Source organism: Quercus suber, unplaced genomic scaffold, assembly GCF_002906115.3.
Source record: "Quercus suber isolate HL8 unplaced genomic scaffold, Cork oak 2.0 scaffold_8, whole genome shotgun sequence".
Taxonomy (NCBI): Eukaryota; Viridiplantae; Streptophyta; class Magnoliopsida; order Fagales; family Fagaceae; genus Quercus; species Quercus suber.
Genome location: NW_027069474.1, coordinates 2,876,010 through 2,936,957, shown reverse-complemented (window position 1 = coordinate 2,936,957; position 60,948 = coordinate 2,876,010). Strand labels below are relative to the sequence as shown.

At 35.1% G+C, this 60,948-nt stretch overlaps 5 protein-coding genes and 1 pseudogene across 5 annotated transcripts; 1 reads left to right on the top strand and 5 right to left on the bottom strand.

Moving 5' to 3' along the window:
• The first annotated feature begins 1,877 nt into the window (after positions 1-1,877).
• Positions 1,878-5,707, top strand: LOC136068772 (DNA ligase 1-like; annotated as a pseudogene).
• LOC112013021 (1,4-alpha-glucan-branching enzyme 3, chloroplastic/amyloplastic) lies at positions 5,511-17,513 on the bottom strand. Its single transcript, XM_065776384.1, has 21 exons — positions 17,130-17,513; positions 16,399-16,470; positions 16,019-16,083; positions 14,691-15,368; positions 13,631-13,803; positions 13,447-13,536; positions 12,714-12,789; positions 11,818-11,925; positions 10,831-10,921; positions 10,521-10,622; positions 9,880-9,982; positions 8,844-8,981; positions 8,642-8,713; positions 8,404-8,508; positions 7,921-7,998; positions 7,742-7,849; positions 7,216-7,296; positions 6,439-6,543; positions 6,033-6,118; positions 5,702-5,921; positions 5,511-5,594 (listed from the first exon to the last, which is right to left on the bottom strand). Exons 1-21 carry the CDS (start codon positions 17,405-17,407, stop codon positions 5,511-5,513), a joined length of 2,913 nt encoding a protein of 970 aa, XP_065632456.1. The 5' UTR covers positions 17,408-17,513.
• A 2,551-nt stretch (positions 17,514-20,064) lies between these two features.
• LOC112013026 (uncharacterized) lies at positions 20,065-24,156 on the bottom strand. The gene is made up of 7 exons (XM_024045416.2): positions 23,831-24,156; positions 23,663-23,729; positions 22,751-22,797; positions 22,103-22,190; positions 21,439-21,572; positions 20,881-20,979; positions 20,065-20,325 (listed from the first exon to the last, which is right to left on the bottom strand). The coding sequence occupies exons 1-7, from the start codon at positions 24,050-24,052 to the stop codon at positions 20,245-20,247; spliced, it is 738 nt and encodes a 245-aa protein (XP_023901184.1). The 5' UTR covers positions 24,053-24,156; the 3' UTR covers positions 20,065-20,244.
• A 1,845-nt stretch (positions 24,157-26,001) lies between these two features.
• LOC112013046 (cytochrome b561 and DOMON domain-containing protein At4g12980) lies at positions 26,002-28,734 on the bottom strand. Its single transcript, XM_024045437.2, has 3 exons — positions 27,992-28,734; positions 26,808-27,074; positions 26,002-26,564 (listed from the first exon to the last, which is right to left on the bottom strand). The coding sequence occupies exons 1-3, from the start codon at positions 28,664-28,666 to the stop codon at positions 26,253-26,255; spliced, it is 1,254 nt and encodes a 417-aa protein (XP_023901205.1). The 5' UTR covers positions 28,667-28,734; the 3' UTR covers positions 26,002-26,252.
• Positions 28,735-36,126: 7,392 nt separating this feature from the next.
• LOC112013052 (G-type lectin S-receptor-like serine/threonine-protein kinase LECRK3) lies at positions 36,127-38,681 on the bottom strand. The gene has a single exon (XM_024045443.2). The coding sequence runs from the start codon at positions 38,656-38,658 to the stop codon at positions 36,268-36,270; it is 2,391 nt and encodes a 796-aa protein (XP_023901211.2). The 5' UTR covers positions 38,659-38,681; the 3' UTR covers positions 36,127-36,267.
• A 10,826-nt stretch (positions 38,682-49,507) lies between these two features.
• LOC112013012 (G-type lectin S-receptor-like serine/threonine-protein kinase LECRK1) lies at positions 49,508-52,142 on the bottom strand. The gene has a single exon (XM_024045396.2). The coding sequence runs from the start codon at positions 52,030-52,032 to the stop codon at positions 49,666-49,668; it is 2,367 nt and encodes a 788-aa protein (XP_023901164.1). The 5' UTR covers positions 52,033-52,142; the 3' UTR covers positions 49,508-49,665.
• Positions 52,143-60,948: the final 8,806 nt, after the last annotated feature.

The window sequence follows — 60,948 nt, the reverse complement described above, 5'->3', positions numbered from 1 at the left end:
CCATTTTTATTTTTAAAGGTAAATTGCGTATTTGGTAGGGGTGGTAAAATTGGACATAACTTACAAACTCGACATGACACGACATGAAATTAGCAAGTTATGGGTTGAGATTTAATGAGTTTGTGTTATATTCGGGTTGACACGATTAGCCTGTTTAATAAATGAGTTATATTAGTGTTCAGCTCATGGAATTTGTTTGACCTGCCTGAGCTGTTTAATTAAATGACATTTTACCAATTATCCTTCAAACCCTAGGTATATAAACTTATTAGTTGTTGCGGTTTATTTTTTTTGACATATTGTGATTGATTATTTGTGATGTTGAGATATAATTTAGTTTTGAATGATTATTTGTGATGCAGTTACTCAATAGTTCTGGATTTTATATCAAAAATATTTATTTGTTTGTTTTTTCATAATTTTATTTTTTTATTTTGATAAAATCTAATAAACAGGTTGACATAACTGACCCGTTTAATAAATGGGTCGTGTTATGGTTGATGAATTTTAACCCGTTTAATAAACATGTTTGGTTAGTGTTGACTCGTATAGTTAGATACTCATGAGATGACACGACACAAATCCGACACGCGAACACAAATTGCTACCCCTAGAATTTGGTCCCTATCCTTTATATCATATTTTATTTTAGTGTTTAATTTTTTAATTATATCAGTTTGGTCTCTAACCTTTTAGTGCTGTGTTAATTTAATTTTTGTCGTTATTTTTTGAATGAAAATGGTTGACGTTTGCCACATTAGTAATTTTCACTAATAGCAAAGACTAAATTAACATAGTATTGAAATGTTAAAAACTAAATAACATATTTGAAATGTTAGGGAATAAATAGAGATTAAATTAAAATATGGTGGAAATAATAAAAACTAAATCAATATATTTGAAAGGTCAGGGAATAAATAGAGATTAAATTAAAATATGGTGAAAAGAAGAGGGGCAAATTAGTAATTTGACCTGTTTTTAAATATACTTTGTCTCCTGTGTCCCTTGTAGTTAGCTCGACAGAGAAAATGGACGGAGAATCAGAGAGAGAGTGAGAGAGTTACCAGAAGTAGATCGGCAGAGACGATGGACAGAAGTGGTGGAGGTGATGAATCGGTTGCAGAGTGGAGCCTTGGAGTTAGAGGAAGGCAAATGAGAGTTGCGAGGGGCAGAGAACTCTCCACTGAGACTGAGGCACACAAATTGGGTAAAAACTAATAACTCCTGTCCTGGGTTTTCTGTTGTAATTGTTTTGTTAAAATTTTTGTCTAAAAGTGTTGTTTTTTTTTTCTTTGTTATCTGGATTTGTGAATTGTGCAAATATATTTGTCTAAATGTTTTTCTTTTTTGATATCTAGCCCAACTGCCCAAAAGATAAAATTCTTGTGTAAATGTAACCTGGGTTGGGCTAGTATTTAAGATGACAAGAGATAGTAGACTAGTAGTAGTAAAAAAAAACAGAGCCACTTTCTCTTCCAAAATCCCTTCGGCTTCTCTCTGATTGTGTATTCCCCTAAAACCAAAACCTCACAATGTCGTCTGCTTTCGATGCACTCATGTCCGGTGCTCGTGCCACCGCTGCCAAGAAAAGGCCTCAACCCCAACTAAACCCTTCTTCTCCAAAAAAACGCAAAACTCTTGATTCTAACCCACCCCAAAACCCTAAAACCACGAAACTCCCCAATGAGAATGTAAACAAAATACTTAATTTGTTTGGGCCAGAGAGGGTTGAGCATTTGAAGAGCAAAATGCCGGAATTGAAGAACAAATCTTGGAATTTTGATCCAAGAATTGGTTGCTTGTTGGGGAGAGGGCGAGCCCGTTTCTTTGTTTGGGTTTTGACATGATTTCAAAGGAGTCCGACTTGATTGTAAAAAATGGATATCCTGTGTAATGTGCTTAGGACTTTTATGGATACCACCGCTGATGATGTATTGCAAATTGTGTATCTTTTGGCTAATAGGATTGCCCTGGCGCACGAGGGGTTGGAGCTTGGAATTGGGGAGGCTTTGATCATTAACTTGCTTGCTGAGGCTTATGGGAGGACTAAGGTGGGGCTTAGAAAACTATACAATCAATTGGGAGACTGGGGTCTTGTTGCAAAAGCTTGTCGTTCATCTTTATCTATGATGAGCAAGCCTAATGCCTTAACTGTTACCAAGGATTTTAATATCTTCCACCTCATTGCTAAGGTGCACTATCTTCTTTTTGAAACTTAATATTCATATATTTCTCTCTTTTGAATTAGATGATTGATTTATGATGAGATTTGTTTTTTTATCGTAGTTATAACTTCTCAAATAAGTTATTATATCCTACATTTTTTTTATTTTTTGTTTTCAACCTATTACCAGCAATTTATAGCTTATAAGACTATCCATCCATAATTGTATTACATGGTAACTAAAACTAAACATTCCAACTAATTATTATGGGAGAAGTAAGTGCCAAGTTTAGCTATAGCTCATTGGTTTTTTAAATTTATTTTCTTTGTTATAAGTATGCATGTGTCTATTTTGTCATAGGAATAATTAATATTTCGATTTAGAATAAAGAATATCAATGTTGTGACGCTTGGTTTGGGTTGACCCATCATACCGAGTTGGGTTATTTGGACAATTGGTTAGATATATATTAACATGAGAGTTATGGTTTGTTTTTAATATATATATATATATATATATTTCTAGACTAATTTGACTGTATGACCCATCATACCGAGTTGGGTTATTTGGACAATTGGTTAGATATATATTAACATGAGAGTTATGGTTTGTTTTTAATATATATATATATATATATATTTCTAGACTAATTTGACTGTAAAGGTCTTCCAACATACTTTACTAATATAAATTGTATCCGGGAAACAAGTATTGTGGTGTTAATTAGTATATATGCCATGCAATATAATCTAGAGGCACTGTTGTTTGTTTGCCAATGTGTAGGTATAGAGGGAGATGTGAGAACTCTGTAGTGCGATTAAAATTTGTTATTAAAAAGTACTGCTTTTGTAATTAAGTTGCTGTTATGTTGAACTTTTGAAAGGAATCAGGGAAGGATAGTCAAGAGAAGAAAAAAAAAACCATATCAAGGGGCTACTTGTTGCTGCTTCCGATTGTGAACCTCTATATCTAATTCGTCTACTTCAGGTTGCAATTCTGACATTTATCAGATATCACCTCGTTGACTCCTTTATTCTATATAAAGCTTTTATGATCTTCTATTTAAAGCTTTTATGATTTGTTTTGTAGGCAAATTTGCGTATTGGATTGGCAGAGCAGACCCTATTGGCCACATTGGGCCAAGCTGCTGTATATGCACATTCTACACCACCTCCAAACATCCAGTCTCCTTTAGAAGAGGTGAGTTTTTGTTCTTTAGATCTGGAAACATTCTGCATTATGTCATGTATTCTGATAGTGTCTAAGATAAATGTTCTAGAAAGACATCACTTTTAGGCATAACATTTAAGCTTGAAGTGTCCATATCGCTGACGGTTTGTGAGGTCAAATCTGATTCTATCACTTTAACTATTCTGTAGAAAGTTTAAACATACATGTATATGGTTCAATCAACATATATCTAAAAATTAGAGACCAAAAAGCAAAATAATAGTAAATTAATTTTGTTTATTATCTTTTAACATGTAAATAAAAAAAATTGTTTGTGTAATGCAGCACCTTAAGAATAGTGGTTGTATAGTAAATCATTGGTCCATGTCATTTCTTTCAAGTTCAAGCAATTAATTTCTTTTTTTAGCGTTAAAATAAAAAGCATGCTTTATGCTTCTTCAAAAAGTGCCAAAAAAATGAGCATTTTTTTGGCCATGTGAAGGGCCCAAACCTTGGGGCTTCGAGATTTGAGTTTTTAAGCATGTGACCTAAGGCGCTTTTAACAACATTGATACCATGGATGACCTCCCCCCTCCCTTTTCTTTTTTCCTTTTCCATTGTTGCTGTCAGATTTATTTTCTGACTGAGTTAGTGATAACCAAGTAGTCTTAGGGTTTGTTTGGATACCGCTTATTGTTAAAAACTGAAAATACTGTAGCAAATAATTTTTAAATGTGTGAATAGTGTTGTGGGACCCAGTTTTAATGAAAATTTTGCTGAATTAGACAACTTGTGGATATCGTTTATTGCTGAAAACTGAAAATACTGTAGCAAAATAATTTTTAAATGTGTGAATAGTGTTGTGGGACCTAGTTTTAATGAAAATTTTGCTGAATTAGACAACTTGTGGGTCCCGTGAACAGTGCACGGGACCTACTGACAAAGATGCTGAAAAACATTTTCAGCACAATCCAAACTAACACTTAGTGGGCCTAGTCATGTTCATAATTATTATTCTCCTTTAATGTTCACATTTAGTTAGATTTTATGATTGTGCTTGCATCAAACTGTGAAGATTGTTAAACAAGCATACTTTGTATTTCCTGTGCTTCTTAGTGGCGGTGTGTGGAATCTTCAGAAAACATGTAACTTTACACTTGGTGTCCCAGTTGGACCTATGCTGGCAAAGCCAACTGAAGCCGTTCTGGAGATTGTATGTAAATTCCAGGATACCGAGTTTACATGTGAATATAAGTATGATGGAGAACGTGCCCAGGTGATACTAGGTCCAACAACTATCCACCAATTTTGTACTGTTAAGTGTTAATAAAATATGCCCCGTGCTATAACTTACTCTATTTGGCACAGATACATTACATGGATAATGGTTCAGTTGAGATATATAGTCTAAATGCTGAACAGAACACTGGAAAGTATCCTGATATTGTGTTTGAAGTTAAAAGGTAGATTTATGTTATAGGTAGCATTTCTTTGTTTGGGGAGAAACTTCCATCAGTGAAATAGATCCTGTAGTGACCAATGGAACGTCAAAGCATTTTTTTCTAACACTTTATCATCATTGAGTACCTTTCTCCACAATGTTATGTCACTAGATCCTGTGGTTACCAATAGAATGTCCAATCATTTTTGTTCTATCACTTTATCATCATTGAGTTCCATTCTTCACAATGTTATGTCACGTTCTAGCCTTGGGTATAACATATGTATTTCTGTCAATTAATGTGGTAAGCATTAGTGGTGTTCAGTATTTGTTTGCATGTTAAATTGTTAGTAGACAATTTGTCATCCTCATTATTGCTAATGCCTACTATTGGTATGCAGGTTAAAGAAGTGTATTCATGTTTAATTGATGTATCTCTATATCATTCTTTATAGATGCGATGATTCAGCATTAATCCGGAATCCAGTCTCTACATCCTGTTAGAGTTCAGAAAGGAAACAGATACTTCTCTTTGTGATCCTTAGGTTCTTATAAACTTCGTAATCATATATATGCTTGATATGTATGTGGTGTGTTCTTCTATCCATACGATATTTATGGCCGAGACCACATATCACACGTTTTGGCACTAGGGGACTAGACACGTACATGCACCTGACACATGTTCCCAAGTCCAAGCAACAAATGTTTGGATCTCAATAATAATAATGTAGTTAATCTGATGAATAACTTAAAGAATCAATTGTACTCAACAAGGTTCTTTGAGCAGTAACAGTAACAGAGGCATTGATGCTTACCTATTGCTGGTTTCCACAGCAAGGTGAAGCGTACAGGTAACCGAAAAAAAATTGAATGAAGTGGTACATGCGAACACAATTGTTTATTTTTATTGTCTTTTATTAACCAAACCCTGGGTTTTTCCCCCCCCCATTGTGGTTTTACAAAAATGAGTCCTACAGAATAATGTGTATAACCAGTCCCCAATTGTAGCAAAGAGTGCAACCCATCCTAAATGCATGCACACCCAAAAAGAACTTCCAACATGACAATTGTAAGAAAATGTACCAACCTGGGCAGTCCTGCTCGGCAGACACACTTCTAAGCAATTTCGGAGGCCATCAACTCTGCAAAGACAGAAATGCCAGATTAAGTAGAAGAAAGTACTACCCTAAGTAGATGTACCAAAAAATTGTTGAGGGGAAAATAGGAAAAGATTCAAGAATGTAAATAACTACCTTCGGCTAATGGTTCTTCGAAGATATTGGTTGTCCTTAATAAGCCCTTGACCTCCAAACTTTGTTTCATCAGTATTTAATACAACCTTTGTCATTACAATCACTCTTCTATCAGTTTGTAGTATATGTGAATGCAAAGGTTGCCACAAAGATTAAAACATTCATAATGGCCGTACCCAGATCATAATGATAAACTAGTGCCGGCTTGGTATGTCTTATTTACATCCTAAAAGAGAATGTACAGCTCTAAAACTTTCACATTTTTCTAGGTCAACTGTACTTTTTCCCAGTTTATTTTCTAAGCAAAATAAACAAATGGAAATATGCTATACCAAATGAATTTACAGTTATTAATTAGAAGCTCCATATCTGGCTGATGAAAGAATTGCAAAAATATTACACTTACTTGATACTCTCCAGCTTCCTCTACACCTACATTGTATTGTTCATAAGAATCTGTTGGATGAAAATTGAATATGAAGAGAAGAGGACCTCGCACGTAAGATATTACCTGTAAATTGCAAAGAATGTATTGATTTCTGGAAGGTACCAAATTATCAACAAAATAAATGGGACAACATGCACCGAAATTTAAAAAAAAAAAGTGTTTCTGTTGTGTGAGTGTATACAAAAGAACAGGTCGGAGGAAAAAAAATGTTGGATGCTCAGAGGCATAATTCATGAATTGGTTAAGTTAAGGTTAAAGAGAGACACTGACATTAAGAAGCTCAACGACTCGAGGTTATATGGTAATACCAGAACTTACTTCCATAAGAAATACTGAAAGTGGAAACGAAACATTTATCAAACCCAAGAAATTAATATAGGTTTTGTTGAGATTTCTGCAATCAATTTATGTTACGCATTTCTAGATTATCCAAAAGGTGATTACACCCACACAACATGCTAAGTGGATTTTCTTAATTCCTGGAGGAAGTCACAATTTTGGCCTTACAGACACATGAAAGCATATAGACATTGCAAACCTTTCCACAAACTGATTCATGGAAGGCATAAATTAGTTAATTGAGCTGAATATGTATCAAGTAATAAATGGAAAGAGCAAGTCAAGAAAGCATACAGACATGCAGACCTTTCACAAATGATTGGTGGGAAGGCATTAATTAGTTAATTTAGATGAATATGTATCAAGTAATTGAATGGAAAGAGCATGTTGCCATACCATGGTAGTGTCATTAACGTGGTGAATGTTTGGTAAACCTCTTGAAAGAATTCTCTCATTTTCATCCAACTTCATCAAGTCCTAGAAAAGAGGAACAAGTAATCTGATCTGTTAATAAGCTATCAATGTATTTCCTGTTTGCTCACTAAAAGTTATTGGTCATAAAAATAAAGGCTGGAGGGCAACATAAACTAGTTAAAGAACCCTCGATGTCTCCTTTGGAAACACTAGAGAGGTGCCAATTAATTGAGCTACAAGGCTCTTGACAACTAAAGTCGCATCTTGCATGTTTATACAATAAAACCAAGAATAAATTCAACAATATACCATGGTATAAACTGCATCCACGTAATGGGAGAACATAATAACTATAGATCTAATATAAATACTAAACAGTTCAACAATTTTTGACAACAGCTAGTTCAATATCTAGGTCACTTTCCACAGACAGGGAACCGTGAATGTCGTATAAGCATGGTATGATAAAAAAATTAAAATTTTGTAATACAAATCATTAGATGGACACCTTATCAAAGGAAAATAAATCACGATGCACGCCTTTCTCCAAAAGATCCCAGCGACGTTTAGCAAGTTGAAATGAGAACTTGTTGCTTGCCATTGGGAACTCAACCCTCTGGAACATGAGAAGATTGTCAGTAACATGAAATAACGCCTATTTTAGTATTACAGGGAAAGTAATCATACCTCTGGATGCCCAAATTCATTACCCATGAAGTTCATATAAGCACGCCCACCAATTGTAAATGTAATCAATTTGATCATCTACCTCGAGACCCAAAGAAAAATAAATAATTACAACAAAGAAATGAATAATTAACCAATCAAAATCATGAAAATCTTGACAAAAAATCAAAATATATGCATTGCGTTTCATGCACTGTAAGTGCTTGACAGTTGAAAAGTGCCCTTTTATGTTGATGTATGTTGGCAATAGATGATATTGGTTTTTCTATGTATTTGCCGGTTATTTCAATTAACATAAAGCTTTTCTCCAATAATGCATTCAATCATAAAATGTAGCCTATATCAAGGCATTTTTTATGGTGTCCAAATAGGTGGCGTAAGGAAAAATAAAGAATGCAATATCTATAAATAAGAAAAAAGGAATTCCATAACCTGAAATTTTGAATTTTACATCATTACTACGAAAATGAGTTCATTTCATACCTTGTGTAAGGAACACCCTCTAAGCAATGATTGCTTCAAACCCTGAGAATCCTCCCTGCTTTCACCAAACAATATTTCTGCAAATGACTTCCCTCCGGATATTGACTGACATGAAAGATTGTAATGGCAGGATTTAGCAATAATATTATGCTACGTAAATAAAATCTATATACAAAAATTGTGCTGCTATATTAATAGAATTATAGATGTGTAAGAAGAGATTAGAGTGAATGATTACTTGATTGTGGTTTTCAGCATACATAAGCATCTTATCTGCGTGTTGTTTATTGCCCATTAATGTGCTCACAATCTGCATTATATATCTAATTCCGTAAGTACTGGGAACTATAGAATGTAAAATGATATAAGTAAAGAATTAACAACGAAAAAGCATACTCCTATTTGATGCAGAGTGAATTAAATGTATCAAACAATACAACCTTACTCATGCTCCATTCATGGTCAGGGACATTCTCAAGAAAAGATGACCACATCTCCGACACAGAAAGATTAACATAATAGTCAAATCCCAATCCACCTTGAGAAGTAGGCTCGCACAATCCAGGATAAAAAGTGGCCTGAACAATAAAATAAAAAGGAAAGAAAACTTCATAAAATGCCAGAAAATACAAATCAGAGAGCTTCATATTCTGCCATAAAGCAAAGGCCTAAAGAAATAAATGAAAAACAATAGGTATATGAGGGGCTAAGGTTTCAACAAAGAATAAAAAGGGACTAATGTTTTAGAAGCTTACTGCAACTCAAATCATGGGCAAACATAATTGAAGCAAGACATTTTCTTGTAGCCAGGAACACTTGGGGAAAAAAATTGTTGTCATCAGGGAAAATAAAACTGGCTCAAGCTAGATTTAAAACATATTGCGACTAAATTTTGTTGGAAGGCTTGTGTAGGTGGATGTTGACATTTCAAATGATGATCCCACAAGTTTTTGGTGACACAAGGCAGAGTTACCAAACATGCCTTTCATTTTTTTTTTTTGGTTCATATTATTTCCTTTTATTGGTATTACTTGTATGTTTCTTTGATTGAAAAGTTACACATGTACCAAGTGGGTCTTAAAGCAACGATTTTATCCTCCACCTTATTCTTAAGGGGGAAGAGATTCCAACTGAAGGAAAGGTGAAAGACAAAAAGGCTCCTCTTCAACCATTGAAAAGCAAAAACCAAATGGTGCCAAAAGTAATATAATCTAATTTACTATAGTGAAGATATTAAACTGTAATCAGTAATAAGAGAATCAAAATATTATCTGTTGCTCAAACCCTAATGTCTTTTGCATGAACTTGCAATTAACAGATGCTGCATGTTTCATTTAAATTCAATCCATACCACTACTTTTAAAAGAAAAATAATGAAATTGTCATATATTTTCCAATAGTGAAGAAACGAGAAAAAGACGATAAAATTTGCTGAGTTTTTGGAGGAAATAGAAGTGAACAACATGAAATACTTACATCTTCAGCAATTGTTACTATATTTGGATGAAGAACATGCAGTATCTCATTTGCCAAAATAAGGTATAATAATGCATCCCTGTCAACATATTGATTACAGTATCTGCAATAGAACAGAGTCTACCATCAAATAAAATGTGAACTAGCCTTAATTATGACTGTATGGGACCAAAGAATGAAACAGGCCTAGATAAAAGAATAATTGTGAGGTTGAGTACATGGTATTAAAGTAAAATCATATAACATCACATTTAGTTAACATTTAAAATCATCATTTTAAATTTTAGTCCTCATTGCCGATACATCTGTAAACAATTTAACTATTTTTTTGGTGTTAGTCAATGCAATGTAGACAGCATATGCTAGGAGAACAAAGGTATATCTTTTTTTTTTTTTTTTTGGTGTCTACATTAAGCAGGGGGACATGTGCCTTGGGGATTCAAACCTTGACTCTCCCTAAGGGGAGGGCTGGAGATACCATTCAAGCTAAGAGGCATGGTGGTAAGTTTATATCTTTGTTATGTACGTAATATAACAGTAGAAAGCATAAAAATATAGTTTAAAGTTAAACTTAGTTTTTAGAGTAAAAAAAAAGACTTAATTAGATGTGGATAATGAGAAAGTCTCAACAGAAGCCTTACTCCTCCAAGTCACCAGTAAAAGAAGCAAAACCATTGTGCGTATACATCATTGATGAGAGCGAATGGAACTGGAAGCCATCAATTTGATACTCCACAACCCACCTGTTCAAACACCATTGTGTAAGCAATACCAACCTATCCACCCAAAGGGGCAGGCCAGGACAGAAACTATTATAGTTCCCCAAAAATAAACTAACAGCAGATATATAAGCACATACCTATAGGTACAAAAGGAAGAATGGTGCAACCAATCAAGTCCATTAATTTTAAAAACTAAAATATTTAATGACTGTTTCTGCTTTGCAGTTACCAGTTCAGGTTTGAGAGAAGAAAATGCAGCACATCAGGATCACCATATTTGAACATTCTGGTACCCCAGTATTTGTGATGCCCTCGTTTACCTATTGAAGTAGGAAAAGTTGAATGCAGAGTAAATGGTATGTGAACTAAAGAAAAAAGGTCAATCGACCAGTTTGTAATCTCATTGCACTAAGTTTGACTCTTTCAATTGTACAACAAAAACATTATGAAGGATGCTTGTTTACGATGACACAAAAATATGAAAACTGCTCAGATTGATATATGAAATCCAAACATGTGGTTCATGAGCACATACTGCATGGGTGACAGTAACCACACACTCAGATCTTCAAAGCAAATACATTGAAACTTCTTAGGAAGATAATTACAAAAATGAACTCAATGCATGCAAGGTTTTAAACTCTTTATTTCTATTCTTTAAAATGGTTCTGCTTATGTATACTCCTAGTCTCCTACTAACAAAGAAGATGGGTTATCTCATTAACAGGACCAATCCTCTTTTCTCCCATAGTAATTTACAAACCAACCTCTAGTCCCTACAGACATCTCTCTCTCGCTTTCTCCAACCAACTGAATATGGATGCATATTATGTTCAAAGCGCTCTTTCTTTTAGCTACAAAATGATTTCACAAGGCATCTGCTTCAACAGCTGAAGCTAGAAATGGAATATTGTAGGTTTCACTGCATTTGCTCTTCAGCAAGTGAGGCTTATGCCTAACACGTAATGGACTGGGACAGCCACATTTTAAAAGCCTGATCAATATTATCTCAAATGCATGACAACACACGCCTCAGGAACGTTTTTTAAGAGACTAAGTGAAAATTATACAGAATTCAAATCTTCCCCCCCCCAAGTTTATGAGATAGGTTACAGACAAGCTGATAAAGTAGAACAGCAAGGCAAGCAGAAAGGACCAACTCAGAGGAGAGACCTCGTGTCTTGGAAAAGTAGGCACAAGGAGTTTGTGCATATACCAGTATGAAAGTAACAGTCATTTGATCCATCAAATAGTGACAGTCCAACCATCTCATCTGCAGCTGAGTAGGAATGGACAATGTCTAAGAAAACCAGCAGTCCTTGTCCTGTAAAATGTAGGACGTAATTAACAATATGTAAATTTTATTATCAGCAGCAAACGAAAAACAATAAGCTGAAATTTTTGTTAAGAATACATATTTTTATGTAAAAATATAAATGCTGTTTATGCATAAATGCTGCTTGATGAGACATTTGGATTTTAAAGACAAATTTTTTTCGAAGAGGTTTATTTAATTCTCATATTACCCAGTGCTAGTTCTATTTGTGAATTATTTTTCCTTTCATATAAGCAGTGTATGTCCATACATTATAAGCACCTTATTACACTTTTGTTTAATCATCTTTTCCTCAGACCAACCGTAATAATGTTACAATACAAAAAAGAACTATAACGCAAGATGTATTTCTCACATAAGCTATTAAGATGAGCCAAAACTCATTCATCCATATGAAAAGAACCAATGAAATCTTTAATAAAATACTAGCCTCATCACACGCACTTCGTTAGTGCGATGAGGCTCTCTCTTTCTTTTTTTTAAGTGGTCGTAGCAAAAAAAAAAAATCTGTTATTTATTTTATATATATAATTTTTATTTTGAGAATCTAATTTATAAGTGGATAAAAAAATTTGAAAATCAATAGGAGAGTAACCCTATTTTTTAGGAAATATTTTAGTGGGAGTTAGGGTTGTATTTTTTCCAGATTGTCCTTTAGTTGTCTCTACTTAAACATAGGGATGTGGGGTATTTTAGAACAAAAAAAAATCCGGTCCAAACAAGGGAAGCCCCTTAAATAGTAGTATAGAAAAAGACATCAGATAAAGAATGAAAACCATGTGCTTCATCTACCAAGCGCTTGAAATCATCAGGAGTGCCATATCGGCTGCTAACAGCATAGAAATTAGTAACCTGCATTGTGACAGAGAAGTCTGATTACATTTAAAGGAAGACATAATAAAATGCACTTAGTAGAAATAATAATGAAAAGAAATTAAGAAAATCCAAATTCTCAAATTGAGACTGTTTCTAGAGATCATTATCAATTAAGTGCTGATAAAAACAAGCGAAAAACACGAAAATAAGCCATCGTGCATGTGACATAACTTTTTAGAGAAATAACGATAAAAAATAAAACTGAAAAAAATAGGAGTCACTAAAGCAATCAAACATTCAGCGCTGGGCTTTTATCACCCACTTTATAATTTTGTTATTGACGTTATTTCTTATTGTCATGTTGTATTTTAATTTATTCTTGTCCAATCTAAAATGTTAAGGCAGGTTGAAATATTTACTGGATACTACTTATAAAAAATATATATACATACATAAACTGGATACCAGACCAAGTTGCACTTGCACAAATCTTGAAAGAATGGATCAGACTCTTGTAAACACAGAAACTATATAATTAATTTACCAATCAGAAGCCTCTGCTAATCAACATAAGAAAAAAAGACAGCACAAATTCCAATGTTGGCACTTTAGGGAACTCATAGAGATATATGTATTAGCAAATTTTTATACTTAATAATGGACAGGGAAAAGGGAAAAGAATGTTCAACTCACTCTATAACCAACAGTAAAATAATCTCTGTGCTCAACAACTCCAAACAACTGGATTGCATTGTAGCCAGCTTCTTTTACATGTGGAAGGACCTGTATTGAAAAAAGTAGTGCAAAGCTGAGGAAATTGAATGTGATACCACTGTATTGAAGGAATATTTTAAGATAGCAAAAAGCAAGGAGTTACCTTTTCTGTAAAATCATTAAAAGAAGATACTTTTGGCTCTGATCCACTAATTCCAACATGGCATTCATATATGCGCAAGGACTTTGGCACTTTTGGGTGTGTGTTTTTCCACTTGTATGCAGATTCAGGCGGTGGTTCCCAGTGGACTGCAAAACCTTGCTTTCCATCTATATCTGAATGTAACCAACAAAGTTTAGGTGAAGTAGATACAATACAACATGCCAAAACTTGTAAAATAATTGGAAGGAAAATAAAAGTGTAAGATTGCTAGAAAAATACTCCTAAAAAAAGTAGTAGCCACTAGAGTTTCAATTAGGCAGGGTACTGTACGTATGTCCTATGTATGTGTTCATCATAGTTACTAGCCCTGTATATGCAAGTGGAGAACCTAAAAGGAATCACACTACTAAAAAAAACTCATACCAAAACCTTAAGTGCAATCCATACATAAACATATACATAGATCAGTCCACACATAAATACATAGATACATAGATGCAAATATACATATCTAAAACGTACATAGATACATACCATATATACTATAGAGAATGTGATGTGGGACAATCAGGAGAAAATAAAAGAACAAGAGATAAACCTGAAGAATTAGCACCTAGGGGTTGCCTGGAATTAGTACCAAGCAAGAAACTTAGGCATCAACACCTAAGGTGTTAGGAATCAGCACCCAACATATTGGAAAATCTCCAATCTTAAATTTCATTAATCAATCATCTTTCCAAAAATACAACCATCTAGGAGGGTTTAGGAATAAAAGATAATCATATCTAAAACTGAAACAAATCTCAATACTAATCCCTATCTAAACTCAAATCTAATCCCTATCTGAATTCAAGAACGAAATTCTACAATAATCCATTATGAGATAAAGAAAAAAAAATCTAAAATAATTTTGGTTTTGGTCATTTGCTCGATGAATATATCTTCATTACTTATGAATTGATGTTTAATTGTACAAGCAAAAGAGACAAGAAATCATGCAAGAGAACCTGTTTCCAACAACAATACAATGAGCAAAAGACTTCTGGCAGATGCCAATTACCTGGTTGCACATAAGTAGCCCAAGCAGGCACCCGTTCCAATGGCCCACTAGGAGTGTTAAAATACACCCTGTATTTGCTGCCATGAGGAATACCTGGAGTGTACTTTTTCAACCATGCCTTCCTTCCTTTACGTGTCTCTAACCAGTATTCCAAGGGAGGCTTCTTAGCAAAAACTTTCTTCACCCATTCAGGACTGCTAACCACATTGAATATGTCATACTCTTTTCCTTGATCAATCACATCATAAGGAGGTAAGTTACTAGGTGGGTCATTTTTATGCTGCTCTTTCCATGCCTTATATCTTGTTTCTGGATCTGGTATTTCTTCCAGTTCCTCTAAAGTTTGGGGTCCATTAGGACCAAATAGTTGCTCATATAACTTTGCTGGCACCTCAAAACGGTTATTAACAAATCGGTCCTCTCCAGGTTCCCAGTAATCATCATTTGATTTCTTGAAGATTTCATCAATTGAGACACCACTGTCACCTTTATCATAGTCATCAACATAGTTGTACTGTTGAAAATAGAGTTCATCTGGTTTTTCTCCCTCCCTCAACTTATCTTCAAGAATAATAAACCAGTATCCAAAATCATCATGGCCAAAAAAACCCTCTCTTGCAGCATTTTCAGTTGGTGACCAGCCATTGAAATCACCAATCAGTGCACAATAGCGAGCACCTGAATTCAAGATGCTTGATTAACAGCATATAACATAGGACAAATAGGAATGTAGGCAAAATGGAAACTTTTTTTCTTTTCTTTTAATAAACATACAAAATGGAAGTCAGCTCTAAGGGAAACATTGAGGTAGGAAACTCTCATGTATGGTTGTAATGGAAGGAATATACCTGCCTATTCCAACCAGGGAGAACAGGTCATTTGACAGTGAAATCAAATTGATAATTAATGTCCATTGTATCAAGTTCCAATCTTGATCCAAAAAAAGTGTGACTAGAAATAACTACTCATTCTAAATACAGGATTAGGCTAGGAGTTCACATATGTTTCAGGAAGAAGAAAGGAAATCCTAATTCAAGAAGTGAGCTGAAGAAGAGAAAAGTTCAGGGGAGGATTAATGTCAAAACTCTCAACCATCTTTTTTTTTTTACCATATAATTAGGTATGTAATTTGAAAATCAGGTAAAAGAGGAAAAAAATAAAAATAAAAAAGAGATACCAAAATAAAAAAACTAAAATCCTGTAATAGTGAGGGACTCCATTTAGGTCAGAATTAGGCACATATTGGGGCTAGAAGTTTGCAGAAAGTTAATTAAACATTGGAGAACCCTGTCAAGCAGGAGAAGAAACATTTGAGCATAGAGTCAAACCTGGAGCCCATTCCATATAATCCACCCGATGTTCGAAGTGACGATGCATACCCAATATTTCAAATCTAGACAACAAAACCGAGAACAACCAAACTCAGCTAAAGAAAACCTCAATCCCCACCAAAAGCATAATCAGCATATGAATCCCTTATAACCCAAAAGATACCAAAAAAAAAAAAAAATTGCATACAAATCAGAACTATAACATCAACATTTTCACAAAAATATTCAGCATGATGGTTGAGCCATTCCAAATACTGATCCTCTTCAATAATAAGCTTAGAATTTCAATAAGCTATAAGTCCTACCCATCAAACTCAAACTAGAACTCACAATCAGGAAATTGATAAAAAATTGGAGTTGAATTCGATAGGACTAACCCAGAAGCCATGTCCCTGAGATTGATGTGACGGTTGAAAATTTCATCTTTAAGGTCCTTCAACGCTTTATGTCTGCATAGTTCAATTAAAACATGTAATGCAATATAATCACAATATAACAAACAAAACGACTTTAAACAAAAAAAATTCCAACTTCATTTCTTTCCCACACTTTCCCATCAACCAAACACACCATCTCACTTTATACTTATTCTCATTCTCTTCTATTTCTACATGCTTCAAATGAAACAGCATGTAACACACTATAATCGCAATATAAAAACAAAATTATGACTTAAAAAAAATCCCAACTTTATTTCTCATTCCCTCACTTTCTCATCAACCAAGCACACCCATCTCACTTTCTACTTATTCTCATTCTCTTCTATTTCTACATACTTCAATTAAAACAACATGTAACATACTAAAATCATAATATAAAAAACAAAATTATGACTTAAAAAAAAAATACCAACTTTCTTTCTCCTTCACATACTTTCTCATCAACCAAACACACCCATCTCACTTTCTACTTATTCTCATTCTTTTCTATTTCTACACACTTCAATTAATGCAACATACTATAATCATAATAAAATAACAAAATTATGACTTAAAAAAAAAAAAAAATCCCAACTTTCTTTCCCCTTCACATACTTTCTCTTCAACCAAACACTCCATTTCACTTTCTACTTTTTTTTTTTCTTAAAAAAAAAAAATAGTATTTGTACCTTTCACGGAGGAAAATAGCAAAAGCTTTATGGGAAATGCCGTGTTTGGCGAGGAACCCAACTGGGTCAACTCCTTTTTCGCTTTCTGTCTCATTCTTCTTCTTCTTCTTGGGTTGTTGTTGTTGTGGTTGTGGTTGTGGTTGCTCTGTGGCTGAGCATATGATCTTTATGTTTCTGGGAAAAGTGAGTCTCTGGGGGGGTCTGTGTTGGGATTGGAATTGGATGGAAGGGCTATTTGGGTAGAGGAAAATTTTGGTTGGGAGAGAAAGTGAAGTCATTGGATAAGAGTAGGAGTGTTAGTTGCAGTTGTTGAAGCTCTCAGAGAGTAAGAGAGAGAGAGAGAGAGTGAGAGGGGAGGGGTTTTAGGATAAGAAGGCGGGTACAATGTCTAAAAATAATGCTTTGAAGTGAGAGGTTTATGAGTTGACTCGGTGAAAGAAACGAATCAAACAATGGCTGACTCGTTTGCAACTGTAAGAATTATTTTTTTGAATTTTAAACTGTACCTATATCTATTTACAGTAATTTTTATTGGACGGAGAATTTTGAAAATCAAATTATCAAACTATTGAATTGCATATTAGGCTGTGTTTGGTTCCCGTAAAATATTTTTTGGAAAATAGTCTATTTTTCAGAAATGCTATTTTTGGGAAAGGAAAATATTTTCAAGTGTTTTGTTGCATTATGAAAATTGTTGTAGAAAATATTTTTATGTGTTTAGTTCTATTCTGAAAATGCTATTTTCCTACACATTTTTCATATTTTCTCAGCATCCAAACAAATTTTATTACAAAAAATTTCAAAATCATCAAATTCGGTCAGATCGTTGTGGTGAGGCGACCGGGTATTCAAATCCAGTGCGACTCGCGGCACGGTGCTACTCGTGGTTCGTGGGTTCGCGATGCGACTCGCTGGGGCTGGGTCTGGGTTTGAGTCGAAGGCGATTGACAATCATGGCGATGGGTCTGGGTTTGGAATGGTGTTTCGGCGAGGTGAGTTCTCTGGGTTTCTCGGTGTGGTGGTTGGATCGGAGGCACGAGAGTGGTTGGAATAGTGTTTCGGCAAGGTGAGTTCCCTGGCTTTCTCTGGCTTGTTTAGTTCTCGACGAGTTCTCTTCTTTCTCTGGATGTCTTCGAAATTTCTCTACTCTCTCTTTTGTGCATGACCCGGAAATGGTTTGAAGTGAAAATGAGAGGTGAAAACTATTTCCGGGTGAAAGGAGTAAATAATGGTCAAACGGGTGCCTATTTTCCGGAAAATTTTATTTTCCATAGCTGCCAAACAGTGGGGTCAGGTGGAAAATAATTTCTTGAAATCATTTACCACAAAAACAAACGGACCCTTATTAACAAGTATATTAATTTTGGTTTAAATTGAATGTTTATTATTGTGAGATAACAATTTGTAGCCCAAGCCCAAAAAATATGGGATGTAAGCCCAACGAGCCTAATACAATAAATTTATAGAGAGTAGATAAAAGAGTTAGGCTATTTGTGAATTAAACAACGGTTCATAAAGATTCAAAATAAGAATAAGTACAGAAACACACTTAGAACTTGATTAAATTGATGTCCGAAGAGATCAACTAACAACTGAACTACTGTTTTAGAAAATTAATACAATTCTTCTTACTACAATCAAACTTTTTCTCCTTTTTCCGATTCCTCTCCTATGAGGGATCTTTTACATTATATAGTTTTTCTTCGAACCATCTTGATCGTACACCTGTTAATCATCTAAGCCTTCATTTGAGTATATGTCCCATCAGACGTCTTCTTTGGCTCTCCATGCTTGGTGATGGTTCAGATTGTACTGTTTAGGGGTTTTCTCCACATAAATGCAACCAGAAAAGTTACTGCAATGCATTTAATGTAGTGATAGTAGCTTTTCCTTTTGATATTTATGTATTCTTCTCATCTTTACACGTGCTTGAAGTTCATTCTTATCGTTAAAACTTTCTGGAAGATCGCCCAATTCGCTCCAATACTTGCTTGGCCGATATTTATCGTATCTGAGAAGGAAACACTCCTCGGACTATGTTCTCCCATCCTTTACTTATGTGATTCTCCACTATGAGGCATCTCTCAATCATTTGCTCATCTTTAGACATACCCACATCCTCAAACATAGGGCTCAAGGCCCAATATGCAAACTTGGGCTTTTATCCCCACAATTACTATTCGATAATATTTTAACATAAAAACTTAAAATTTAAAACATAGTTTTAATATTTGATTTTTTTTTTTTAATTTTGCAAATATGAAGAATATAATAAGAACATACAATTCAACAATTAAATTTTTAAAATTCATGTCTAATAAAAAAATATATGAAAATTTTAAAGAGTTTCTTTGGAGAGAAATATTTTCCAAATTTTTAAAAAGTTTATTACTTTTACCATTGATTATAATCTAATTCTTATAATAATAATAATCCTACGAAGGAACCCTACCCATTTGTTTGTAGAAAAAAAGACGATTTATTTATTTATTTATTTTTATATCACATTTTTTCTTAGATACGTGTAGGTTATAACTAATAAGTATACATTCTTGCTTTAGTTAAAAAACTGAAAAACAAAAACAAAAGATTTTCATTTTTATTTTTTCTAAACCATATGAGTAAACCAACATTTGAGTAAAAGGGTATTAAATTTTTCTGTTTAATTACAAATGTGAAACAAATCTTTTTTTCTTTTTTTTGAGAAACAAATGTGAACGAATTATATTAAGAGAGGTTCCATTCCTTTATAAACTCTCAAGCAAGCAGAGCCTTAATGGATGGCATTTTTCAATCGGCAATGAACAAAATAATTAATATAAAAGTCCTGTCAAAGTTAATTAAATAATTGATGTGCAAGACACTGGCTTAATCATTATTATTATTTTTTGGTAAATAACTTAATCATGATATCAAAGAGTCAATGAGCCAAAAATAGAAGAAGTTGGATAGGTAATCACTTTGATTTACATAAAAATTGACATACAGGTAAAAGGTACAATTCTTTTTCTTTTTCTTTTTGTTCTAGACCAACAAATTTGAATACATAATTACATAAAGCAAGAGCATGAATTCCCATTTTTGTCCTGAAGCAACAGTATGCATCTAGAAGATGCTAATTTGGTTGTTTCTTGGCATACTCCCTCGGGCCAAATATGGTTGATCCGACTCTCACATTGGTACTGCCCATTTCAATCTGCAGGTATCAGAAAGCCCCATTATCAATTGCAAAATCTATTTAGTGATGCTCCATCCTTGATAAGGATATGAGATAAGGCATAAAATAAAAAAATAAAAAAAAAGAAAAAGATCTACAAGATGCAATAAGAAGTAAGAACAAGAAATACATAATTACATTGTTACAAGAGTTTGAGAATTATGTAAAATTCGATTGTATAGGTACATTATAATTGCCAATTTTTTTAGAGACAATCCCAGATCATTTTTTACTCCCCTAGCAATTCTAAAGTGCTTTGCTAGTGTTTTCCAAACAATTACTATAAAAAGTCTGCAGCTTAATCCCTCCTTGTAAACCCATTTCTTACCAAAACATTATCCATCCAGCCAGTGATAAAATTTCTAGCTAACCACAATGCAGTCCAGTGATGGTTTCGGACAGCATTATGCTTAAGGATTAAAATGTTCAGGAATTACTGTCATAATAGCTCGCAATCCAAAAATAAAGAAAATTGAAGTTTATTGCTATGTTTTATTAAGAATTCATTTGACAACAGCACAAGGTAGCCCTTACCGCTAGCTCAAAGTCACCTGACATGCCCATTGACAACTCACATTGCTCCTCCGCTATTCCAAGTGCCTTGCAAACCTCAATTCTACAGTTTGATAGCGTCTAATGCATCACAACACAAAAGCTAATGCCTCAGTATATTAACTTACAATAAAAAACGCAGAGAAAAGAAAAGTAGAAAAAGAATATAAAGACAATTTCTAAGATAGTAATGAGGCAACATTACATGAAAAAAGAAAAAAAGAAATCTTATAAGAGAAACATGGTGGGGTGGAGAAGAAGACAAATGTCTGGTTTCATAGCAATTGAAAATTAAGTCAAATATATAAATGAAACAACATTAACATCAGCAGATTAATAAAAAATAGATGATTTTTTTTTTTTTTAAATTTGAAAAAGAATTGAAGTTCATGAATATAAAAAGTATTGTGAGACAAACTAAAACTAGTAATCAAATTCTGCATAAAGATATGGTAAATTCAATTTTTTTTTTTTGATAAGTAGATATGGTAAATTCAATCTTATGCAGTTTCACTTCACTGTTAAACACAGAATCATCACCCTAAAGTTTTCTGGAGTTGATGAATAGTCTGGCATCCCAATTGTCATTAAGCCAGAGAACTCTAGATTTGGGCACTGCAACTTAACGTGTTTCGCAAGTTCGACACAGCCAGAAGGATCAATGCCAGATTTTGCTGCAAGAATATCACAAAAATCCATGAACTAGCCAGTCAATGAAAATATGGGAAGAAAGAAGAACACAAATAAATACCAAAATAACATCACAGAGAAGCCAACAATTATTAAGACGAAGGTGCTATTTTGTGCATGCAACCACATGTAAATAACACTGGAGTGTTAATATTAGTGCTACGGCAGTCAAGTCAAAATAGTAAATGTAAAGAAATGAAGACATCATCTTCATTGTAAATATTGTATCCTTTTCAAAATATTATGATTTCTGTGTTCTTATACAACCATGTTTTCTGATCATTTGCGTAGTCATGTAACCTTGGCTAAACATTGTCAATTTGGATAGTATGTGCTGTAGAGCTACAAAAGCCCATAGGTTTAAGGATAAGCATATGATGCTAAAAAGGGGGAGAGGGGGGGGGGTGTGAGAGAGGTTCAGGAAGCTCCAGAGCTAATAAAGTCATTATTATGCCCAACTAAATAACAGGCAGAACATCTGTGAAAAGAAGAAATGACTTTTGGTTTTACTCACAAGCTTCTCCACTGGTATTCACTTGGACCAAAACCTTCAAAGGATTTCTTCCAAGGCTTGAAACTGCCCGGTCAAGATGATTTGCAACCTGAAGATCAATAATATATAGTAATGTAATGTCATGTGAGTGACATTCCACGTGAATCAATTAGAACACGAGTTTGTTTTCATTGAAGGCTACTAAAATTACAATTTGAAACTCAAACAGGGCCACATAAGTACTGTAACATGAATGAACTATTAATGTATGTTAATTCATGTTACAGTACAATGTTCAGTTTTTTTCTTCTCTTAGTTTAGTCTCTTGATTTTTTTCTGTTACGTTCTGTTTTGTGCTTTGCTGTGTTCATTCTCATGAACACATTGTATGTTTCTTTTTCAATTTTCATCAATAATAATTCTTATATTACCTATAAAAAAAAAAAAAAACATTAATGTCAAAAACATTTGGAAAGCATCAGACAACTAGTAAGCAACTGAAGTCATGAAGGTTTCTACAGCACATTTTTAGTTGTAAGAAATAAAAATTACATAGTTGAGCACAATCCAAGAACAATGATATGAATTCTCTTCATATCATAAACAGAAATGAGAAAATAAGTTCTTACTGACAACAAACATACAACAGATATGAGGCTAAGTCTTTACCTTTGCATTATCTACACCCTCAACCATTGCCAGATTCGGGACTCCAGCTGCGTATCGAAATTAAAACCTTAACATTCACCATACTCCTCTCCAACATACTTAAAAAGAAGACACAGAATAAGATAAGTAGATAATGCACACACTGTCACCATGATCATCAAGTGGGTGATTTCTGAATCACTGTTGTTATGCACAAGACACACATCCAACTCTCCATATGGCAAACAAAGATCTACCAGATTATTCAAAACCCCATTTGCAAATAGTTCTTTATGTGCCCTCAAAATCAAACCAAACGTGAGAACAAAAGGTAATCATATAATCACTATTGGTAATTAGCCGATTGAGATCCCCTAGAATTCCTAAAATAACTCCACTATAAAGTTCTCAAAATCCTAACTCGACATTATTAAATAAATGGTTTCAATTTTGTCACATCATAACCATTTCAACAAACATATATCAATTCTATTCTGGAATCTATTTAACTCGACACTTCACATCCTAGCATGTGTACCTAAAGTATGCCACACCCCACAGTAGTTTTTTTTTTTTTTTTTTTTTTTCACCACTTGTTGAAGTAGCCTGTTTTGATTTGTACCTAAAGTATGCCACACCCCACAGTAGTTTTTTTTTTTTTTTTTTTTTTTCACCACTTGTTGAAGTAGCCTGTTTTGATTGGTGCACCATAAAAATGATGCCAATGGAGAAAGTAAATGTTGCATGGATCACAATTTGCTGAGGTGGCCAATTTTGAAAAATGTTATGTATGTCTCTAGCATTCCTCAATTGAAAATTAGATTTTAAAGCTAAAGCAAACAGACCCAGATTGTCAATTCGAAAACTTTAAGGTTTATATTCCAACGAGGAAAATGGGATTTTATAAGAAAAAGAAAGGGCAAAGAATCATACTGAGTAGCGATTTGACTTTGTTGCTTTGCAAATGCCCAATGAAATGCCAGTCTATGTCTTGAGGAAGCTACAAACACAAACACAAACAAACATAAACAAAATCATAAATAAACAACCTCAATTATTAAACCTTAAATAGTTAAATGAAAGACATAGAGAGAAAGAGACTTGAGGGGCTTTTTCGATGAGTTCTTGTGCGTAGTTCTCGCCAAAGCAACGGTATCCAGAGTCGTAGACTTGGCGGATGAGAGAGACCGGTTTGGTTTTCGAAACGGCCACGACCCGGACCAGCTCGGGTGTCCGACCAGACCGCTCCGCAGCCTGCCGGACTCGGAACATGACCGCCCGGAGCGCCGCCACGGCTGTGCCTTCCACCGCAGGAGCAGCCATGTTGTTTTTAGAGAGGTTGAAATTGAATGTACAAGAATATTGCGAAGTTCTGAGAGAGAGAGAGAGAGAGAGAGAGACTGTGCGGTGTTGGCGAGCTGAGGACCTGAGGTGAAGGATATATATATTTTTATTATGGGAAGGATTTTTTTATTTTATTTATGGTTGGTAAAAAAAATTATTGAATATATATATAATTTTTTTTGAATTTTATCACTTCTATATTTATTTTAGAGAAGAGCTCTTTCTACAATATTTTCAAAAAAAATCTTAGGTGATAGGTTGTTATTAGTTTTAATTTAAACCTTATTATTGAAATCACTTTTTTATTTACTAACAATAGCAAATAACAATATATTATTTATAATTTGTTATGTAAGTTTTGTGGGGATATTATTTCTTTTTATTTTAAGGATATCATATATGTTGTTTATTCATTCATGTTACATACATAATAAGAAAGTAGTAATTAATAGGATAATTACTTACTAAAAATGTTAAAAATGTAATGTACATAACTTTTCACAACAAATTCTTAGTGACAAGTTGATACTAAAAAGCAAAAAAAAAAAAAAAAAAAATGGTGGGATTAAATTAGAACTAATAATAACTTATCACTTAAAATTTGTTATAAAAATATCATGAGCGTAGCACTTCTCATTACATATTATTTACTTGAGGTTATGTTGTCTAACTTCACTCTTTCATGCACTTAAAAAAAAGGTAACTTTATCCACTAAAATGAGCTCCATTGAACAACTGTATCCTCCCTCACTCTCACTCTTTTTTGTTCGAAGAAACATATTTTAAGACAAAATTATAAAATAAATGAATGTAAAAGCAATTTAGTGGAATAGAGGCTATTGTTAACCTTTACCCAAAAAAATAGAAAAACCTCTGAGCACGTGCAACGTGCGTGTTTAGAGGCTAGACATAATAAGATAGTAGTAATTAATGGATAATTACTTAGTAAAAATGTTAAAAATGTAATGTATATGATATTTTTACAATAAATCTTTAGTAATAGGTTGATATTGATGGACAAAAAAAAAAAATTTAAATGGTGGGATTAAATTATAACTAATAATAACTTACCGCTTAAATTTTTTTGTAAAAATGTTATGAACATAGCACTGTTCAATACATATTATCTACTTGATTATATGTGGTCTAACTTCACTCTTTCATACACTTAAAAAAAATTCACTTTATCCACTAAAATTAGCTCCATTGAACAACCGTATCCTCCCTCACTCTCACTCTTTTTCGTTCGAAAAAACATATTTTAAGACAAAATCATAAAAGAAATGAATGCAAAAGCAATTTAGTGGAATAGAGGCTATTGTTGATGTCTACAGTACTTTACATGCTTAGATGATGGAATAGTTTTGTGTGGCCAAATTTGCTGAAAAAAAATGTTATGAAATGCAAATACATGATCCATGTGCTAATTTTGAAGGGGCAGTAATTAGACTTGCACAATGTATATCGTCTCTACCAATTAATATTTATTTATCGTTCTTTCTTCGTTAATGGATGCAACAAAATATGGGAGGGTATAATAGTTTTTGTTCAATTTTAAAATTCTAGTATGGGGTAGCTCCCTTTTAAATTTTTATTTTCCCGGAGGAAATAATTCCTTTTTTCTTTTTCTAATGGGAAAATGAGATGAATTGGGGTCATAAAGTTGTGATAAAAAATTGCATACAAATATTCTACTCATGTATCAATAATAGACTAATAATATTCTTAGAAAATTTAGCATCGTTGTCTGAAAAATCAGAACGATTATTATTATTATTATTTTGAGAAATGTTAATGAATAATCAACCATTAATTCAACCCCTACCCCCAGGCCCCAAAAAAAGACAAAACAGTCGTTCGAAGTTCGGACATTGTCATGGTCCTTATGGACAAGACTACTACTGGTTACTCAAAATTTCAAAGTGAGAAAAAAAAAATCAAATATTTAGGAATTTCCAAATTACAACTTCGAGTAAAATTTGACACAACATTATTAGTGCGTTTATTGCTACACTCCGAACAAAGTACGCACAATTTTCCAAAGGAAACTTAAAAATACAACAAAAGGTAAGACCAAAAGATAGAAAATCCTCCAACAATGTTCAAGTGTGTTGTTTTATTTTGGAGTCTGAGATGATTCGGTCTTATTCGCCTCTCATCCTAAGCTTGTTAGGGACACCTAGGGTGCTTTGGTTTCGGTACTTGCACTTGGTTTTCCTTCTTGATTCGCGGTTTGATTCTTTTTTTCTTTAATGTCTTTTCTGAATTTTATCCATGTGTAAATCTCAAACGCAATTGTAACGACTCCAAAGGCTCCAAGAATCGCTACGTAAGCCCATTTCCAAGTGTAAACCGGCTTTAAAATTGCAATCCCTTGAAATATGTTCACAGAAATCGCAGCCAGCAGTGCATAGCCAAGAAAATGATGGTACATGTTCCAATGCTTGCGGTAATCGTCGGTGTCTTTTGGCTTTAAACGAAAGGCTAACATCTGAGAAACCAAATTGACATTATTAATCGCTAAAAAAAATACAAAAGAGAAAAAGTTTACCTCCAAACAACGTGACAATTGATTAAACCATTCACGCGATTTGTTTAAACACGTAATGCATATGGATAGTTTTGTCAATCGCAACTCAATGAGTTGGAGAAAATTCTTCCAACCATGTAAAAGAAAAATACAATTACACAAAATTAATGAGAGAGAGAGAGAGAGAGAGAGAGAGAGAGATACTTGTAACGTAGCAAATGTAAATATGAATATAGCAAGAATCCGGTGAGTGCGAAAGGTGTAGTATTTTGAAGCGTGTCCAAGCCATAAACCAATGCCCCAGCCAATGGTGCCTAGAACATAACCAACACTCTGAAAGGAGACATGAAGATAGAACCACAAGTTTTTTTTCTTCTGAAGGTCAAATGGATGCACCCTGAAGTACCTAGCGATAATCACACCGATGGGTAAGAGTATTCCCCACCCCAAAATGTTCAGAATTCCATGCACCTACAAAGTGTGCACAAACCATTATATCAACTTAGCAAGTTAAGGACTTCTCCCAAAAAAAAAAAAAAAAAAAACTTAGCAAGTTATGGCATTTAAAGGGGGAAAATAAACTGTCTTATCATTTATCATATTCATACATTTTAGAAGTTTTTTATAATCTCCAACATTCTTTCATGAATTAAAGCACTTGAAATAAACTATTCTGATCGTAGTGATCGAGTACCATGCCAAGGTAACCATGGTCCATGAAATCCTCTGTTGCACAAGTCAGAATATAAGCTATATATCCATTCATTATACACATATCCTGTGTATTTGTAGCGCAGAGTGTTAATTGGTAAGACAGCTATTGCACACAATGATTGATTATTGGTAGATATATTATGGCCTAAGTGGCCAAAATCAATTGTAGACTCATGTACTTGTAAAATAAGCAACTTAACTTTGGGTTAGTCTAGAATTAGTAAAATATTCTCTACTATATAAATCCTATTTTGAGTTTATTGTAATATAAGTGCTTCATATAATATGTAGCTGTCAAGGACTTTCTCTATATGAACATATACCCTTTCATGCTTTTGCTTATAATTCAATCATCAAACACAATCACACAACAACTTAAACAGTCATATTCAAATTTTAAGAACATATGCAGGCGTTAATTACCCTGTAGCTGGTAGCGACTATAAATCCTATACCCAGCAGAAAAAAACAGTCATAATACTTCAATCATATAAATCACAAAAGTAACATGCAATGACTTTCTCCATTTCCAGTGAATTGCAGAGGATGTTGTTCCCTATGACACTAGATATGGTGGACTGTTTCAAATTTCATTGGTTCATAACATATCAAAATAAATGCACTATATAGATTCAATTCTGTAAGAGGTGTGTAAAATCATGAATTATTCTTACCGTTCTGAGGTGGCGACGCCGATGCCCAATGTTAACACAAGTCCCAGTATCCAAGTCTAAAGTCTCAGTGCTATCTACATTCTGAAGAGTTGTGGCATGCATCAATGGCTGCACATCATTGGCAGACTGCCCAACTTGCCAAACATGGTTCAACTTTGAAAATGTGTAGTCCTTCTGAGGAAGAATTAGTGAGGCATGTATAGTCATGTACCTTGTTGTTGCTGAGTAATTTACTTGTGTATTTGAAACGTTTACATCGCTAATCTCTGAAGGCAGGAGTGGGCAGCCAATCTTGGTATATTGTGTGATGTTATAGGTTTTGATTACTGAAGTTCCATTGAGGTATCTAATGCCTATGATAGCTCTGGTTCCAACCATCTGTGGCCTCTGTCCTGGATTGACACCCCAAGCCAGCCATCCCATTGCATTGTGCAGGCTTGCACCGAGAATTATGTCAAGCTGCAACTGTTTGGTGTGGTTGTCGACGCTGTATTTCCAGCCAAATTCAGCTCCTAATGTTGTCAATTTCTTGCACTTTGTGATGTTTCTTGCACTGGCCAAGTTAAAGAATTCATCACTAGATTCATTACAGTCAGTCTGAGCATTGATGTTAAGGATAAGGGATAAAAAGGCCAAAGTGATGAGAATTATTACAAGTTCGGTAGAAGAAGACATGTTCTTCAACCGTTTCCTAAGTTTTGCTTACTTCTGGTATGTGTCTTTTGAGACTTTTTTAAAGTAGCTTCGGTAAAATAGCATATAGAAGTGTGTAACTTTATTCCGTAGTTTGGATAAAAGTAGGGAAAGAAGTTATGCGGAGCTTCTCATCGGCAGAAACCTTTTAGGACCATTTAGCCTACCCCATTACCAATGCTTTCACAGAGCGTAACAAAGGTGTTGTGGGTGTCATTACTCAATAACTTTATTCCCCTATTAAGTTGGATTGATTTACTGTATTGTTGCTTGATTGTTAAAAGTTTGAAGAAGTGTTACAGGCCTAGATGCTAAGGCTTGGTTGTCTCAAACTTTACTACAAGGAGTGCCTACAAAGTACAATCTTCATTATTTGCCTAATCATTCCTTCACATCCAATAGTGCATGCGCTCTTTCGCACCATAAAACGTGAATATCAGTAATCACATTTTTTAAGAATGTTTACATTTTACACATAATGTGAAAGAGTGTATATACTGTTGAATGGGCAGTTATCAAAGCCCTTATTATTTAGGCTCCTCAATTGGTTCTTCAGTTGGTAAAAAAGTTATTATAGTCACATTTAGGTCAAATTGCCACGATTGGTAACCCCCTCTACCCAATTGAGAATTATCTTTGGTAGAAGTTGCATGGAGTGACCCTAAGAGCATTCACATCAGTTCTGGTAAAGATTTTTGTCTATTTTAGCATAAAAACCTACATTTTTTATTATAAATTTTACATACTCACTTTTCAAAATACCTCACATCCAATTATTTTATTTCCACTATATTTAATTAAAATATCAATTTTTCTTGATTTTTTTAATTGTTTATCTTTCTTTATATACAACAACCACCATTCATTCTCTTTTTTCATCTTCGAGATACATAAATAAAGAATAAACAATTAAATGCAAAATGAATAGTATCATTGTAAATTTACACATTGACTGTACCAAACTTGTAAATTTACATAATTATACACGGGCTTATGTAGATAATTTTTAGACAAATTTGTGTAAATTTTACACATTTTTTTATTATATACGGACTGATGTGAACGCTTTAACATGGATCTGATATGTACGTGAGACCCGCACGGAAAACCTCTCCCCAACCCACCCTTCTTTTTTATTAAAAATGAAAATTGATATGAAGCCAAAATCAATATAGGTTAGGGAGAAGTTGGTCATTTTGCTTCTCTCTTGCACAAAAGGCAATTATAGACCTGAAATCAGCCAATCTAAAAAAAAAAAAAAAAGAGTACACGGTCACTCATCTGTCTCCCAAGATGCCTTATTGCAATTAACAAGCAACGTTTTTTTTTTTTTTTTTTTTTTTGAGAGGATTAACGTTTGTTGTGTTAAAATAAGGCCACTTTTATTGCTTAAAACAAGGGGCTAAACGGAAAATTTTCCTGTCTAAGGTTAATACGCTATTCTTGGTCACAACACGTACGGCTGTTCTAAAGCTACAATTATTATTATTATCTTTTATATATGTAAAGTTGTTCTTTGTTGTTAGAATAACTATTGTCATCGTTATTATTAATTTACTGTTAAAATGTATCATCATTTCGACTCTTGATAATAACTTTTCTTAGCAAAATCCACATTTCAATTGCATTACATGTAACTGTTTATTGGAATAGTTTTGTGTGAGTGGTATATGATTGGTTTAATGATTTCCTCCCAACGAGTAAAGAATATAAATGATTGATAATATATTTTTGATCACTAATTTTAGTTTTGTATTAAAATGATAGATCTATGTGTTAGCCCAAACATCATGAGAAACTTTATAGTATAAGGTGTTTGTTCTGGACTGTGTGATAGATCTATGTATTGTAAAAAGAGGTGACTCATATTTGATCCTCCCATGATACATACATATATTACCTTTATCACACAATTCATGTTTATGTGCAAAGCTCGTGTTTCATGTTTTCTTACAATATCCCTTTATGCTTTACCTATCCAACTAAGAAATCTTATGATCTCTGAACCTTTACTTCAGAAACTCAGAGCAAACATATTCCCATAACCTTTAACTTTCTGCTTTCTTTAGTTAACTATTGTAGTGTTTCCCTTTATCTTGGATTCACATAATTATAGATATTAATTTAACCATTTTGAGAATTTTATTTTATCAGCCATATGTCTTTTTTGAGAATTTAAGAAGCAACAAAATCACCCTTTTGAAAGGTTAGAAGATACTGATAGACTAGGCTCGCTAGAAAACTTAAAAGAGTATGATTCTGTTTACTTGTCTCGGCCCAATCTTAACATTAATTATTTCATGCATTGGACATATTATGCTCGATACATTTTGAGGGATGTGACAATAAATTAAATGAGATATTTTTAACGTAATATATTTAAATAGAAATTAAATAATATTATTTAAATTTATATATTATATAATTTTGTGTAAATTACATCACACTCTCTTGAGATTTATTGAAATGACACTCTCTTGCTAAATGTTTGTGTAAATGACACTTCCCCTTGAAGTGAAAACTTAATTGTTGCATTCATATATAAACCTCAAGGGGTGAGTGTTTCATGAAACATTCAGCAAAGTGTGTCATTTCGTAAAACCACAAGGGAGGTTAGTGTAATATACACTAAATTTTATTTAAAAATGATTCTTCTTGCTTCTAAGATGCAAATAATTATTCTAGCTAACAACTTTTTTTTAATTGATAAAAAGCTAATCCACTTAATGTTCTTGTAATGTAATTCATTTTGAGTAGGATTTTAACAATTTTAATTTTGAAATTGTTAGCTAGTCTTTTTATATGATCAAGAATTTTTATATTACATGTTTGAACATTATTATGGTAATTTTTATTGTTATCTTTTAGTTATATTATATCATTATCTACCCTTTTGCTGAAATTTTTGTTCATTTTGAGATTTTTGTCTAATTCAGCCATTAGATTTTTTATATTGCTAGTAGCAAATTTATCAAAAGATTCTACTTAATTCTCTCTTTCTAAATAAATTTTGATGGTTACAATAATGGAGATATTTGAACCTTAGTTTTACTCATAAAGGAGAGCCTGAGATGCCATTAAGTTGTAAGGCTCTCGACATTATTAGTAGGTTTCTAGTTTTACATGTGCAAACATGGGTATGTGTTTTAAGAATCTCTCTCCCTTGTTTTGATTTAAGTAGCTCAAAAGAAAAGGGTTGTAACGTTGGTGTTAGCAAATCCATGACAATGTATCTTGTTTTTGACTTTTAAGTGTCAAATATTAAGACAAGATCAACTCTAAGATTTATCTCAAGAAAAGGACAATAACTAGAATCTCAATCAACCCTCAGTTGTCTCTCGATTGATTTAGACCAATCTCTCAACATGCCCTCGACTAAGGCCCGCTCAATTGAGACACAGGAAACTTGATTATTAATGAGGTCCACTAGGTTGGCTAATGAGGTGGAATTCGTGCCCTACTTGGCTTACTATATAAGGGCTCATTAAATTCAACCTAATTAAGGTTTTTAGAGGTTTGACAAAACAATGCTTGCATTTAAGAAGATCAAAACCCTAGAACCTCTTTCACCACATAATATAGTTCATCAAAAGTGAACATGAAGAATGATGCTCAAGTTTGGTTATCAAAAGTTGAAGCCACAAAGCTTTCTTTGTTCTATAGTGGAGAAGAATTATCAAGGAGTTTCTTGAAGTCATGTACATGTGGAAAAGTTCATACTAGAATAGTCATAACGACTTGGAGTAGATTGTGGGATCACGCTAATAAGTTCTACTAGGTACCAATTAGGAATATACATATATTTTAACGTTTAAATTATAAATTGTATTTTCTAAATTTATCTAAAATTTAATTTAGTCCTATAATTTCAACTTCATTTAATTCAATTCTCCCTTTAATGTCCCTAAATGGGCTGTCGTTAAGTGTTCAAAGTGATTTAGGTTTTTTTGTTTTTTTTTTTTTTGTGGTTTTTTAAATTTAAAATAAAAAACCAAAAAACTAATAAATATTATTTAAAAAAAAAGAAAATTAAAAAGCAATTTTTTTGACATCTCTTGATCTCTCTTATCCAAAAATTTCAATACAAAGATTTCTACAAAATTCAAACTTTATACTTCAAATTTCTTTTACGGATATTACTTTCATTCATTGTAGTAGATTGCCTCAAATTGCTGATAACGCGCATTTGAGCGCATAGTCTAATTCGTAGTAAACAAAGTTTAGCTACATACTTGTTTGTAGTTGATGACTATAACTCCCACTAAAAAAATCAACATGACTACATATTTAAAAAAATTTAATAGTTGGATTGTATCTTCTTTATGTTTTTAATACGCATATCAAATTTTGTATCAATTAGATGTTATTTACTATTCGATCTATAAATTCTTTTTAATGTATAATTTAAGGCTATAAAAACTTGAAATTTAAATATTTAATTGATGGCATAAGTATTGACTTTTAATATTTTGGAAAATTTGCAACATAAAAGATTTAAGAAAAAAATGTAATCTAATGATGGATTTTGTCAAAATCACATCTGATAAAAGGATATTGAGTGGAGTTGTAGCCAAACTTTGTCCATTCGCGCTCCTCTTCTTACTCGAGGACAATCACCATGTTCAAAGCTGAGCTTCCTAGCTAGCCACTAAAAGCAAGTTAAATGTACACTGCCGTCCTTGAATCCGTTACAAACCAGATAAAACATATGGAACAGATTCTCCAACCAAAAGTGGAGTACGAAAGAAATAACCAATTCATTCCTTGACATCATTAATTCAGAAACAAACACAACGAATTCCAACGAACATTAATTTTAAATAAGCCCAAAACACATAACCCTTGAATTTATTATTATTTTTTGCTTACCAGGAATGTCCTTTAGCGGCGTGAGACTTGAATGGATTTTGGTTTGAATTGATTGGGTTGAATGAAATGGTTTGGAAGTGATTGCAATGGTTTTAACTTTTAATTGATTTGATTTTAGTTTGAGGACTGAATTGAATGAAATTGAGGCTACAGGACTAATTTGAATTTTTAAGCAAAGTTAGAGGCCGTAATGTGTAATGTTGCCTATTTTAATTATAAATGTTGATTTTTATAGTGAAATTTTCCTAGGAGTTGGGGTTAACTCGGAGAGTTCTGCTAGTCGCTGAAAATTTTGGTCACTTTTGGGCTTTCTGTATGTCTTCAATTTCCCAACAACATGTTGCAAACTGAAAGAGACCAAGATGACACTAATCTAAAGACGTATGTGCAGGTCTCCAATCTCACTCCACTTCAAGTATGTTGCAAAGTCTTTCAATCTGACACTACTACCTAAATTATTCCTCAAGATTTCTGCAAAGCTTGAAGTACTTATCTCTTGAACCAACAAATAGCGCAGTACTGCTCGCACAGTTTAGGAACAATGGATATACCTCCAGCAGTGTTCAAAATGGACTGATCCGGTATTTTGTAAAAAATTCAGTGAAGATATTCTGCCTTACCACAAAAAGAAGCTTTAGTTCAGTGTCCAATTTCAATTACAATAAAGAAAACACAAGGCTGCAACTCAGATATGCCCAATTTCAAGTTGAATTATTAGTGCTCAGGCAACATTTTCAATCTAGCATGACACTTTAATGATGCTGAGACAAAGCCAGAAGCCAGTCTTAAGTAATATGTCCCATCTTGACAATGTAAAAAATGCGTAACACAGTTGTATAGCTTGATATTTTATTTATTTTCTATGAATTTATAGCTTGATATTTTCAAAATTCCATACATGCGCTATTACAAAAGTAAAAGAGATCTTTTCAACTGTACCTGAATAGTAAAGTTAGAAGTAGAAAGCAAGAGTTAGACAGTAAAACAACATACATCAAAGTAAACTATGATACATAATTAAAGACAGTTTCTTGTAATGGGTTCTGATTCATCTTAGCTGGACTGCTGCAGGAAGTAGAACCCCTCCATCCTTTATGGTTATAGTTTGAAACTACAAATGCGTCCTTTGCAGTGCCTGTGACTAGACCTTTAATCTCAAATTCAATGGAAGAATTACAAAGCACAGGATTGGCCACAGTGGCATTTAAAACAGCAATGGTGTATCCTGGGATGTATATTTGAAGTGATTCCAAGACTCAAGCTTTATAATACCTTCTCTAATTTTATTGGAAATAGCATCTTCAACTGCAGATGCTATTTACCCTTCAAAGCATCCACTTCCCGGAGTAAAAGTAAAAGAATCAAGTGCTTAAGTAGATAATATTTTCAAATACTAAGATGCATTAGACCATGGAATGCAGACTTACAAATAGAATAAAGATTAATATGCCATCAAAAAAAATATATGATGGGTATTATCATATAACTGATCTGTTTTGAAGTTAGTATGATTCAAGTGAGAAAGGATCTTGACATGTCCTTAAAACTTAAAGTAAGCTCTCTTTGGGGGGTGGGTAGGGTTGGCAGCTTGAAAATGTAAGCTCTTTCTTTAATACAACTATAAATGCCAGAAACACTATGAAACTAATTTAGGGAAGAGATTTTTAACCAATAGAGGTTGATAATTTATAAATTTTACAGTTACATATGTAACAGGGTAGGAATTCACATGACATTCACATTTTAGCACAGAGAGAATGATATTTCCATCTTAGTACTTCGGAGCTGCAATTACCCCCACTTCCATAACTTCACATTCACAGAAATAGCACTGCTTAATGAGAAAGTAAAGTTCAAGTTAAAAGTCCCTGAATATTTTTTGCTAAGAACAATGTATTTTTGTAAGTTTCATTTCATGTCAACCACTAAACAGATTTGTTTTAATAATTCACATTTACATATCATGTTATTTCCTTTACTCTTTGAAATCATCTGCTTGTTCACATTTAAGAATTTTATTTCACCTTTACATATGTTGCTATTTGATTGTTACAGATGCTTGTTTGAGATTAACTTCTGTTATATGACTTGACTTTAATTTGTTCTAAATCAAGCTATTTATTTTTGTGACAGTAAGACTTCAATGAACAGACAAGATGGCATACTAAGATTATTTGCAGATTATTGATCTTCTCTTTCATCACCTATTTTTGGTAACTTTCACATCTACCACAACCATATTTCCAAAATTTGGAGACAAAACACTCAAATTACAGCATATACTCTGAGAGCAACAGATAGAAATATAAGGGTTATGTTGAAGACATTGGTTGGTTGAACTTTTTGGAGATTTTTTCATTAAATTTTAAGATACATTTGGCATGGAATTTGTATAAGATATTGTGGCTGCTGGCTATTACTAACAACAAGAACCATGGGTATCTGCCTCGCAGTGTAGAGTAACATATGTTAGAAATGGAGACTGTTAAATCTTTTATCTTCTGGGGTGAGTATTTTAACTTGCCAAAGACAAGTATTCATGATGCACAATATTTGCATCTTGTTTCAAGTAATTCTCTAAACATTTATTATATGAGAATTTCACATAAGTAATGCATTTGTTTCAAAATGAAAATACAACACGCCCATGCATCATGTGTCACCACTTATTTGTACAAATGAGAAACAAAAATTTAAACTTCAGGCGAAATTGATTACATGGAGGGAGTAGTTGGACATGGGGGAACTGGTACTTCAGTAATACCTTCTAACATCAAGACAACACACTTCATAGAGGGACGAAGAGCAGGTTCTTCTTGAATACACCACAGTCCCACCTTCACCATTTTCTCCAAGCTCATCATATCTACCTCTTCACCAATCACAAGCTTACATAAATCTCCAGCAGCAAAGCACTTATAGGCCCAAGAAGAAAGGACAATCTCCTCTGCAGCGGATGCATCAACATCTATGTTCTTTCTGCAACATACAATTTCCAAGAGCACAATCCCATAACTGTAAACATCTACCTTCACTGATATAGGGATGTTCTTATGCCATTCTGGTGCCACATACCCTCTTGTTCCTCTGGCCCCTGTGAAGGTCCTTGTCTGATCTGGCATTAAGAACTTGGCCAGCCCAAAGTCAGAGATTTTAGCATTCCAACAATCATCCATCAAAATGTTTTTAGGCTTTATATCACAATGAATGATAGGGGCCTCACACTCTTCATGTAGATAGAGAATTCCTCTTGCAACATCCAATGCAATTCTCAATCTCTCAGTCCAATGTGGACGCAATGTGACCCCAAACAGTAGGTCAGCAAGGGAACCATTGCTCATGTATTCATAAACCAGAAGCCTTTTAGAGTCCTCAGTACAGAAACCCAGCAACCGAACCAAGTTCCTGTGATGGGTTCTTCCAATTGCTCGCATCTCTGCACGGAACTCTTTTTCACCTTCTTCAACTAATTTTTCTAGTCGCTTCACCGCAACAAGTTTTTTACCTTTGCCTATAGCACCTTTGTAAACTGCTCCAAAAGAACCTTTACCCAACTCCTCCTTAAAACCCTTTGTTACTCTTCTGAGCTCGTTGTACGTGAACAATCTCAAGGTTACCTCCTCAGGCAGGCCCAACTTACCATTATGTAACAGCCGATTGTACCTTAAAACTCGCATTTTGAAAATGAATCTGCCAAAGATTGCAAGAGCAACACATGACAAAACAGTAAAACCTATAATTTCAAGAACTATTTGTACCATCTCTGTTTTTCTTGTGATCATGAGGGGTGGATTCAAGAGCGCCGTGTGCCCGACTTTGAAGAACGCCATGTGCCCATCTGCAGTATCTCTTCTAACATATTTCAGTGGAAACTGTTGTTTCTGGCAAGAATTATTATTCTTGAAGAGTGCCGCCCCACAATTGCAGTCTTCCAAACATGAGCTGCTGCATTCTTCCATTGACATTTCTGCAGCAAAATACGGAATGTCTCCCCACGTCATATTCTTTATAGTACTGATGTAATAAAAGGTTGCATTTTCTTTCGCACCTCTACACCCTGCTCTTGAAAAGTTTCTCTCACAACCAAGAGTCCTTCTATTGGGGTCTACAAAATCGTGCCCAGGAAGGCAACGACAGTCGCTTTGGTTGTTGTCTTGCGTACAAAAGCTATTGAAGCCACATGAACCCTTTACATCACATGGATTGCTTGGCGCTGACCACAAACGAGATACATGGTAGCTGCCATTCTCATAGTAGGTGTGAGAATACAATCGGAAAATTCCATCAACATCAAGAGTTGCACGATATATGGTATTGTTGTTGTTGTTGTTGGGGTTGATGCCTCCATAGAAATTGGAATACAGGGTAAGGACGGTTGCTCCAGTGGATTCATTGATGAGGATTAAACTGCCGTTAAAATCAAGATAAAGTTGGTTTTTGTGGACACCCCCAGGAATATATGTATCAGAAACCCAGTAGGCATCTGGCGGGTTGTCTTCACTGGTTGCTGGGTATAAAACAAGGTTTCCATCCGGCTGCATCCTGAGATAAAACTTTCCAGTTGAGTGGTCACTCTTATTTAAACTGGAGTACAGTTGACTTCCAGAAGACACAGTCTGACCTCCTAAAATGGTATCGGTAGGATTTTCAAAACTCTGCCATATGGCCTTGTTATCCGTGTCATAAAGCACAAAATTTCCAGAATCAAGCATGGCTGCATAGGAAACGGATTCTTTTGCACTACTAGCAATGAACTGTTCCTGTCCTTGCTCTGTTCGTAACACAAGCTTGCCATCCCGGTTAAAATACACCATTGCATTCGAGGTGACCAGTGGATCATCGCGATTTGCTGTCCACACAACTGTTCTATTGTCTTGACTAACCAACCATATTCCCACCGCAAAGCCACTGCCTTGCTGATAGAACCCAAATGCAAATCGGTTAGATGGAGAAAGCCATGAGCCAGGGTAGGTGAGTAAAGCACTACTGCTTATTGAGCTATCTTGCTTTGGTTGAGCCATTCCACATACAAAGGCTATGGACAGGACTAAGAAAACAACGGATATGGAAGCCATGGGAAGGGTCCGAAGGGATGAAAGAAGCATACTATTAGTAGGTAAGATTTAACGAGAGACACAAGCAAGCTACTTAATAAAGCGGTGAAAATTTATGGAAAAATTGATCCTCAATTTTTAGGGCCTGTTTAGTAATGTTATTCTAGTAATATTATTTGTATTTTTTAAAAATACATATAGGTGAAAAAATGTGTAAAAATATATGTAATGTTATTTAAAAACTGAAAACCGTTGTTTAAGTTGTGGTACCAAACACCCCCTCACTGAGGGAAAATATCCTTTCACATTGTTCACTATTTAACATTAATATTAACAATTAATGCAAAAACGTTGGTATTTTAAAAGATGAAAAATGCTCATAAAACTCTGAACTTTTATTCTACCAATTTACTTCATAAACTATATGTAACTACCAAATCAACAAGTCCGTTAGTCTTCCATTAAAACACAAACATGATACACGTGCATCTCACGTGAACTTTAAATCACCAAATATCCAAGGCTGAACCACGTAAGAGGGAGAGAAATTGATGACCTATGGATAGCGGGGGGAAGGAGGAGGAGTGGAGGGAAGTAGAGTAGAGTTGGCTAAAATTAAGCTAACTTTGTGCTAAATCTATTCTATTCTACTCTACTATGCTCTCCCTCCCTCTCCCTCAATCCAAAGGAACCATGAGAGAGACCTACAGTCGGCATAGTTGAGAGAAAGAGAATGGGAGGTGATCAAGCTAGAGCCACTGTTGCCAGCCGCTGCGCTGTCTACAACCACCATTGTTTCCACTGTCATCTCGCAGCTGGTATGAGTTGGTATTTTATTTTTTTTTCCTGCTCTTTTATTTTTCCAATCATCAATGTGCGAGTCTCTACGTGAATTTCTTAGATTGGTTTAATTTTTGGGGTTACCCAATGTATGAAACCTGTGATGGATTGGATAGAGTTGGTTGTGGTAAAATGATCAAAACTAGTTTTAAAGTGCTTTTGAGAATGCTATACAACTGTTTGATGAAATGCTCGAGAGGGATATATGGCTAGTGCTGTAATGGGATTTGGTTGTTTGGTTAAACATGTTAAAATTTAGAGAAAGAAAATCTCAAAGAAAGGATTTGTTAGAAAATGAAATTCATTCATTCTCAAAGATGAGCTTTCATACAAAAAAACAAAGCATGACCAACTCTACCCAATCCACCACAAATTCATACATTGGGTAACCTTGAAAATTAAACCAAACTATGATATTCAAGTAGAGACTCGCACATAAATGATTAGGAAAAAAAAAAAAAAAAAAAAACCTAACAACATACCAACCCATACCAGCAGCGAGATGATGGCAGAAACAATGGTGGCTGTCGACATCACGGTGGTTCTGGCCTGATCACTTTCCCATTCTCTTTCTCTCAACTACGCTGTAGGTCTCTCTCAGTTTCTCTCCCTCTCACATGGTTCAGCCCTTGGATATTTGGTGATTTAAAGTTCACGTGAGATGTAGGTGCATTCGGATGAACAGCGTTTCAGGAAATTGGAGTTGGATAAAAAGTTCTCTGCCACTCTCTCATGCAGCCACGAACTCTCTCTAGGGAGGAAGAAGCTGAACTGGCCCGAAGTAATAAAAAGGTGAAAGACATCAACCATGCGGATTTCAACGGCGGATCTCGGGCAAACTCACCACCGCCGGTAAACCAAACTGCCGAGTTTTCTGCTAAAACATCCTTCAGGGATAAACTTGTGGGGGAAATACCTGGAGCTTTTGCTAAAGCTTTTGACCTGTCGGACCAAATGGAAGAAGATGCAGATTCTGACGATGAGATTGGTGAGGCTGCCATCTTTACCCGTGAGGGGCAGGTGAGAATCAAGTTATCCATGGAAACAAAACGGCGCACAAGAGGTCCCTGGTCTAAGGCCATCATTGTGAAGCTAGTTGGGAGATCAGTGGGTCTTAGTTACATGCAGAGCAAGTTGAACCAACTATGGAGACCTGATGGGAGGATGGATTGCATTGATCTTGCCTATGGGTTCTTTTTAGTCAGATTCTATTCCAAGGAAGATCTAGAGATGGTGATTAAGAGGGGCCCATGGTTCATAGGAGATCATTTCCTCTCCTTAAGACCGTGGGAGCCTTTCTTCAAACCATCGACGGCAAATATTTCTCTAATTGCTGTCTGGATCAGACTCAATGAGCTCCCCATTGAGCTCTATGAAACAGAGGTGCTTAAGGAAATTGGTGAATCTATTGGCAAGGTGTTAAGAATTGATTCTCATACGGCGATGGAGGCGCGTGGTAGATATGCTAGGATATGTGTTCAAGTCGATATCAATAAGCCTCTGATCAACTCCATTCTCATCGGACGTTTTGAGCAAGTGGTAACTTATGAAGCAATCCAAAGGCTTTGCTTTTCTTGTGGCAGAGTTGGACATAAGGTTGAGGCTTGTCCATACACTATCCGAAAGGAGAAGGGACTGCCAACTTCATCGGAGGAAGACCAAGAAAACCAGGCGTTTGGTGCCGGCGAAGAAAATGCAGAACACCGGAGGACGTACGATGGTGACACGCGAAATGCATGTGAGATGAAGGACGATGAAGGACAGTATGGTCCTTGGATGATTGTGAGTAGGAGGAAATACGGACAGAAAGGGACAAGGACGGAGGCTGGTACTGGGAATAGTACTGGGGGTGCTGCCAAGCCGGCTTGGACTGCTCCAATCCAACGAACTCCAGATTTTGCGGAGGGAATGAACAACTCAGCTGGTGGTCCTTCGTCTAGCAGAAGCGTGCCACGTAGAAATTATATTTCGAATACTGGAGCCGTGACCAAGAACAGAGAAAAAATGTGGGCTTCGAAAGCCACGGGCTCACTTAATCATTATGGAAAGCCCACCTCAAGCCCAACCACGAGTAAAGTGCCTTTCTCAAGCACGAAGCAAGGCCTTAGCCCAAGCCCATCTTACCAAACACATAAACCTTATCCCTCATCAGTAAAGAACAAAAAAGCAGCTGCTAGAAACTTAGTTTCAGAGTCAACCTCCAAGTGCGCAGTCACCTCTGGTTTGGAAGGTTTAGCTAGGAAGCTCACCACACTTGCTTCCACCCCACCATCTTCTTCTTACCTTGACCCCAATCAGTCCGACAGCACCTCCTTTGAGTTCTCAGCGACTTTATACACCGGGAATGGGGAAAATGGTGGAAGCGAAAGTGCGCGGCGAGCCGGTGTTCATCACGTTGGAGAAATGGGAGTCTTTTCTGCCAGCGATGCTCCTAATCATTCGCACGAAGAGAGTAGTGGAAGGACTCAGGAGATTCTTTTCCAAGCCGATGTGGATGCCCAACTTCCAAATCAGTGTATGGATAGTGAAGAAGAGAAGTGTTTTGAAGATCAAATGGTCTCCGATGAGGGAATTGGAGATGTTCCCATCCACTAAAGCGTGCTCTGTGGTCTACTATCTCCAGTCCATCATTATGAATTTTATTATTTGGAATAGCAGAGGTGCTCTGAAGCCTAGCTTTCAGGGCCATATTCGTGATCTAGTTCAAAAGCATGATCCGGCCATTCTCGTGGTTATGGAGACTAAATTGGGAGGTGATAGAGCTAAGGCAATTACTGATAGGCTGCCTATGGACGGAGCTATCCACACAGATACTATTGGGTACGCTGGAGGTTTATGGCTTCTCTGGAACTCAGATTTAGTGGAGGTGGAATTGCTTGCAAAAACAGAGCAGGAAATTCACGCTGAAGTCAAGGTAAGAACTTCCAGACTCTCTTGGTTGTTTTCAGCAATTTATGCTAGTCCTAGGAGTGAGGAGAGAGGTATTTTGTGGGAGAATCTAACTAAAGTTGCTGAGTTACATAAACTGCCGTGGGTCATGGCTGGTGACTTCAATGAGCCTTTAATAGATGAGGATAAATTCGGAGGTAGAGGTGTGAGCATCAATCGATCTCTGGCATTCAAAGAGTGCCTTGATCAATGTAGTATGGTGGACATGGGGTTTTCTGGTCCAAGATATACTTGGACTAATAAGAGAGAGCTCAGCAACTTAATTCTAGAAAGAATAGACAGGTTTTTCATGAACCCGGAGTGGTGTGTTCTGTACCCGAATGCCAGAGTAACTCATCTTCCAAGGTGTCACTCTGATCACTGTCCTGTCCTCATGGAAGCACTGCCAGTCTGTTCAGTGAAGCTCACTAGGCCTTTTAGATTCCAAGAGTTTTGGCTCTCTGATATCTCTTTCCCCACCATCGTGTCTAAAGCTTGGTGTGGAAATAGAGAGTTGGCTGAGTCTATTGACAGTTTCTCGAAGGTTGCAACAGCATGGAATAGAAATCACTTTGGTAACATCCACCAGAAAAAAAGGAGGATTCTGGCTAGAATTTATGGCATTCAGAAGGCTCTAGCCAATAACCCCAGTGCCTCCCTTATCAGTCTTGAGAACCATCTGCAACAAGATTTAGAGAATATTTTGGACCAAGAACGTGATCTCTGGTTGTTGAAGTCCAGGCTGAACTGGATGATCCAAGGGGATAGGAACACCTCTTTTTATCATGTTTCCACGCTTGCCCGGAGGAAGAGAAACCGTATTGCAGCAGTTAAAAATGATAGGGAAGAGTGGCTCACAGAGGAAAGAGAGGTTATGGAGTATTTTAATGAAGGGTTTAATACCTTATACACCACCACTCAAATGGTGGTTCCTAGGAACCCTCCTTGCTTGGACCATTGGCAAGCCCAACTGTCAGAGGATGTGAAGCAGTCTCTGGATGCTATGGTCTCTACTGAGGAAATCAAGGAAGCTCTCTGGACCATGAAACCTTATAAGGCCCCGGGGCCGGATGGGCTGCATGCTGGGTTTTTCCAAAGATTTTGGCTCACTGTGGGGGATTCAGTAAGGAAGGAAGTTGAAAAAGCTTTCGTTGAAAGGAAAGTTCCCGAGTACCTCAACAAGACTCATATTGTTCTAATTCCTAAGATCCAAGGTCCGGAGACTATTGGGAGTTACAGACCAATCAGCTTATGCAACTCAGTTTACAAGATAATCACTAAGATCATTGTTGCCAGGATCAGACCGCACTTGGATACCCTTGTTTCTCCATACCAAGCTGCTTTTGTTCCAGGCAGGAGAGGTGTTGACAATGCTATTATTGTCCAAGAATTAATTCATACAATTGGGAGAACCAAAGGAAAGCATGGGGTCATGGCCATTAAGATCGATCTAGAAAAAGCTTATGACAGGATCGAATGGAGCTTCATTAGGGAGATGCTCACTCATTTTAATTTTCCGGAAAATCTCGTCAAGCTCATCATGAGCTGTGTTACTTCCGTATCCACCTCCCTACTTTTTAATGGTGGCAATCTTGACTCCTTTTTGCCTTCAAGAGGTATTAGGCAAGGCGACCCCCTCTCTCCCTACCTTTTCATCCTTTGCATGGAATTTTTGGGTCATTTGATTGAGGAAAAGTGTGCTGCTAAGCTTTGGGCTCCTGTTAAAGCCTCTAGAAGGGGTCCAGCATTCTCGCACCTCTTTTTGCGGATGATTTGGTTTTGTTTGCCAGTGCAAACCCAGAAAATTGTGCTGCCATCAATGCCGTCCTCCATGATTTTTGTGCAAAATCTGGGCAGAAAGTTAGTGAAGCTAAATCCCGTGTGTTCTTCTCTCCTAATGTCGATCCTGATCAGACAGAAGCCTTAACTAACATGCTGGGTATCAACTCAACCTCTAACCTTGGTAAGTATCTGGGTTTTCCTATAAAGCATCCGGGAGACAGAGGCATGACTTTGATTTCATTCTAGATAGGGTAAAGAAGAAACTTGCTGGTTGGAAGTCCAATTTGCTCACTATGGCAGGTAGAATGGTCTTATTCAAGCCTCATCCTCAGCCATTCCTAGCTATGTTATGCAGAGTAATTGTCTCCCCAGTAAAATTCTTAAAGGGATAGATAGAGTAAACAGGAACTTTCTTTGGGGATCCTCAGATCATACAAGGAAAATGCACTGGGTCAATTGGAATGAAGTAACCAAGCCTAAGGAGTCAGGTGGTTTGGGTCTCCAATCTGCTAAAGGAAGGAACACGGCTCTCCTAGCTAAACTCAACTGGCGTTTCCACACTGAAAAAGATTCACATTGGGCCAAAGTTCTCAGATTCAAGTACTGCTCTAGGCAGCGGGTAAATTCTAGAAATGAGGCAAAACTTCCAAGTTCTTCCACGTGGAAAGGGTTGAAGAAAGGTGAATCTGTTTTTAAGGAAGGAATTAAGTGGGTGCCAGGACATGAGAGTAACCTTAATTTCTGGTCAGATGTTTGGTTAAATAGCGGCTCCATCAGAGCTTGTATTCAAGGCCCTCTTCCTCAAGGTTCGGCTAGCCTCACTCTAAAGGACCTTCGGGCTCCTTTTGGTTGGAATTGGTCTGCTATTCCCTTTGAGCTACCCACAAAGATAAAAGCTAACATTCAAGCTGTTACATTACCGGTAGTTGCTAGGAACAGTGACAAATTGGCTTGGAAGTGGTCTTCTAAAGGAAGTTTTGACATGAAGAGTGCCTATCTCTTAGCTACAAACTTGATGGAAGCTGAGTCGTTCTCGGGGTCTTGGATTTGGAAACTTCAAACTTTGCCTAGAATTCAAATGTTCATTTGGAGGTGCATGCATAATAGCATTGGGGTTAAGGAGTGCTTAGCTAAAAGAGGTATTCCTTTAGATAACTCCTGCCCTTTGTGTCATGACCATGTTGAGTCTATTTTCCATGCTCTTCGGGACTGTTGTTTGGTTAAACCTTTGTGGCACCAGCTGGGGTTGCACAGCTCCAGCCCCTTTTTTTCCTCTCAAGACATCAAGACTTGGCTGGCTTCTAATGCTAGTTCAAGGTCTGCCCACAATATCAATGGAATTCCCTGGCATTTCATCTTTCCTTTTGCAATTTGGTCTATTTGGAAGCAACGTAACCAGATTGTTTTTAACAATAAGAAAGTTAATCCAAACCTTATTAAGGTAATAACTATTCAAGCAATGGAGTATGTGTTGTGTGTCACTCAGCCAAGGCACAACAAACGTATGGAAAACAGACAAGTCAGGTGGGAGAAGCCGAATCCGGGCTGGGTGAAGCTTAATACTGATGGGTCTTCTGATGTTTCTTCAAGTAGTGCTGGAGGTGGAGGGCTAATTAGAGATGAGCAGGGCAACTGGGTGATAGGTTTCTCTAGGAAAATGGGCAGAGCAAACAGTTTCTTAGCCGAAATCTGGGCCCTTCATGATGGTCTTATCTTGTGTAATCAGCTAAAATTGAGTGCTGTTATGGTCGAGCTTGATGCCAAGGCGCTAGTTGATGCTCTCAACAACCCCTTGTATGCTAACTCTATTATCTCCTCATTGTTCGATGATTGCAGACTTCTAGCTGCACAGATCCCTCATCTAAGCTTCAAGCATATATATCGAGAGGCCAACAGGTGCGCAGATCAGTTAGCTTTCTTAGGTAGTTGTCAATCTGTAGATTTCAATTCCTACACTTGTCCGCCTGTGGACTTAGTTCCTTTAGTTGTGGCTGACTGCCAAGGTCTGTATGTTGACAGGCTTTGCCCTGTTCTTGTTCTCCCTCGTTAGTGTTTCTTAATGTTAATTCCAGATTACCAAAAAAAAAGAGATGTAGGTGCATTCTGTTTGTGTTTTAATAGGAGACTAATGGAAGTGTTGATTTGGTAGGTGTGTAAACTTAATGGAGTAAATTGGTGAGATTAAAAATTGAGGGGATATCATGCCTATTATCATAAAGCTTAAGTGGTGTATGAGATTTTTTCCCTTTTAAAGATACTCACATTTTACACATGAATGTAAAAAATTGAATTTAAAGGTATAAAAGCTTATATTCAAAATGGATTAATTTCATGGTACGAAAAAATCTCTTATGTGCCAGGCGCATGAGATACTAGCTCTCATGGTACATTGTCCACCATCACATCCAATAAAAAATTAACAACTTTATTTTCTTCATTAATTATCTAGAGTGGTTATTATACGAAGGTTTTTAGGGTGAGTATGTTTGTTATTGGTGTAACGCCCTAAAATCATAAGCAATAAAAGTCTATTTAATCTGAATAATTCATAAAAATATTAAATAAAAGAAACCAGTAACCTAAAATCTCATCACAAATGTCAGAACTCTGATCCACCAGAAACAAAACATCCTCAAAATAATTCTCCAATACAATGTTTAATGCCATAAAAATAATAATAAAATCCTTAATTTCCACAAGATAGTTTGTAACTGCTGTCTCCCAAGAATCTCTACTCCAATAATCCCTCTAATGTATTTGTAAGGGGAAAATAAAGGGGGGTGAGATAACTCAATAAGTGGAATTCACTAACATTGGAGTGTGGGAACAAGCCTTTCAAATAAATAATTTTTACAACAATTTCATAACTTGTAACTCATCAATATTTCTTATATAAAAAGAAAATATCTTTATATTGTGAGCTATCATAATGCATATATCATCATATAAACAATTTCCTAGGCTTTTCTCGTGGTCAACGTTTACGCCCCGTTAACAGGGTTGTGTTGTCCCCTTTTTGGGTCTGGAACCTCCTTTTCATCCCCTTTCTTAAGGATGGTTCCTTTGGAACCTAAAGGTGCACTCTCTTGCTAAGGAGCTTCTTTTTTGGATCCTCAATAGTATACTCCCTTGCTAAGGAGCTCTCAAATGTGCACTGTCCCCTTTTCTAGGACCATCCCTTGCTAAGGACTAGCTGTAATATGATTGTTCCTTGCTAAAGACTAAATACCATACTGAACTTCTAATCACGACTTGCCATAGGTTTTCAAAACATATTCAATATGCTCACAAAAATAATCCATTCATAATTCTCCACAATATAAGGTATATTCACACATACAAGTTTAAATAAGTTTAGGTTGTCCCACAAGTTTTTCTTAAAACGAATAGTTAATGTGCACATCAAGCATTTATAAAATATCAATTTATATATATATATATATATATAATATCAACATATTTCTTTGATATAAAATAGTTTAATAATCAACACTGTTTGGGAAAACCCCCAAAATTAGTAAACACCGCTTACCTCTTAGTTGCAAAAATAAAGGAAATCAACCTCCCTTGAATCACAACAATTCAGTAGAATTAGAACCTAGCAACACCAAAAAATTAGGTTCATCAATACACAATTTCCCACTTAAAAATCTATTTTCACACTTAAATGGTTTTATCCTAGACAATATTGATATATCCAAAATCCTCAATTTATTCACTTAACTATCCAATTCACTTTCAGCTTTGATTAGATTTTTGGACTTAAAGATATTGCTATCTAATCAGAATTTTTTATTAACGTCATCATAGGTATTCATGAAACTTCAAATAGGGCCGAATAATGAATATCTGACCAACCTGAATGTAACAGCCATACTATTTATTCATATCCATTCACTCTAACATTACATCTATCCAATCTAATATTGGAAGCCACCTATGGCCTTAATTTGTTGCTTAGCATTCCCTCTTGATGCCACTGCATGTCCATTGACTCTAATATTTTATATATATATATATATATTCAACTTAACATTGAAAGCCACGTGATAGCTTTAATCTACCAATCTAGTGCCTACAATTTTCCCTTGATGCCGCTGGACTAGTTTTAGACAATAATAAAGGTGATGGTCAATCGGTCAACAATTGAGGCTATGTGTGAAAGCATATTAACCACCAGCACTCTTTTCCCTTTAGCATGGTGACAAAGTCCAAGCCTATTACTCTATTTGGTTCAATTTCAAATTCTGTGGCCCTTCCTGACATAATGACCATCCTTATATAATATAATAAACTTATAGGAGCCCTTTTCCATTAGTAAAATGATACTCTAGGTTCATAACAATGGCTAGCTATTGACTATTCAAACTTCTTAAATCTAGATCGTGAGAAAATCATACCTGTAGACTCTAACTCCAACTCAACGCCACAGTGAAGAAAAGGCAAAGTTCAATAGTCGGCTGAAGCAAAAGGAGGCACCATCAGTAAATACACGTGTAACTTAAGAGGAAAAAGGCTAGAGTTTTCAAGGCCCATATATTTACTTATGCCACCTCACTTGGGCTTCATATTTTATAGTATTTATCTTATTTTTAATATCATAGGCCCAATTCAATTTAATCCATTTAATTGTAGGCATCCTTATAATTTACGTATAATAATTAAATTGGTGTCAAAATTTTGGGGTGTTACAATTGGCCTTTTCATTTAGCTTTTTAGTTTATTTGTTTCTATAGGGTCTTCACTTTTTACTTCAATTAATTTTCTATCTATATTAAAAAAAAAAAAAAGTTTAATAAACTGTGTCAAATGGTCTAGAATAAAATAAACATAGGAATTGATTAGTTTACATGAATAGTACTAGTAGGTTCTAGTTAGCTCAATTGGTCAATTGATAAAATCTCTGATAGTTGAATAAGAAATTTGAGATTCAATCTCCACCTACACCAAAAACCAATTGGTGTTTTGGTCTGATGATAAAAAATATTATCAAGAACGGATGCCATAAGTTGAAACTCTCTAAAAAAAGAAAAAAAAAAGAATAGTACCATATAAAATGTACATTATAGGCAAAAATGTGACTAATATTTGCCACTTTGGGGAAAGTGTACAATTATTATAACTACAATGTACACTTAACAAGAAACAGTGCAATGTAAAAATAGTTTTTTCCTTTATTTTATCCATTACAATTTTTTATTTTATTTTATTTTTGGCTAAAGAATGATAACAAAGCACACAAAATAAAGAAAGATAATGGAACCAATTAAGAGATCAGATCGCTGATATTAGCTACAATAATGTTGGTTCTTCTATATGGTGGGTTCCAGTTAGCTTAACCTGTAAAGTCTTTGATGGTTAAATAAGAAATCTGTGATTCAATCTCCAACTACACCGAAAATTGGTATGAGAAAAAAAAAACCATAAAAACAAACTAGGGTATGCATACATACCTACTAAATGTATGTATACATACACATGTATACATCATCTATTAGAGTACATATATCATGAAACAGCGATGCAAAGAACTGGAGAAGGAGGAACTGGAATATCTATTGTCCCCTCCAACATCAATATTACATTTTTGATTGAAGGGCGCAAAGCTGAATCTTCTTGAACACACCACAAGCCCACCTTCACTGTTCTTTCCAATTTCCTGAAGTCCACATTTTCATCTTCCACAAGCTTTTCCAACTCTCCAGCAGCAAAGCAGTTATATACCCAATCAGTAAGAATAATCTCATCTGTAGTTGAAACATTTACTTCTATACTTCTTCTACAACAGACAATCTCCAAAAGCACAACACCAAAGCTGTATATATCAGCTTTTGCTGATATATTCATGGAATTCTTTTCCCATTCAGGCGCTAAATATGCACTTCTTCCTTCCGTATCTGTAGTGGCTCTTGATTGATTGGGAATTAGCAGTTTTGCAAACCCAAAATCTGAAATCTTTGCCGTCCAATTATCATCCATGAGTATGTTTTGAGGCTTTATGTTGCAATGGATGATACAAACTTCGCCCTCTTCATGCAGATAGAGAAGTCCTCTGGCCACATCTAGCGCAATTCTTATTCTTTCTTTCCAAATCGGGGGCCTCTCAGCCTTGAAAATAAGATCTGCAAGAGAACCATTGTTCATGTACTCATAAACTAAAAGCTTCCTGGATCCCTCAATACAAAAACCAAGTACTCGAACCAAGTTTTTATGATGAGTTCGTGCAATTGCAGTCATTTCAGCCTGAAATTCTCGTTCCCCTTCTTCCACAGCTTTCTCGAGTCTCTTAACAGCAACAGTTTTGCCACCACTAGATATAATCCCTTTGTAAACTACTCCATATGAGCCCCTACCTAACTCTTCCTTGAAGCCATCTGTAGCACTCTCAAGCTCGTTGTAAGAAAATAACCGCAGAGTAAACTCTTCAGCTAATCCCAAGTTCACGTTTTCTGAAAGTTTTCTGTACCTGACCAATTTCTGCCTGTACACGAAGAAGCTAGAGGCTGCCAAAACAAGACACAAGCATGAAACTGTGCCCAAAATTACAGAAAGAATCAAAATCAGACTTTTGCTTCCAATAAAGAGTTCCGGGATTTGAGTGGAATGGATCCCCTTGAGCTTGAAGAAAGTTGGAGTTGATTCGTTTGCATTTATTATACCATATCTAAGCGGAAGCTTATATTTTCTGCAATTGGAATCTGTATATGATACTGCTCCACAATTGCAATCTTCCAGGCAAAACTGGCCACAATTTTCCTTTTTCATTGGCTCAACTGAATATGGATAATTACCCCTTAACACAATATTCGCTAAAGAAGTGGCATTGTATAGCATCGCTGGATCTTTACTGCGTCTACAATCATCTTCGCTGAAGTTGTGGTAGCAGCCCAGGAACTTGTTGCTGGTGTTGATGAAATCAAATCCAGGATAGCAGTTACAGTCAGCTTTGCTACCCATGCCTGAGCAGTAACTGTTGAGTCCACAGAAACCCTTGACGTCGCATTGATCAGACAGAGCGGACCACTCCATCAACATACTTGAGCTATTATCGCTCTTAAAGTGGTGTAAATACAATCGAAAGATCCCATCTGCATCAAGTGTTGCACGGTAGATTGTAGTTCCATTCTTGTCAGGATATGAGCTATTTGCCAAAATGAATCTCGGAAACTCACTTAGGTGGACGAATAGAACGCCTAAACGAGAGAGAATGAGCGATGCATAGACATTTCCATAATCAGTAGCAGAGTACCAATATGCATCCAGAGTGTTAGCCGAGCTGTTTACAGGGTAGGCAACGAGGTTTCCATCTTCCTGCATGTTAAATGAATAATGTCCACTCGAGTGGTCTGATATAGACCTACTTGAAACCAAGTTATTGCCACTAGAGAGATTCTGACCACCTAATATGGTGTCAGTTGGAAAATCAAAGCTATCCCAGATTACGTAGGAATCATTCCTGTAGAGTACAAAATTACCAGAATCGAGCATAGCAGCTGAAGTTGCAGGTCGGTCTTCCTGATCCACATCAATAATCGAAAGTTCTCTGCCTTGCTCTGTTATAAGCAGCAGTTTACCATCAATAGTTAAGTTCAGTGTAGCATTGGAGGAGACAGGTGGGTCATCTCGATTTGCAGTCCAGATGATTGTCTTCTCAGTTTGATTAACCAGCCATATTCCGATGGCAAAGCCATCATCTTGTGGGTAGAAACCAAATGCAAAAAGACCAGAAGGTGAGAGCCAAGAAGTACGGTTTGCATTGGGAGAAAGTGAAGAACCTAAAAGTATTATATTGGAATTGGACTGGTTTCGTTGAGCGTTTGCATGAACAGGAAGTAGGAAAACCAACAGTAAGGGCAGAACTGGTATGGAAGCCATGAGAGTCTGAGACAGAGTGAGATTAGAGGGTTGAGACTTGAGAGAGTATATTAAAGAGAATACTGTCCAAATAGGCTAATAATAATGATAATTTTTTTTTTTTTGAGAAGCAATAATAATAATGATAATATAAAAAAAAATATTGGCGTTTCCTTGAATTAAATATATTGAGGGAGTGTTTGGTTAGTGTTTTAAAACAACTATTTTCAATTTTTAAACAACATTTCATACATTTCAACATACTTTTTCATCCATACGTATTTTTACAAAAGTTTTTAAATAATAATTTTCAGTTTTTAAACACATATACCAAACGGGCCTTGAGTCTCAAGTAATCAACTCTGCAAATTTCTTCTCAAAAAAAAAAAAAAAAAAAACTCTGCAAATTGAATAGCTGAAGCAAATGGATAGTAAAATCAGTGGTCGTTAAGGTTGTATATGGTCCGTTTGGATAAAACTTATTTTGCTGAAATTAAAAACTGAAAACTGAAAACACTGTAGTAAAATAATTTTTAAATATGTGAATAATACTGTGAGACCCACTGATGTGCGAAAATTGGCTAAAAAGTCAAATAGTGCGGCTACTATTCATGCACAGTACATGAACAGTAGCCTTTGTCTCCTGAAACGCATGCCCCAAAAAAAAAAAAAAATATATATATATATATATATATATTGACCCTACTAATGAACCTGCTGGTTGAGTCGGATTCCTCACCACAAAGGAAGATGATGGACGGACAAAACGGCGTAGGAAGAGAGACACCGGAGAGAGAGAGAGAGAGAGAAGAACGGCGTTGGGTTGAGAGAGACACCGGAGAGAGAGAGAGAAGATTGAAGGCCTCAATGACGATTTTAGTATACTCGGATTGCCCTTTTTACCCCATGCAATTTTTTTTAACCCTTGTTTGAAGTTGAGTTCCGCAAACTTGACTTTCAGAGGAAGTCGAGTTTGTTAAACTCGACTTGCACGTATTCTACGTGGCTTTTTTCCTCTTTTTTTAATCCAGGTCACAACTATTCTTAGTGGGAAGTCCAGTTTGCTAAAATCGACTTTCAAAAACAGTCCAACTTACTAATTAAGTTTGAACGCATGCCATCCGCCTAATTTTTTTCCCGAAAATGTACTGTTTGGCAAATTTTGCCGAAAAAATGCATTCAACGACAAGGCCTCTATATGGATGTGTCTCTGTTAATCAATTTCATTGTTAATGGGAATGAGAAATAGGTGTTTGAACTTTGAAACAATGTCCATTGATTTTGTCTGCTCTTCACGAGGAAATCATCCATTTCCTCAGTAAATAAATAAATAAACAAAAACGAAAAAAAATATCCAGGAACGTATATAAGCATATCATATATAGCTTTAACAATTGGCAATGATCAATTGATCATTGATTTTGCGTGTTCTTCACCTTGAAAGCATTTTCCATTTTCCCAGTCAAAAAAAAAAAAAAAAAAAATTAAAGATCCATGAAAATTCCTAGCATAATTAATGGATGATTGTCGACAATGATGTTGAGTCCATAGATAATGATACACGGGAAAATAAAAACAAGATAGTTTTTCTCATTTTACTTTGAAAAATTGCAACTTTATGCACATGACCATTGAAAAATGGATTCAACGACAAGCGTCGATTTGAATGTGTCTCCGTTAACCACGCTTATACTTACTATCACGCCCCCCCAACCCAACAAAAATCCAAACCTCATGTGCGCAAACAACAAAAATTACTAATGATTAGAAGTCTGATCATACTCCAAAATTCCTCTCATACACACATAAAAGTCCGATCTTACTCTAAACTTCCTAAAATTTTCTCATACACGCAGTCTCAACAGAAGCTCCAAAACTTGCANCCTAATTTTTTTTCCCGAAAATGTACTTTTTGGCAAATTTTGCCGAAAAAATGCATTCAACGACAAGGCCTCTATATGGATGTGTCTCTGTTAATCAATTTCATTGTTAATGGGAATGAGAAATAGGTGTTTGAACTTTGAAACAATGTCCATTGATTTTGTCTGCTCTTCACGAGGAAATCATCCATTTCCTCAGTAAATAAATAAATAAACAAAAACGAAAAAAAATATCCAGGAACGTATATAAGCATATCATATATAGCTTTAACAATTGGCAATGATCAATTGATCATTGATTTTGCGTGTTCTTCACCTTGAAAGCATTTTCCATTTTCCCAGTCAAAAAAAAAAAAAAAAAAAATTAAAGATCCATGAAAATTCCTAGCATAATTAATGGATGATTGTCGACAATGATGTTGAGTCCATAGATAATGATACACGGGAAAATAAAAACAAGATAGTTTTTCTCATTTTACTTTGAAAAATTGCAACTTTATGCACATGACCATTGAAAAATGGATTCAACGACAAGCGTCGATTTGAATGTGTCTCCGTTAACCACGCTTATACTTACTATCACGCCCCCCCAACCCAACAAAAATCCAAACCTCATGTGCGCAAACAACAAAAATTACTAATGATTAGAAGTCTGATCATACTCCAAAATTCCTCTCATACACACATAAAAGTCCGATCTTACTCTAAACTTCCTAAAATTTTCTCATACACGCAGTCTCAACAGAAGCTCCAAAACTTGCTATACTTCATAATTTGTAACTAAAAGGGGAAAAAGTGGGGAGCTTGATAGCTCAAAAGAAACCATAATCCCAATTACACACACATATATAATATTGTACATAGGATAAAACTTCGTTGGCTTAGAATTTGTATCTTCATTCAATTGAAAAACTGACATAATTCTTAAGGAGTTACACAAATATCAAGAACTATAATTTACAATGAGTTCCAAAATATGGAAATTTTTATTAGACTTGAAACTGTTTACATATGCAATTTAATTCATATTCTTAACAATCTTTATATGACTATGGATATGGGCCAAAATGGGCATTTGCCCCTTTCGCCAAAACTTTTCAGCAAAATGCTCCATTGTCTAAAACTATTTAGGAAAATACTCCTGTTTTGAAACTCGATTTTCTAAAAATCGAGTTTCAATTTAAAACTCGATTTTCGAACAATCGAGTTTCAGGGAACTCGAGTTCCAAACAAAGAACTCAAGTTCACGGAACTCGAGTTCCTTGAAAATTTTTTTATGGAACTCGAGTTCCAGAAAAACAAAAAAAAAAAAAAATTCGAAGTCCAAATTCGCTATAATTCGATTGTTCAAAAATCGAGTTTTACATTTGAAACTCAATTTTTAGAAAATTGAGTTTCAAAACAGGGTTATTTCCTAAATAGTTTCAGAAAAATGGCATTTTGCAAGAAAATTTGTGAGAAATGGGTAAAAGCCCATTTTGGCCATGGATATGATATATATACATGTGACTAGGGAGAGAGTGTTAGCAGTGAGTGGGTTTTCAGTAGTTTATTTGCTAAAGGTGTGGTAATAAAAAGATATTAGCTTATTTTTTAGAAAAATAGTTGTTTTTCATTTGACAAAATATGAAGCGAAAAGCGAAAAAAAAAAAAAAAAAAAAAAAACTAGAGGATAAAAGCTTCCAGTCGAATGGATAGAGCCCTTCAATTTTTTAATAGGACGATGATTGCTATCGGTGTCTTCAATTAAAAGGCACATAAACATGATTAAAAAAAATGAAATTTCAATGACAAACATTAGAAATTCACGTACCCAAATTTAAAATCTCAAATATTTATTAGCTTTCTGTTCAACAATCGGCTTTTTACGGGGAAAAATTGTTATATATCCTTTATTTCTAAAGTATGTAGCAAAACATCCATCTTTTCAAAGTATCTACAAAATATTTGTGCAGTGCCTTTAGAATTCGATATTGTTGATATCGAGTTCTACCTAATCAGTAATGTTGAGTTCTTTGTATATTTTGCCACTTAATTTTTATTTATAAAACTCGACATTGTTAATGTCGCAAGTTCTACTTAAAAATATACATAGAACACAGCATTATTAATGTCGAGTTCTAGGTAAAACTCGATATCAGCAATATCGAGTTCTAAAACAGAAATATCTTGATAAATACTTTGAAAAAATGGCTGTTTGGCTAGATAGATTAAAAATAAAAGATAAATAGCTATTTTTCCTTCTTCTTCTTTTGTACTTGATATTGGTGAGATTCCCATTTAGCTGACTAACACCTTTTTATTTTATTTTTTATAATTCAATAGTTAAGGGAGGGAGATTTAAAACGTTAGGGTTTGCCACTTTGCTTTGGAAACTTAAGAAGTACTACAACCACTAGTATTACTAAAATATAGATACATTTGATTACATATGATAATATCTAAATAAACACCATATTTTAGGTTTTAAATAAAATGTTGATATGGTGTTATTAGGTGTAGTATGATGTATTGAGTATTAAGTAAAAAACTACTATAACAATCATGTTTTACACTCCATTCTTACTAAATTCGAACTCAAAATTAAAATATACGAGTATTATAACATCCCAAGTTTTGCCATGTCATGAACTTTCACACCACCAATTGTTGTTCTAAAGTCACAACCTTAACAATAAACAAACTCCCACAGAGAGAATTGTTTATATAAAACAATTACATTAAAAGATCTCTCTCTCTCTCTCTCTCTCTCTCTCTCTCTCTCTCTCTCTCTCTCTCTCTCATGTGATTTCTTTCTCTTTATTTATTGGTTGAAATGGGTTTTGATTTGGGTTTCATTTGGAGATTTGGGTTTCATTTGGTTTGGGTTTAGTTTTATTTGTTTTTGTGTTTTTGTTTACTGTGCTATTACTATTGTCTATAACATCTTGTTGCTGCTCTTGCTACATCGAACTGAGTTCATTGTGCGTGTATGCATGCGTGCGCAAGTGTGAGTGTGAGAGAGAGAGATAACAGGGAGCATGTTATCTTTTTTACTCCATTAGAGTTTGTCAGGCATTTTTTGATAGATAAGTGGGTTTTGATTTGAAAAACGGTGCAGAGGATGAGTGAATTGTATGCTTGTAAGCATCTGAAAATCTATTGTATATATCTTTCTATTATGTATCTAAAGAAGAAGAGTGTGAATCACTGGCCCTTAATTAAAGTCATGGCCAATTTTGGATGACAACGACTTTATAATGACCATTTTGTTTATTTTATTTTCTTAATGCTAGAATTGCATATATGTTAAAAATATCTATTCACTTCTCTGGCAGTCTAATTTTTAAGCAGTAGATAGGAATTAATTATAATGTCAAGCATTTTGAATCTTTGTTATAGTGAAAAGATAGAATGCTTGGTTTCTAGCTCTCATAAATCTAATTTATATTTAAGAGTTAAAAAAGGCTTAGGTTGCAGTAGCTGGTTGATTGTGGATTACAAAACAACAGATATCTGACTCCATTCCATATTCTTCTATTATCCATTTCTAGTATCTGGTAGTGTACATTTCCTTTGCTGTCCATAAAAAAATCAGAATTATCTTGGTTAAATTCTTTAATATTTACAAGGCCATTTAACATTATTTGGTTTCTGTTTGTTTGTATCAAACACTGTTTTTTTTTTTAAAAAAAAAAATTACCATTTGGATTTTTTTTATGGGTAAATATGGGCCATCTAGCCATATAGGTTGAACTTATGGTCTTATCCTCCAATTTTATTTATGTAGGCTATGCCATTTGGTCCAAAGATCATTGGAAAATTATTTTTGAACTATACAATGACTTTGTTGGAGTGGGAAGTATATACTTATATATGCTACTTCCTTCGGTGGTATCAACTGATTCTTATGTTTCGTTGATTAAGCAAAAACTACTTTATCTAGAATAAAGCAAAAGACTAAACAAATACATTTCACATGAGGAAACCCGTTTATTGCTGCTTAGATCCCTATTCTAGTAATTAATTGTTTATATCTGATACTCGCTTTTTGCAGCATTACGATAGATCCTGGACCCATTGATCGTAGTGTATTGACGGAACAAGTTAAACATCGATCTGAGTTACTGTGGAACCCTGGGGGACAGGTAATTGCATGAGTTTTCTTGTACTATGAATTCATGTCACAACTCTAATTAGCCATTAATACTAAATATTTGCATAAGATTTTTATTTATTTGTAAGGTTGAATTTTATCAACTATCTTGTTGGCTTTATTCCGTGCCAATTTGCTTGTAATTTAGCACTTAGTAACCCTGTATTTAGGTGGTATTCATGTAAGGGTAGTGTGTGAAAGAGTGTGAAGAATTGCTCAACAAAGTGCAAAGAAGCAGGGACTCGCGGCTAGGACTCGCGACTGACTCGGGCTTGCAAGCCGCCAACTGCTGCATACGTGAGAAGCATGCAGGGAGGTAAAGGGTCATGCTAGCTGTCGCACTACAGGACAAAAGTCCCAGGCTGGCTAGGCCGTTAGCTTGCGACTTAGACCAGTCGCGAGGCCAAGCTGCTAACTTGCCCTGTTTGGGAAAAACTGATTCTTCGTATTCCAAACACACACCACTATATAAAGACCTTTATACCCACAAAATGTAGAGAGCTTCCAGAGAGAATTTTGAGAGAGAAACCCTAGAGAAAAACAAGATTGCCTCATCCCCAATCTTCACTAAGAGACTCTTCAAATTCCTCTACTCTCTTCCTTTCCATTGATACATCCTTGAGAGGTTCTTGACCAAATCCTTTTCTCACCACACCCACGTCTGTGAGAAGGTCTTTTGGTGCTAAAAGAAGCAGTTTGGAAGAGACCAATGGTTATTGGTTGATGCTATGGGTTATAATAGAATCCGGTAAGCTAGAGAAGAAAAAGGTTCGGCGCAACCTCGTTGGAGCAGGAAGCTTGGAGGGCTTAGGTACCTAGGTAGATTAGGCTTGGAGGGTCTATTGCTGTTTATGTATCCCAACTACATTTTCTAGTGAATTATTGACCGCTTGGAGGGTGGCGGAGAGGTTTTACGCCGAGGGCTTCGGTTTCCTCTTCGATAACACATCGCGTGTTGTCCTTGTGTTTGCATATCTCTTCCCTTATCTTTGCCTTTTATTTTTTGCTGTGGATGTGATTATAATTGGCTTAGATTGTTTATCAATTCTGTGATTGGCTTATGTTCATGTTCTGCACATTAATTGTTTGATTATAAGCTTGAATTGATAATTTGTAATTTGGGGTCTAAACATTTAAGGGTGTTTTACACACATATTGAACATTCAATTGGTATCAGAGTGGGTGCACTCTTTGTGGTTTGATTACCTAAGTGCGATCCTAGACCCCTTGGTTATGGATGCAGCTGTGAAAAAGGTCATGTTGAATTGTGGTTTAACTTGTGTGTTGTACAACTTTAGTTCATTGAACTTTTTAACTTTGCTAACTTGCGGCTGTCTTTCTATGTTTTGGTGAAAAATATTAACTTGTGGCTGTCTAATTTTTTTTTTTTTTTCGTATTTGTGTATATTTTTATAAATATACTACCCTTTTTTTTTTTTTTTTTTGTTTTTTTGTTTTTTTTGTTTTTTGTTTTTAAAAGAAGATACCAGCCTTGTTAATTGAGTGAACATATGCATCTTCTTGTCTGTGAATCTTTATATATATATATTATACTCTAATATATATATTTTTTAGATAAAGAAAAACAACTGCTTAATTGCTTAGTTTAATCTCTTTAATCTAAATAGTAGTTTACACTTTATTGTTTATACTGGATCCTAAATTACTTCCTTAAAACACGATTCTAGATTATGACGACTAATACGATTATATTTTATTAATCAATGAAATGAAGTATTCGTTGAGCTTTCCTCAAAGCTTGGCCTCCCTTGGAAAAAAAATTTGACTTCGCCATTGGCTGCAACTACAAGCCATGCCGCCGAGGAGAGCATACTGGTAACTTTTTTAGGAAAAATGAAATTTAGGATTATATTTATAAAATAGGATGAATGAGTTACAAATATGAATGATTAGGGGGCTTTTAAAAAAAAGGGCTTTTGATTGAATAAATTGTTCATTTTGTTGTTTGACCTAATCTTGTTGTTGTTTGGACTATTTTAACAGTTATTTGGCTAATTTTTAGAGTTGTGCTAAGAACACAACAAATTGTCACAATAGTTGATGTGTTAGTCCCCCATAAGTCAAAATAAAATAATAAATTCTTATACTGGGACCCACTAAAATAAAAAATTTGTGTGTAGCCCCGTGCATATGCATGAGTACAATTAAAAACAATCACAATCATACATTATTTTTAGAAGAGATTCAAATTATATATAATATTAGTTTACATAGTTTTTTTAAACCATACATTTTTAAAATTTGCAATGGTTTCTCATTTTACACACACACACACACACACACACACACGTATAATATATGATTTAGAATTTAATTCGATTAGGATTCTTCGATTTTTTAATCCAATAATTCACTTGCCACGAAAATTAAAAAAATAAATGGACACGTGGCGGAATATTAGACTCCAATTGAAATTCAATTTAGAATATAATTGGATTTGAACTCTTTGATTTTGACACTCAATAATTCACTTGCCACATAATTAAAAATTAAATGGAACACGTGGCACAAAATTGAGAATTTGGACCAGCCTTGGGATATACCATAAGATCGAATTTGGATCCAATTTAGTAGTTAGAGTTATTATATCATGAAATTACTCTTTAATGTGTGAGAGAAAAATTAAATGCGTGAAAATGTAAAAGATTAAAAATTGAAGTAGAGAAATTAAAAGTAAACATTTTAAAGTTTTAACTTTTAAACCTCATCCCTCAAAAGGGAACTGCATTGTGCAATAGCCCGGTTTTCAATCCCATAAGATTCATCATCTTGTTAGCTACATAAGTGTGCTTAAAAGATTCATCATCTTGACTGGTATTGGAATTTCCAAAAAGATAACACATGAAAGTTAATTGATAGACCAACTTCTAGAAGTGTGCTTAGTGCTTACTACTAACATTC

Bases quoted from the DNA above. Each gene is read 5' to 3' on its own strand.
- LOC112013021 (XM_065776384.1), bottom strand. From the start codon at position 17,407: ATGACTTCACTTTCTCTCCCAACCAAAATTTTCCTCTACCCAAATAGC. The intron at 10,922-11,817 runs GTATATGCACAA...CTACTTCAATAG, and splicing joins TGACTGTTACTTTCATACTG to GTAAACGAGGGCATCACAAA. The intron at 5,922-6,032 runs GTAGTTATTTAC...CTGTCTTTGCAG, and splicing joins CGAAGAACCATTAGCCGAAG to AGTTGATGGCCTCCGAAATT.
- LOC112013026 (XM_024045416.2), bottom strand. From the start codon at position 24,052: ATGGCTGCTCCTGCGGTGGAAGGCACAGCCGTGGCGGCGCTCCGGGCG. The intron at 22,798-23,662 runs GTATGATTCTTT...TTCGATACGCAG, and splicing joins CAAAGTCAAATCGCTACTCA to CTGGAGTCCCGAATCTGGCA. The intron at 20,326-20,880 runs GTAAGGGCTACC...TGATACCTGCAG, and splicing joins CAGGTGACTTTGAGCTAGCG to ATTGAAATGGGCAGTACCAA.
- LOC112013046 (XM_024045437.2), bottom strand. From the start codon at position 28,666: ATGTCTTCTTCTACCGAACTTGTAATAATTCTCATCACTTTGGCCTTT. The intron at 27,075-27,991 runs GTAAGAATAATT...CACACTTTGTAG, and splicing joins GGCGTCGCCACCTCAGAACG to GTGCATGGAATTCTGAACAT. The intron at 26,565-26,807 runs GTATCTCTCTCT...TTGGTTTCTCAG, and splicing joins TTACATTTGCTACGTTACAA to ATGTTAGCCTTTCGTTTAAA.
- LOC112013052 (XM_024045443.2), bottom strand. From the start codon at position 38,658: ATGCTTCTTTCATCCCTTCGGACCCTTCCCATGGCTTCCATATCCGTT.
- LOC112013012 (XM_024045396.2), bottom strand. From the start codon at position 52,032: ATGGCTTCCATACCAGTTCTGCCCTTACTGTTGGTTTTCCTACTTCCT.